Source organism: Rhinopithecus roxellana, chromosome 16 (assembly GCF_007565055.1).
Source record: "Rhinopithecus roxellana isolate Shanxi Qingling chromosome 16, ASM756505v1, whole genome shotgun sequence".
Lineage (NCBI taxonomy): Eukaryota > Metazoa > Chordata > Mammalia > Primates > Cercopithecidae > Rhinopithecus > Rhinopithecus roxellana.
Genome location: NC_044564.1, coordinates 44,002,550 through 44,074,638, shown reverse-complemented (window position 1 = coordinate 44,074,638; position 72,089 = coordinate 44,002,550). Strand labels below are relative to the sequence as shown.

At 41.1% G+C, this 72,089-nt stretch overlaps 1 pseudogene; it reads right to left on the bottom strand.

Moving 5' to 3' along the window:
• Positions 1-14,886: 14,886 nt before the first annotated feature.
• On the bottom strand, positions 14,887-66,143 carry LOC104682189 (annotated as a pseudogene).
• Positions 66,144-72,089: the final 5,946 nt, after the last annotated feature.

Sequence of the window (72,089 nt, the reverse complement as noted above, 5' to 3'; positions counted from 1 at the left end):
TTTTCCCTCAGGTATAACTCTAGGCAGTGGTTCAGCTTGGGGGTCTTACCCACCTGAGTCATACAGTAGAGGTGATGATGATGAGAAAACACACTTTATAATAAGCCCCTGAGATTTTGGAGAGTGTTTGTTATTGTGGCATAACTGAGAGCATTTTGATGGTTACAGAAACACTATTTTTGCCATAGCTGAGAGACAGGGCAAGTCTTTTAAAACTAACAATCATAATAATTGTAATAATAGCATTAATCAGCCTTTTCTGTGTGGCAGGCATTGTGTTCAGTGCTTTATATACATGACCTCCTTTCTTTCTCATCACCGTTTAGTGGAATATTAATATCTATTTTATAAATGAGAAAACTGAGGCAGAGAGTTTAAGCAACTTGCTGAGTGTTAACATGGCTACAGGATGACGGAGCTAGAATTTGATCTTGGTCATGACTGAGTCCAGAATCCAGGCTCATGGGCAGTTTGCTGTGTTGTCTTTCCTTTTCGTCGCTCTGATTCTCAAACTTCTCATCTATAAAATGAGGCTAGAAATACCACCTCCACATCACTTTTTCTCTTCTTGATGCTGTTTTGAGGGAAGACCTAGATGGAGAAAAGGCTTTCTGTTTTTTCCTCTGCTTCCCAGAATAATGGAGGCAGAATCTAAAAGCAGATCCCAGATGGTGGGTGGCTGTGGGACATTTAAACCAATAGCGGGTTATCCTTGTTTGACCTTTGTTGGGCATCCCTCAAAGCAAGGAATCAGTAGGATCTGATGGAACACCTGGCAGGATGCGATCAGCCCCAGTGACTCCACAATGGCAGCTGTAAGATGAAAGGCCAGGACAGAAGCTGTCCTCACAGGTCATTTATGACAAGTCCTTGAGGAAGGTGACATGGTCTCAGTGTGGCTGGGGATAGCTGCACCCAGAGAGACCGAAGAAACTTGTCTCCCATTATGGTCTGAATGAAAGCAGGAAGCGTATGTGGAAGGCACTCCAGAAAATCCAGCAAGCAGCCTGGTCCGGTTGGTTCATGAAACAGTAAAAGTGGACTGGAGAATGTCATAATAAACCACAAACAGCCACAGAAATAATTTGGCAGATTTTACTTAGATTGTTTAGATATCAGTTATTCTTTCCAAAACACTGAGAAATACACCATGCTTGGAATTTTCACATCCCTAGGGAGAGAATTGAGAGGCCACTATTTTTTCCCTTAGCAACTGTTTGTTTCTTCTATTCTAACAGCATCTCTTCTCGCAAAATTAGCCATTCCTCTGGTTTCCTAGTGTAAAATTACTGTGGATATATGCGGTTGGATCTACCCATAGTGTAACTGAATCAGTCCTTTGTAGAGGGGTTGTATAACCGTTTTATGATTAATCCCACTTACCTTGGACTTTTTAGAAGATGACATTATTAGATTGGGTCTAAAGTTAGCAAAATTATCCACCTATCTAAACAATATCAAATGTGAGTGCATTTGTGTGTAGTGGTCGAGGGGAGGGAGAGGGAAGTGGAGATGAGAAGATATAAATACATTATAATTTTCATTGATATTTTTATGGTGACTTGTATTCTTGCAAGTTAATATTCATTCCAGTTCCTTTGCAGAAGTATCAGAGTCACAAGCCAATGCAAATAAATAGGGAAGAGGGGGCTCAGGATGAAGGAAGCAGTGTGGCAAGAATCTTCAACTTTCTCTAGATAGTAATATAGGTGGTGATGGTGGTTGTTTCTCCTTCTTTTTCTCCTCTTCTTCACCTTCTTATTTTTAAAGTTACATGTACATAATTTAGATAGTAAAATTCTGACCTCAAGGGTTTAATGGATAGATACAAAGTATCCATGCTATGAAGCAGAAAGTGGACTGACTTTTGAGAGAGCTGGAAATAAGCTAAGTTCACTTTGGGGTTTTATAGCACCACGGGAGTTTCAGGGCTTCTAATGTCCTGTGTGCAAACCACAGGCCAAAGACTGCATAAGAGAAGGTCACAAAATGGGATTGATGGATGACAGAGCCAAAGTCTTTGCTCAGATAATATTGTGTAAAAGAGGCTGCTTTATTGGGATTTACCTCTTCCAGACTCTGATTGCAACCACAACTATCAGTTAAGCCTGTCCTGTTCAGGTTCCATCAAGTACTACCCATAGGGGTTATTTAAATTGCAGATTTCATAAATTGACAAGAAAAAATATTAGTTGAGAAAGTTCCTATGTATAATGTGCTAAACAATTAACTTAAGCACTGGTCCATATACAGCTATAACTCCAAAGTAAGTTACTCCTTATTAAGAGTAAGCAAGGAGGATGTCTCTACACTCCTCTCTCTGCATCCTCCTCTCCATGGAGGTCCTGGCTTCCAATGGTGTCTTGATTTGTTTTTTGGTTTTACGCTAATTCAAACTGGCCCATGTGATACTAGTGACTTCTTTGGTTCAGAAGAGCTCTAGTCACTCACTACAGATAATTCTGCCTCTACTTTGATATTTCGACAAAATTTCAAAAGTAAACATTTTATCACATCACAATTAACCTTTTATATTTCATCCATAACTCATCACTTTCTCAAATTCTAAATTTATTACCCCCTAAATTTCAGCTCCATAAAAGCAGGGACTTGTTATCTTGTATCCCCACTACCCAGCACCTGGCACATTGTGGGCACTCAGTAAATATGTGTTGACTAGATAAGTGTATTTGTGTGAATTTAGCAATTTTTGTTCCTGTTTGATGCTGCACACATCTGTGCAAATTAGGATTTCTGAGTGTGTGGCATTCTTCTAATTTTGTACTTTCAAATATCTTCTGAAAATGTGTTCTCTCTGCCTCTCTGTGGGAGAGTTTTTATATTTCTCTGGTTTTTGGTAGGAGGAGGATAACTTCTGAGTTGAACACTCATAAAGAGGCTTCCTGCTGTTTAGATGTTGTATAATACCTCTCCTAGTAATTCCTCTGCCACGTCATTAAATGTCTAGCCTTGGCTACACAGTTGGATTCTTTCAGTGACTCTTTGAAGTTATGTGGTTTAGTCCCTTAATTCCTTCTAGACAGAGTAGATTATAGAGCCAGACTGCCTACGCTGCCACTAATCAATATCTAGGTAAACTGAGCAAGTTATCAAACTTCATTGTGCCTTAATTTTCTCATACGTAAACTGGGGATAGTAATAGTAACAATAATTGAAATTGGTTGGGCCAGGCCCTATGATAAGCATTTTGCATGTAATAGACTTTAATGTTTGTCTTAGTCTGTTTTGTGTTGCTGCAATAGAATACCATAGGCTAGTAATTTATAATGAATAGAAATGTATTGGCTTACAGTTCTGGAGACTGGGAAGTCCAATATCAAAATGCTGTGATCTTATGAGGGGCTTCTTATGCATCATAGTATAGTGGAAAATATCAGTTGGAGGAAGGGCCGAGAGAGAGAGAGCGCGCATATGAGAGAGATCGCCTGCGCAAGAGGAGGTGAGCTCACTCCCTCAATCGTGGCATTAGTTTATTCTAAGGGTGGAGCCCTTTGGCCTAATTGCCTCTTAGAGCTTTATCTCATCTCTTAACACTGTTACAATGGCAATTAAATTTCAGCATGAATTTTGGAGTGGACAAATATTCAAGTATAGCAATGTACTAAAATAATCCCACGAAGTAGGTGCTATTGTCCTCACTTTATAGATAAGGAAATTGAAGTACAGAAAGGTAAGCTTCAGCCAAGTTCTCATAGATAGTAAGTGATAGAATTCTAATCTATGGAGCTAGACTCCAAGCTAGTGATTTTAGGTACTACTACCCTAATCAAGTGATTATAAAAAGTACAGGAGATAATAAATATAAAGTGAATGGCACAGTACCTGGACCAGTCAGCATCTATAGATGTCAATTGTTGCTTTTGCTAATAACTAATTTCCTTTTGTTACAAATTCGAGGAAGTTCTGAAGACCACAAACACGTTTTGAACACTGCAAAGGAACACAGTGAAAGAGGACAAAATGGAATAATGATATTTTAATTGGAAGGTGAATCCTGAGTAGGAAGTAGAAAAAGATCTAAACAAATCCACTTGTTACATATAAAGAAACAAGGAGTTTAAGACCTTTGATTAAGACTGTGAGAAGACTTTATAGAGCAGGGATATCCAATCTTTTGGCTTCCCTGGGCCACACACAAAATATACTAACACTAGTGATAGCTGATGAGGTTAAAAATATTGCAAAAAAAAAAAAAAAATTCCTCATGTTTTAAGAAAGTTTATGAATTTGTGCTGGGCCACATTCAAAGTTGTCCTGGGCTGCACATGGCCTTCAGGCAGTGGTTTGGACAAGCTTGCTATAGAGACACTGTCAGTTCTGCATGTAATACCAATGAAGGAAGGAGAAGAGTACATGGAAATAGGGGAGTGATACCAGTCACTGATTCAAATATGCCAGCTATGGGAAGAGGAGATCTCCATAACAGAAGTACTACGTGGATGGGAGTAGTGTCAGGCAGGGGAATTGGTTCCAATCTCTGAAAAGAAAATCTTTAAGCTTTGTTATCCTCTATGTGTTTATTGTATCCTGCAGGGAAGTAAGGTCTTTGAAATTCCAGCAGGAAGGTAATGGAGGTGACTTCCTTAGGGGAGAGTTAAACTACTGGCATTTGGCCCTTTTGCCAAACACAGAAATACATTTAAAGAGTAATTGGGCCCTTCCCAGTTATTAGGAAAAAAGTATATTTAGGTCATACTATAGCACATTGCTGAGAAGATTGAGAGATCCGGGAGATCTCTCTCTCTCTCTCGATCTCTCTCTCTCTCGATCTCTCTCTCTCTCGATCTCTCTCTCTCTCTCGATCTCTCTCTCTCTCGATCTCTCTCTCTCTCTCTCTCTCACACACACACACACACACACACACACGCACAAACATAATTTCAAGACTTGATTTAAGAACACAAATGAATATATCACACCTGATGTAAAACACTGGAGAGCTAGAACATTTTTAGGAAAGGTGAGAAAGTTAACAACGTCTAAACGCCCAAAAGAAAAACTACCTAAGAAACATGAAGTAAAAGAGAAGTGGTGTTTAGGTTTGGGAAGTGGGATGGGAAGCTATCTAAATGCTTTTCTTTGCAAGTTCATGCCATCACACCACTCCTCAGGAGACTAGCATCTTCCCTGGGCAAACATTTCATTCAAGCATCAGCTTGTCTAGTTCTTAGAGGAATGTGTGCTATGATAAAAAACAGGTGGCCAGGGTGGCCATGACAAAGCTAGGGGTGAGGTACAACCTCCTATCATTTAGACCCAGCAGGCAGATGAGATAAGGACTTCTCCAACTTTGATGTGCATGTGAATCACATGAGGATAGTGCTAAAATGTAGATTCCGATTTATTCCGTATGTGTGATGGGGATGGAGGGTGATCTCCGGAGGGACCTGAAATTCTACCTTTCTAATAAGCAGCCAGGTGATGTAGGAGATGCTGATCCATGGACCATACTTTGAGTAGCAGGGGTAGACCATACAATAGCAATGGCGGCAATTGAGAAAATATGTGCAAATCTAGAGAGATCTAAGGAGACTTAGGAATGTGTGTACGAGAGAGAGAGAGAGAGAGAGAGAGAGAGAGAGAGAGATAGTTGGTGAACTCCTTTCAGGGCAGCTTTGGTATTTTAATGAGACAAAACAAATAGGAAGGAGGACAGGAAGAGTGGGAACATTGTAGCAATCAAAGTGAGACCAGTGGCCCAAGCTTTAGGGTCTCTATGCTCCCTCCTTACCGGAAACCCTTCCAACATTCTCTGTTCTTTCTCATTTCATGGATGTGTACAGCTCCTTCCATTTTCTTTCCTTACCTTCACCATTCAGGAAAGACTTCTCTTATCAGGTAATATCTTCAACAATGTTCCTATAGCATATGCATATTTCCTTTTTCTTTTATTAATCTTTTTTTTTTTTTTTTTTTTTTTTTGAGATGGAGTCTTGCTCTGTTGCCCAGGCTGGAGTGCAGTGGCGTGATCTCGGCTCACTGCAATCTCTGCCTCCTGGGTTCATGCCATTCTCCTGCCTCAGCCTCCCAAGTAGCTGGGATTACAGGCACCCACCACCACGCCCAGCTAATTTTTTTGTATTTTTAGTAGAGACTGGGTTTCACCGTGTTAGCCAGGATGGTCTCAGTCTCCTGACCTTGTGATCCACCTGCCTTGGCCTCCTTTATTAATCTTTTTACATTTATAAATGTTATTTTTCAAGTGCAGGAGTTGGGTCTGTTTTATTCTTTCCAGTCTCTTTAGCACCTAACTCAACACAGAGCCTGGCTAGTCTAGTAGGTGATCAGTGAATATTTTAAATGAACAGATGAAATAGTGTGAATGATCGCATGCCCTAGATTTTCTGGACCTTGGGCCTTTCAAACCATATGTATTGCCAGTTGTTTTGAAAAATCCAGCCCCAGAACCATCAGAAAAATGTATTAACAGGATGAGTTGAGGGGAAAAGGAGAAGGAAGCAATAAGTTGATACAATTAGTCAAATGTAAGCAATTTAAAATAGGATAGATGCATTCATCCAAAATATATGACAAAACCAACAGATAATATGAATAATACCATTTTCTTAAGCACCTGGTATGTGATCATAATATATGTGATCTTACTGAACCCTCACAAAAATACTGGATTATGTGGTTTAAAAATGTGCATTTAAAATTCAAGAATGGGTATTAGGTGGTGGAAACCATGGCCTGTAGTGGGTAATAATTTGCCCAGGTCACTTAGCAAGGAAATTGTGAAGATGAACCAGATTCAGAAGCTGAGTATAGATGCCTTGGAAACTTGGCCTTGTGATCTGCCATCAATGTAGCATCCAATGTCCAAAGCTGGCCTTCCCTAGCAGCCTGGGAGCCCCATGGGGCAGGGTTCCTGCTCCATTCTTGGCTGTGTCCCCAACACTCTGCCTATTTTTTCACATAATATGTCCTCAAAAGTAATTGTTGAATAAACGATTGGTGAGGACAACTGGAAATTACTTGTCCTTTCTATTTGTTGCATGATATAGCCTGTAGAATACTAACAAGAAGTTTTGTCAAAAGACTCGTGTCTCCTTGCTGGGCCTTGAGATATGTTTCTGAAAGCTCCTGTTTGAGGTTAGAACAATGTTTCTCAACCTTTTTTTTATTATTCCTTTTACCACTATCCAAAGAGCCTTTTGAGATTTGTTTTCCTTAAAAGCTTCTCCCATGAAATTTTAATGCCACAGTTATACTGTAAATCTCTTATGTATTATATATATTTCTGTGTCTTATAAGTTTTTTTGCCTCCTCCCAAGAACCAATTTCATCCTGTTGGGAGTGATGTTGCCCTGTTGAGAATGCATAGGTTAGAAGGATGCACATCGTAAGTAAAACTATGAAAGCAGTTAAAATGTTCTGTGTTCACTTAATAGAGATCCAGTGATGCAGCAGAGATTGCCAATTTTCTCCTCATATACATTCTCCTCTTCTTAAGTAACAAGTTGCAGATACTTATCTAAGTACATCACCATCAAACAAAAGGGTTATGTTTCCTAGCCTCCCTGGACGCCTTTCTTTCAGCTGGCTGATCACAGTGACACTGAACTGAATAATTACATCTCTTAGCCTCCCTAATAGACTCCCTTTGGCCACCTGACCAAGTTATAGCCAATGAGTTATAAGCAGTGAGAGAGGAATAAATGTCTATATTAAGCTACTGTATTTTGAAAGTCTGTTACAGCTGAACCTAATATCAACGGATACAAATCCTATTTTCATTATGTCTTAAATTATTTCTAATTTTATGCAATTAATATAAATTATTTAACCTAAATTTTATAATACAATGATTAATTGTATTAATTGTAGGTAATTATTTTACTTTTATCAGACCTTGCACTCCATATATTCTTTAGGATTTCTTCCTATGCTCTACTTTTCTATCCACCACCATAATTGTAATGAGTTACATTAAATGCTTGTATAGAGGTGGAGACCAAAAAGTAATGACATTTTCTATGTATAATATTTCCTACAAAACATGGTGACTATAACAAAAGTCCACTAATTTTGAAGTTGGCATAAGTTGTGACCAAACTGGCAAAAAATATAAACAATGTGCTAGACCTTAGTGACACAATTAAGTGATTCTCTGATGCCCTCCCTATCTCTCAAGAATGTACCAAATTTGATGTTAAATAATAATGTCAACACAATGAATTCACTAAGTCAGGAAGTTCATAAGTTTAAAATTAAGTCTGTGTAATTGAAGTTTGAGTAAAGGGGCTTCTCAACTAGGGGAAAGATGATTGCATACTGGAATAATCAGGGAGTTGGAAGACAAAACAAAAAAATGATAAAATTCAATAAAATCAGAAATGATAAATTATTCTTTAGATTCATTTAGAGAAGAACAAAGAAGAGACAAAGCAAGGAAATACTTGGGGATTCACTCTGGGTTGCTATTGATTAGTAGGAAAAATAAAGGCCTAAAGGTTAAAGTAACTGTCAGAAGAAAAGTCCAAGAACATAAGCCTTTAAGGAGTGTGTGGATTCTAGCCATAGTCGGGCTGTTGCTGATTGGGATTAGGCATTTTCCCACTGCCACAGGAAAGCCTCTGGAAGACTTGTCATCTGCAAGCTTGGTACAAAAGTCATCAATTATTTAGCTTAAGAATGAAGGGTAAGAGGTGACATCTGGAATTGACTTTCTTAAGTGTGTGTGTGTGTGTGTGTGTGTGTGCTGGGAATTTGATTGCAAAGCTTTTTAAAGTGGTAACCAGTGGAATGATTCACAATTTAATACAAAATTGGGCAATAAAATTGTAGACCCCTTAGAGATTTGGAAATATATTACAAAACACAGAAAAACAAAGACAGAGTTTGATTGTTTTGTGAAGCTGGATCAAGAGAAAACATTTGACAGGATGGAGGGTTTTGCTTAATTTAAAATTATATAAACACACAGATTCTCCTCCCAAGTCATGAATCATTAAAAAAAAATTGAATACATGTTATATGGAATGTCTGCATGGCAGACATTGTTTGTGTCTAACCAATAGCCATTTTTTTCTTTCTTGTTAGCAAACCCACATTTTGGTCAGACAGGAAAAGTGCCCTACCCCAAAGATTGAATCAGCCTCGGTCTAAGTCAGTCATGGAGTTTCTTTTGTAACAGATTTTCACTTTCCCAGCCACCCTGCAGTTGGGATGGTCATGTGACTCAGTTCTGACCAATGGCCTATCATTAGAAGTTTGCTAGGGAGTTACCTGGGAAAGATTTCCCTGCTTTGATAAAAATGCAATCATCTGCAAGAGAAAAAATTTGTTTCCCTTGCTCATTTTGCCCTATTTGGGATGCTGACTGGATCTGTATGGCTCAATTTGTGACCTTGACATGACACATAAGAAGATAAAAAGCTTATAGATGGAGGTAGATGAAGCATAATTATGGAAAAAGCCTCAGTTTTTTGTTTTGGTTGTTTTTTTAGACTGAATTTTTGAAGATATTATTCAGTTACTAAATTGGCCTCATGGTTATTATGGACAAGATGTTATAGGCTTGATGATGCATGAGGAATAGAACACAGAAATAACTAGTGAGTTAAGAATCTCCTTATAGTAGAACTGGCTATTTTGTGCTGATATTGCCCTCTCTGTCAGCTAAGTTGTATCAAAGGCCGTGAGTATGCAGTTCTGAAATTCCCTGACTTAGTGAATTCCTTATGTTGACACTATTATTTGACATCAAATTTGGGTATATTCTTGAGAAATAGGAAGGGCATCAGAGAATCACTAAATTATGTCACTAAAGTCTATAGTACATTGTTTTTATTTTTTGCCAGTTTGGTAGTAAGTGAAGGGGGTAGTAAAATAAAAGTACTTTAACTAATTCTGAATTGTTCTCATCAATGTTTGAACCTATATTAGTCTTTGGAATCTTGCCTAATTCAAATATCCTCATGGTTTAAGCCTCTGACAGCTGGGTTGTCTCTTACTTGTAGCCAAAAGCATTCCTATTTAATGCCAACACAAATCCAACAAATATTGGGTGAATTATAAAGGAGAAAAGCGCCATTGGAGGGGGGTGGTCAGTGTCTGGGCAGTATCATCTTATATGCTGATAATGACATTCAAATGAAACATTACACAAATGAAGAGTTCTGAATGATGGACAGAGGAGAAGATAATGTATAGACACTGAACCCAATGCCAGCCAAGTTCAGGTAATAGAACTGGTAGAAGTTCAGTATAGCAGCACAAGATAGTTGGAAGACCTGGGTTTAAAAGTTATCTCTGGTACCTATTAGCTGAGTAGATATATCACCTCACTGAGCTCAAGGCTACTTATTTGTAAAAGTAAAGAATAACTTAACAGGATCATTGTGAGATAATTTGAGATGGCTTATAATAAGTTTATGTTGCCCAATATATACTAGATTCTGAGTGATAAAATGTAGATAATAAGTTGTTTGCAGATTTGTGATGAATATGGGAAATTCTTGTAGCTCTTAAGAAAGTCACTTAAACATCTTCAGTGCTGTGTTTTATAGGAAAGAATTGGACTAGATGTTTTCATTTTGTTCTAGATTTTCTTATATACATGGGAATAAATTAAGCAGAGAAGGAGATTAGAAAAATATGAAGAGAGTGAAAGCCTTTTGGAGACTGGTCCTTTAAATAGGAAGAGGGTTGTAGGCAAATCCCATCACTGTGTTCTCCTTTGAGCCCCACAGAGCAAGGCTGTGCTCCCACCTCCCAATTTTTTTCAAAGAAGAAGAATTACAGAGCAGATTGGTAAGGTAATTGGAAGGAAGGTGTATTAGTCTATTCTTGCACTGCTATAAAAACATACTGGAGACTGGGTAATTTATAAAGAAAACATTTAATCGACTCACTGTTCCATAGTTTGTACAGTACTCATGGCTAGGGAGGCCTCAGGAAATGTACAATCATGGTGAAAGACGAAGAGAAAGGAGGCACATCCTGCATGTCTGGAGCAGGAGGAAGAGAGAGCAAAGGAGGAAGTGCTACAAACCTTCAAAAGACCACATCTCATGAGAACTCTATCACAAAATAGCCCTAGGGGGATGGTGCTAAACCATTAGAAACCAACCCCATGATTCAGTCACCTCCCACCAAGCCCCTCTTCCAACACTGGGGATTACAATTCCATATGAGATTTAGGTGGGGGACACAGAGCCAAACCATATCATTCCACCCCAGCCCCTCCCAAATCTCATGCCCTTCTCACATTTCAAAACACAATCATGCCTTCCCAACAGTCCGCCAAAGTCTTAAGTCATTCCAGCATTAACTAAAAAGTCTGTCTCACCTGAGACAAGGCAAGTCCCTTCCACAGATGAGCCTATAAAATGGCAGGTTCATTACTTCTAAGATACAATGTGGGTATCTTGGGTAAATAATCCCTTTCCAAGAGGGAGAAGTTGACCAAAGCAAAGGGGGCTACAGGATCCATGTAAGTCCCAAGCTCATCAGGGCATCCACTAAATCTTAAAAGTTCAAAATAATCTCCTTTGACGTCATGTCTTACATCCAGGGCACATCAGTGTAAGAGGTGGACTCCCAAGGTCTTCGAAAGCTCCACCCCTATGGTTCTACAGGGTACAGCTCCTGTGCCTGCAGCTTTTCCAGGTACATGGCACAAGTTGTTGGTGGATCTACCATTCTGGGGTCAGGAGGATGATGGCCCTCTTCTCACAGCTTCACTAGGCAGTGCCCCAGTAGGGAACATGTGTGGGTGCTCCAACCTCACATTTCCCTTCTGCACTATGCTAGTAGAGGTTCTCCATGAGGGCTATGCCCCTACACCAGACTTCTGCCATCCAAACTTATGGGCATCCAGACGTTTCCATACATCCTCTGAAATTGAGGCAGAGGCTCCCAAACCTCAACTGTTGCCTTCTGTGTACCTGCAGGCTTAACACCATAGGGATGCCTTGGTGGCTTCTGGCTTGCACCATCTGGAGCAGCAGCCTGAGACATGTCTGGAGACCTTACAGCCATGGGGGAAGCCAGACTGGCTGGGACTGAGAGGAACAGTGTCCCAAGGTTGCATAGGGTAGTGGGGTCCTGGGCCTGACCCACAAAACCATTCTTCTCTCCTAGGTCTTGTGATGGTTGGGGCATCTGTGAAGGTCTCTGAAATGGCTTGGAGGCATTTTCCCCATGGTCTTGGCTATTAACATTCAACTCCTCTTTACTTATGTATGTTTCTGCAGCCTACTTGAATTCTTCCCCAGAAAATGGGTTTTTCTTTTCTACCACATGGCCAGGCTGCACATTTTCCAAACTTTTATGCTCTGCTTAACTTTTAAGTATAAGTTTTTCCAATTTCAGGTCATTTCAGGTTTATGCAGATGAGTGTAGGCTTTTAGATGCCGCTAGGCCATGTCTTGAATGCTTTGCTGCTTAGAAATTTCTTCGGCCAGATATCCCAAATCATCTCTCTCAAGTTCAAAGTTCAATAGATCTCTAGAGCAGAGGCACAACACTGCCAGTCTCTTTGCTAAAGCATAGCAAAAATGACCTTTACTCTAGTTCCCAATAAACTCCTCGTCTCCACTGATAACCTTCTCATCCTGGACTTCACTGTCCATATTGCTATCAAATTTTGATCTCAGCCATTCAAGTCTCTAGAAAGTTCTAAACTTACCCTAATCTTCCTGTCTTCTTCTGAGCCCTCCAGACTTCCAACCTCGGCCCATTACCCAGTTCCAAAGTTACTTCCACATTTTCATGTATCTTTAGAGCGACGTTCCACTCTCAGTACAAATTTTCTGTATTAATTTATTCTTGCACTGCTATTAAAAACTACTTGAGACTGGGTAATTTATAAAGAAAAGAGGCTTAATTGTGCTCACACTTCTGCAGGTTGTACAGGCTTCTGCTTCTGGGGAGGCCTCAGGAAACCTACAATCATGGCAGAAAGTGAAGCAGAAGCAGACATATATTCACATAGCTGGCAGGAAAGAGAGAGTGAAGGGGGAGGTGCTATACGTTTTCAAACAACCAGATCTCTGAGAACTGTACCACAAAACAATACTAGGGGGATGGTGCTAAACCACTAGAAACCACCCCCACAATTCAATCACTGTCTGCCAGGCCCCTCCTCCAACATGGGATTACAGTTCGACATGAGATTTGAGTGGGGACACACAGCCAAACTATATTCGAAGGGTTGGGGCAGTGGCTCATACTCCAAGTCTCCTTCACATCTAGTTCATGCATTAATTTACATACACAGTTGTCTCACCACCAGGCAAAGAGGAAATGCAATTTGAAATCTCTTCTGGGCCATGATGGTATCAAGTGTTGTGAACCCTGTATGTGGCTATTTTGACACCTGTAATTTAGATTCCACCAGGTGTAGTGGGAACTAGTAGAAACTTCAGGGAAATGAGGTGAGCAAGGTAAATTGGGACATAAAATTACATCTAGGCAAATTTTGGATGAGGATGTGGTTAGAAGTGTAAGTGAGGAATGAAAAGAACAGAGCATATTATAGCCCCAGAGTGGGGGGCCATGGGAAACAATGGAAAGTGGGGCTAGGGAGGATTTATGAAACTTTATGGGGATGATTGGCTAGCATAAATAATGTGTGTGGATAATTTCACTCCAACTCATGAAAACATGCATTTTCTTCTAAGAACAAAATTTTTGTTAAAATAATCTTTGTATAAACGTATTATGGATCAAAAGTTGTATTTGTATTTACCGATTTAAGGCCCAATTATGCATCAAACACTGAATGGGCCCAGCAAGTAAACTGGACACACAAACACTTAGATTCCACCTCTACTAAACAACTTGATTAATGCAAAAGGGGAGGGGAGTAGCAACACAGGAAATCTGCCCAGAAACTAATTTGGCAGAGATGTCAAGGTAACAAACTGTTGAAAGTTACAAATCTCCAAAAAGGCAGTTCTTTCTCCTGATAAAAGTGCTTAAAATCTAAACATGAACCCTATGCCTAGCTTATTTCTTCAACAAATGCAAAGAGCTATAGACTGTTAATATCAAGTTTCCACACAAAATGGCCCAAGAATTTATTTGAAACACGTTACTTATGAACAGAAATAAACTTGGCAAACTACAATTATACTAAAATTTTATACCAAAAATTCAAATCAGCCTACTCCTGAAGTTTCACCATTGTAATTTCCAGAGATGTCTTTTCTATCATAATTTTACATATACCATTGCCCACAAACCTTTGGATCATGATTGTATAAGCTAGACGCTTAGGGCAGAAGAAATTAGCAACTAAATCTCAACAGTGACAACTTGTATAACAAGCACAATACCTGGAATATTCTCATGAGAAGCATCTGAAGTAATACACTCCACTCTGCAACAATTGCCTAATTTTTCCACATGATCTTAGACATTTTTGTCTTGATCCTGTTAAAAATGTCAACTAGTATAAACACTAAATCATACCCATTGTTTTTGAGTAAGTTCTCTGAAATTTAAAAGAGCTAATTAATATTGCTACAGTATTTCTAAAAGCTTGGGTTTTATGAGTAGATTCCAGGGCTATTTCAACACCAATAGAATCAAACATGCTTGCATAAAATTGTCATTTAAAAATGTCATTTAAAAATTCAGAAACTAAGCAGTGGGAGAGTACTACTAGGGGCATGGTGATGTGGGGGTTGGTGGGGAACAGAGAAGAAACTGCAGAGAGCAAAGCATAACTAGCAATATACTTTCCATGATATTGGAGAAAACGTGTGTCTAGTGAGATTAACTTGATTGGAGTTTCTTATACAATAGACTCATCACTGAGATTCTTAACTTGGGTTTCAATCAATGACAAAATAGAAAATGTTAACAAGAGAGATTTGAGATATGGATGGCGGGCTGTGAATTTTGCAGATATTATGTTTGCATTTCAAATTCCTCTTTCAGACTTTTCAAGTAAGCATGAACATTGCCAGGGCTAGAATATTTGGCGAAATACACCAGGATATCAGTTGCACACAGTCTGTCTTGCTGCTGGCAGAAACTGCAGCTGCAGATTCTTCAACAAGGTGGGCAATGCCACTAGAGCATCCCTGACCTCTTCAGCATAAGGATTTGGAAGGCAGGAGCCGCAGAATTGGCCTTGAATGCCCTAGCAGTCTGGGTTTCTGCAGTTTGTTTTGGTAGCAATAGTTTTCTGACAGCATTGATAACAAGTAGAGCCCAGGTAATAAATATCTTCTTTGGAGGATTGCTGCAGTTAGCCTCCAACCCTTCCTCTGTGGTTTCTTCCACTGGGTGAATTATATGCAGAAGGGTCATGGATGAACTGGAGCGATGAATTCTGGGCATGTCATCTTCGTTCATGCAGCCATCCACTGTCTTGCTCTTACCAACATGTCCTTATCCTCTTCCTCGTCCTCCTCCTCCTCCTCCTCCATGAGTAGAGTGCCAAGGGACCAAGGAACTTGGTGAGAAGAGGAGCTCTCTGTTCAGGGTTTCTCTTGGAAGCAACATCCGGGAATGTATACCTTGGGGATGTCCTTGATTGTGAGTTGGAGCCTGGGAGGGAATAACTTGTTCTAAGGAACAAGCTGACATGTGTTTTCCAGGCATTGCTTTGTTTTGCTTCATACTGAAAGCCTTTTTCTCCAAAAATTTCATGCCACCGTTATCTTCGGAATCGGAACTGGAATTGGTCACAGAATTCTCTGAGGGTTTGGGGAGGGGGCTCTGCTTTTTTGTTGGCTGCTCCCCTCCCCTGGTATTTCACGCAGAAAGCTTCATTGCCAGCCTGAGAGGTTGAGTGTCTGCACTAGGTGCGAGTCCTACAGTTTTCCCAGACTGGGAAGCCTCATGTTTGCAAAATTATCGGCAGCAACGCCATCGCAACTGTCATTAGTGCATGACTAGGTTTCCATGGAAATCAGTTTCACATATCTGAATTTCTCTGAGTTCTTTAACCAGATCCTTTCGCGGCACGCAGCGAGCATCCATACTGGCGGCGGGCGCCCAGGCCGGCTTGGAGCAGGGAGCCATTTTCTTATGCTTGACGTTTATTTCTCCAAAATAACTGATGAACCCAGGATCTTCTCAGCATTGTGGGTTCACCTTTAACTCTTTATTCTATTTCAGCCCCAGACTTGCTCAGTTACTAAGCCCACACTCCATTTTGGGTGCACCGGCTGGAATTCCTTATCACATGGTCCTAGATTCAACCACCACCCTCTGCCCTCTGATTTATGCCAGAAATCATTGAACTAATCTCTGTGAGCTGGATCCTTACACCCTTAATATCTGGTTTCATTAGACTGTTAATAAGTGCAAGTGTTGCTCTGAATACACAACAAATATTAATTTACTTACTCCTCCAAATATTTAATAGCTTGGTGAGGTGAGAACTATTATTATTCCCATTTTGAAGGTGAGAACACAGTTAAGTGACTCACCCAGGGTCACAGACCGAGAAAATCATGGAGCCAGGATTCAGAGACAGCCTGCTTGCTTCCAAAGCTCGTGCCCTTAACCACCATGCTGTGGTGGACCTCCTTTCCTGAAATACTGTTTTCATGATGTTTCTTTCCTGCTTCAAAACCTATAATGGCTTGTTTACTTTTAGGAGGAATTGCAGGCTCTGTGGTCTGATGGAAAGCTGTCCATTAAGTGATCCCACCTATCCAGCTTTGCTTTTTCATGCTCCTCACTGGGGCCTCTCTCCTAGCACCCAACTCGCCTCCTCCCGGAGGTCTTCCTCAATGCGGAAGCTGTGCCTTCATCACCATTCCCAATTTCTCTTTGCCGCGCTCAGCCGCGGCCACCTTACAGTAATTTTTTTCTTTCTCTGAATTCCTGTAAAATTTGAAGTCTGTGTTTGGTAATGTAATAATGGATTAAAATGTGCTTTGGGTTTAAAAAAAATTTTTTTTAAAGCTGTTTGAAGGACTATGTCTTATATCATTGACTGGCTCTAAAAGTTCTTTAAGGCAAGAGTCGGATATTCTAAATAAATCTAATTTTTTCTTATCTCTAACATGACAAAGAATTCGTAAACTCTTGTCTGGTTCTGTAGTTTTGTCATGTTTCTGGCTGTGTTAGGATATGCAGCAAAGTTCTGGGAAAAAATAGATGCTTAATAAATACCAGTAGGTTTGACTCGTCCTAAAATTCTGCTGAAATAAACCAAAGATGATAATTTCTGCCATTTGATTAGGGATTTTGGAAGAGTAGAGTCATTGTGGGTTTTCAGCTCCTATTTCCCATCATGGAGAAATGAAAGATGAAAATGACTGTGTTGAATGAACTTATCAGTCACTCAGCATCGCTTTGTAGTTTCAACAGCTTTGTCAACAGCTCTGTCAACAGCTCTGGGGAGCAGTACTGGTTACTCTTTGAGCAGGGAAGTCCTTTATTACATCAGGAAGGTGCATCAGACTTAAGGCAGCCCAATCTCAGGAGGTGAACTGGAAAAATGGATAGGATTCAGTAGGTAGGCTGGCCATGAGGTGAGCCTATTTGATTGGCTGCCTCCAGAATTAGACTATGGGGTGAGTAGGAGAGTGGCCAATGGGAAACAAATAAGGAATGCAAGAGAGATGCCATTTTGAGGTAGACCCAGAGGTAGAGGTAGAGGGAGAAAGAAAGTTTGAGAACAGGGAGGATAGCCATGCTGAGAGCTACATTCACTGTAGCTTTTTATTCCAGTTCTGGTCCTTGTGTTTTCTTTGGATGTACATACTTCTTATCATTAAATTCATGTAATTAGCCATATGATAGTTAGGTTACACAAATCTGCCAGCGTAAATAGCACTTTGCCTTAAAAACAAAATGAAATAATCTTTTCCTTAGAGATATCTGTTCAGCATCTTGTATCTTCAATTAATTGTAGGTCAAGAGAAAACATTTTATTAGTTTTCTTTTTCTTTTAAACTCAAGTATTTTAGAAAAAGACTTCAAAGAATCTTACAGGGGGGAAAAATACCACAACTCATGCATTATAAAGAAACAAGGATTTTGTTTTTAAAACAGTATCTTATGTAATTAGGAGCCAAGTGAACTTAATTACCATGTGAATAATTCAGAGAGGCAAATTAACTGCAATAAAAATAATTTCAGTCCATGGTGGGCCTTTATGTACATGCAACTCAAATTAAATGTGACATGACCCTGGAACAGCGAACTTAAGGTTCTGAAATCTGGTTATTGCATTCAGCAAATGTTTATTGACTACCTTCTGTGTGTCCCTACCCTAAATTAACCTAAAGTATCTTGGAAATGTAGTATTCTTATTGCCTTGCTTTTGTTCACCCATTTCCACCGGAGCAGGCCTACAAGCCTTCCTTTCAACATGTACTTTTCCTCCATCCCATTCGTCTTCCCTGCAACCCTTCCAGTCTTCACACCAGAGGACGGAAGAAAGAAGCATCAAGATGGCCGGAATGTGACTTGTCACTTTCAGGCAGGGTTGAAGATGCATGGCAGCACTCCAATGAATTGAATTCAGTAGTATCTGTGGTGGGGGTGTCCTTGTAATAGGCCTCATGCCAGAGTCTTCAAGGAATTCAAAGAAACTAGAACACTACAGTGTTTTCCAATAATATCTTACCAAATGGTTTTCCCTTCACTGGACAACAGGTCTGCTTACAAATCATTGGAATTCAAAACACAGGACATGTGCTTTAATAACGGCCCAAAGATCGGCAAGAGGACAGATGAGGAGCAGACATGGAAAAGGATCCCTGAGGGTGAAGAATTTCAGGTTCATCTCTGAATCAAAAGGGCAGACTCTGCATAGTTCAGGGTGAAGTCAGGTAGGAGGATGTATACGAAGCAAAACTGGGAAAGTGTCTGGAGGTGGAGAAGTACAGGCACAAATAAGCAAGTGTGTGTTTTGTAAAATCTGAAGATCTTTGGATGAGCAGACACAGCACACTGACACATGATGAGAGGCAGGATTCTTTGTCACTTACAACTCCAAATTGGAGGAGGCTGCCGCACAGGCCCATGCACAGGATTGTACTAGGGGACAGGCTAACAGCAAGCAGGAGCTACAAAAGGCAGCTTATGTACAGCAAACAGGGTATAGTAGGTTATATATAACCAAACAGGGTATATAGGGGTAGTTAGGTTTTGGGGGCTTTCTAGGGATTGGCTAATTTGAATAATTAATTACACAGCTCTAGAGCATGGAGGCTGCTGTTTAGTATCTGGTACAGGAGTGTGAAAGCTCCCTAAATGGGGGCCTTTGTGAAATGATTCTTAATGGCCCCAGAGAGTAGGAACCTGATAAGAAAAGTGCTTGCTTTTTTATTGGGGGAGGGGGGAGACTTAGCAAATCCTCTTAAAAGAGGAATTGAGAGTTTCTAGCCATGACTTCAAAAGTGGGTCAAGACAGCCCTTGTGAAATACTATGTTTTGGAGAATGTAAGTGCACTGTACTTAGCTTGGGGGTGGATATGTGGGAAGGCATGAGTTAGGGCATTACTTTATAAAATTAGATTGAGACCAGATCTTGGGGAGCCCTGGATCTCCTGTTAATAAATGCTGCACCCACAGTGGTAGAGAAATGCAATCTTTTGAGGAAATAAAGATATCATGGGAGAATATAAATAAGGAGATATGCTATATTTACCAGTAATTTCTCATGACATTTACCTTAATAATGGATATATCAGGGATACAAATATTATACGGAATTCTCTAACCCCAGACAATATTATCTGATAAATGAAGACAGAAAATGTTAAAGTAAAAGTGTAACAAATTGAAGATTTTATGACTACTATGTACTTGTGTTGAGGTACAGTTATAAGGAGAGAAATTCTCATCTGAGAGTCTCAACTTATTTCTGAATGTGGAAATCATATACCAAATGGAAAAACTGTTCACTTAATTTTGGTAGTCCTATTTGAAAATTAGCAATTTTTTTTTTTTTTTTTTTTTTTTTTTTTGAGATGGAGTCTCGCTCTGTCCCCCAGGCTGGAGTGCAGTGGCGCGATCTCCACTCACTGCAAGCTCCGCCTCCCGGGTTCATGCCATTCTCCTGCCTCAGCCTCCTGTGCAGCTGGGACTACAGGCGCCCGCCACCCCGCCCGGCTAGTTTTTGTATTTTTTTAGTAGAGACGGGGTTTCAGCGTGTTAGCCAGGATGGTCTCCATCTCCTGACCTCGTGATCCGCCCGTCTCGGCCTCCCAAAGTGCTGAGATTACAGGCGTGAGCCACCGCTCCCAGCCGAAAATTAGCATATTAAAGTCCATTGAGCATCCACATTTCTAGATAAAGTTGTGAAATAATTCTCATAAAGGCAAAAGAAAGTTCTGGAAAATCAGGAAGGTATTGATTAATGCTAATATTTATTCTAAGGAGATGAAATGCAAATTTTAGTGCAACTAAAGCATATGCTATAGGTATAATGATGCACCATCCAAATATCTCCATTCTGGACCAACATATGTTAATTCCCTCAACTGCTGCAGATGACTCATAAGTGAGTCTCTCTCAAGGACTTGTCCTTGGCCTAAGGGAGATGCCTCAACCAATGTTAGATCCCTGTCCAGAGGCAATTCCCATCCAATGACTGGTTGAAGTAGGACTACAAAGGCATGTCTCCTCTGCCTCATTTGGGGGAATAATGGCCAATATTATGGATCATGTTGACTGGGCTACAGGGTGATGAGATATTGGATTAAGCATTTTTTTCTGGGTTTGTCAGGGAGGGTGTTTCAGGATGAGATTAGCATTTAAATATGTGGACCCAGTAAAGTAGATTGTCCTTTCCAATACGTGTGGGCACTATCCAATCCATTGAGAACCTGAGCAGAGCAAAAAGGTGGAGGAAGGAAGAATTCTCTTTCTCTGTGCCCAACTGCTTTTAGCTGGGACACCAGTCTCCTCCGGCCCTCAGATGAGAACTTACACCATCAGCTCTCCAGGTTCTCAAGCCTTCAGACTAGGGCTATGAAACTGTCCTTGAAAAATTACAACAGTGAGAAAATAGTGAAAGAGATCTGATCTAACCAACCCCGATCTTGCTTTTTATCTCCAAACTGCCCATAATCATTCTTGGGCTTAGGCCAAGCTAACTTTGGGTACATTTAGTTTAGTTTAAATGATAATAGCCCTTCCCTAAAACTAAACTGCCTTTGTAAAGCTAATGAAAGACCACCAAATTAGGAGGATGTGAGGAGCCTGAATTCTGCTAAGGTGTAGACATAAATAAATGATGATTACCTTTATTCTGGAAGTTGCATGATACACAGCTTCCCAAAGTACTCCTGCAGGTAACATCACTATTGTAGAATCTAAAATTGGCCTTTTGAGATGTCTTTTCCGGTTTTGGTATTTTTGACGATGATGACTCCACTCAGACCAGCCGACAAGTCTTGTGGCCCCATCCAGAAGAGGACCAATTTCCACTCCCTCATTCCCTTGCCCACCAAACTAACCTTGAAAAACCCTTGACTCGGAATTTTGGGGAAGATTGGTTTGAGTATTAACTCAGTGTCTACCACGTGGCATGGCTGGCTGCATGTAAATAAAACTTTCTTTATTGTAGTCCTATGATCTCAGTGAATTGGTTTCCTCTGTGCAGTGGGCAGGAAGAACCTATCAGCAGTTACAACTGGGTATTATAGCATCGGCTTTTTGAATTTTCAGCTTGCAGGTGGTAGATTGCAGGACTTCTCAGCCTCCATAGTCACATGAGACAATTCCTAAAACAAAACACACTCTGTGTGTGTGTGTGTGTGTGTGTGTGTGTGTGTGTGTGTGTGTGTGTGTGTGTGTATTTTTTTCCTAGTTCTAGTGCTCTTGGTGAAATGGGATAATGCCTCTGTTGATTTCATCCTACCCACTGCCTCTTTCTGCTTTTCTTCCTGTGCTCAATCCTGCCTCCTTCACTCCTCTACGGTCAAAAGTCCCTAAAGCACTCCTCAGTAAACTTTGCACTCTAATCTCTATATTACAGTCTATTTCACAAGGAATTCAGCCTGTAACACTGTGTATGAATAGAATGACGAAATAATTTCAGAAAGAATGAATGCCTTCCATAGGACTAAATCTCCTTTTATTCCAACTTGAAAGATGAGTCATGAAAAAAAGAACATGTATAAGTTTTAAAATAAAAAAAGTTCCAATGGTATTTGAATTACTGCAGACCATAGAAAAGGAACAAAAGCTTCCTGATTCTATAATGTTAGCATAGCTTTAATACAAAGAAAAGACAAAAATACTTTTCTATGTAAATACAGTTACAAAAATTCTGTATAGTATACAGCCACCAATTCCAGCTGCATAGTAAAAGAACACTGTAACATGACCTAGTAGAGTTGATTCTAAGACCATAAGGATGGTTCAATATTAGGAATCTATCAATGTAGTATCTTACATCAACACATTAAATTTAAAAAGCTGATGATTATATCAATAGATACCTAAAAGGTATCATAAAATTCAAAAGTTATTTCTAATAAAAATTCCAAGTAATTCAGAAAGAAACTATTTAGAAATGTTAGATTCTTTCTTCTTTTTTTGGCCAAAATTCAATAGTAAATGTGATTTAAAAAAAAAAAGCAACTATGAAATGCTAGAGCTATTTTATTAAAATGAGAGCTGATTTCTCATTAAACGTAATGTGTAGTGAAGTTGATCACACCATTCAACCCCTACTGGTCTAGGACATCCCCCACAGTGTGGCAATTGCAAGAAAGTATTTAAACATCATTGTCCCATTTGATTGTGACTTCCTAGAGGCAGGTATATGCCGTACAGATTTTTATATCCTTAGTTTCTGACACAATTTCTGGCACAAAAATTTCTTAAAGACATGAACAACTTAATATAGTGAGAGTACAAAAGAAAGTACAATAGAATTTTGTACTTTATAAGAGGCCATTTTTCCTTTCTCACAAGAGGATTGTGTCACTTTGATTTACATGAGATGCTGAGCATAATTTGCAAAAACTGTTTCCAAAAAGTTTAACAAAGAATTATATGTGAATTGAAGTTCAAAGACTGATGAGCCCAAATGTTTTCATTTTTAAAATTATGTTGCGTTTTCTTGAGATTTTAAAATCTGTTTCATCATGATCATTTTTAAACTTTTTATGATTTTTCTAGGTTTATCCATTATATGTAGATGTTGAGCTGTGAACTGCTTAGAAATAGTATAAGTTTATAAAGTAGTTTAAGATTATACACCTTAGAAACTACAAGATTAAAAACCAACAAACAGGCTGGGCATGGTGGCTCATGCCTGTAATCCCAGCACTTTGGGAGGCCGAGGTAGGCGGATCACATGAGGCCAGGAGTTCGAGACCAGACTGGCCAACATGGTGAAACCCCATCTATACTAAAAATACAAAAATTAGCTGGGTGTGGTGTCACGTACCTGTAATCCCAGCTACTCAGGAGGTTGAGGCAGGAGAATCACTTGAATTCAGGAGGCGGAGGTTGCAGTGAGCTGAGATGGTGCCACTGTGCTCCAGCCTAGGTGACAGAGAGAGACTCTGTCTTAAAAAACAAAACAAAAACCAACAAACAAATGGCAACTCAAAAATGACTTGAGAAATACTTCTTCGAAAGAAATTTTAGTTTCATGTCCTTCACACCTTCTAAAACTAAAATTTCTTCAAATACATTTTTCTTTCAAAATTGTTGTTTGAATCTGAGGATATCCATACATTTAACTTCTCTGAAACCCTGAGTTATTTCACTTGGGACTCATAGACCCAGTGTCTCTGCCTGCACCTGGGCTACATCATCAGAAGAATCATCCTGCTGCTTTGCCTTTCTCTCGAGACGATAGATTTACTACCCTGAGATGGAACACAGAGGTTGGATATTCTGGATTCTACCCGGGAAGGGTTGCCCACCCCTGAGGAAACCCACTTACTTACATAACAAGTGCTTAAGTTTATAAGCTGGGATGAGTACAGAGTGAAAGGGCATAGACCCCACATGGGAACGTATAGTCTGGCACTGTTCTCCCTGTTCCGTCTCTCTCTTCTTTTCCTGCTTAGGCTGTGTGTTTCTCAAGATGTCCTTTGCGCAGGCAACAAGGAAACAAAAAGCCATGTTCTTATATACAACCAATCTAATTAAGGGGTGACTTAAAGAAGTAAACATTTTCTTTCATTTCTCCATCTCTTATCTACTTACCTACCTACTTACCTAACTATGTATCACCTCTATTGTATGGCTGTATGTATGTATCTATCATCATTTGCCTACATACCTACCTACTTACCTACCTATCATATCTATTGCATCTATCTAGCAATCGATCAATCATCTACCTACCTACTTACTACCTATTATATCTATTGCCTATCTATTTTTGATCTGGCTAGCCTTTAACCTCACCCTATTGCTTTTGAAAACAGCACCCTGTTTTTCCTTGGGGAATCAACCTGCTTCCCCTGCCAGCCCAAGTGGTTGAGTGAGGCTGAATGTCCACCTCAGCTTCAGGAGAGGGCATGGGATCTACATCTGATCAGTGAGAGGAATTCCTGGAATTTTCACTGGAGTGACCAGGAAGAGGCGTTCTCATCTAGGCTTGCTAAATTGGAAGAGTTTAATCTTGGAGCTGCTAGTGGCCATCTTGTCATCACAAATGGAGAAATTACGTGAATGTTGGACCTAAACATAGAGGAGAACGAATTGAGTGATAAGAAGAGATTTTTGACGAGACCACCTGAGGACCTAAATTCAACCAGACTCGAAACTAGGCCAATAGGCATGAACCAATAAATTCTTTTTAAACAAAAATCAGTTTGAGAGGGGGCTTCTTTCACCTGCAACTAACATCCATCTAACAGGGACACTTAATGCAGTCCAGCGGAGTGAGAGAAGGCTCCTGAGAAAGTAACATCCAAATTATCTCCCAAAGGAAGTAAGGTGAAGGAGTTGGAGAGCACTTCCGGTGCAGGAAGTAGTGTGCTGGAAAACTGCGGGTTGAAAGAGAGCACAACTTGTTTGAAGAACTGAGAGCTGTTCTGTCTGGTTGGTACACAAAGTGCAAGAAGAAATGGAGGTAAAAGCATGCTAAGGGGACAGGAGAGAGATTTGTAGGAGTTGGAATCTGGAGGCTTTTGAAATTGGTGGAAAGGAAGGAGTCAAGGAAGACACTGAGATTTCTGGCTTGGGCACTTTTGGGCAAGGGCCAAAGGTGCTGAGCAGAAATCACAAAAGGAGGAAATTTTCAAAAGAAGATGAATTCAGCATTGGAGAATTTGTGTTTGAGACGTTTGGCATATTTGAGGGAAAATATGGGATAGGCTGTGGATATTCTGGTCTTTATGTCAGGAAAATGAGAGTTGCGCTAGAGATACACATTTGAAAGATGTGTTGTAAATAAAACTATGATTGTAGATAAGATATTCTGGAGTCAATGTGCTAGGTAAGAAAAAAAGGCTTGCGTATAACCCTGAGGAACACTGATAATTGAGAGATGGATTTTTAAGGGGATAAGTAGAAGAGAAATCACCCTAAAAGGACCCTAAAAAGAACCAGAAGGACAGAAGAGGCCAGGCATGGTGGCTTATGTCTGTAATCCCAGCACTTTGGGAGTGTGAGGTAGGGGGATTGGTTGAGGCCAGGAGTTTGAGGCTGCAGCGAGCCATGATCATGCCATTGCACTCTAGCCTGGGGGATAGAGGGAGACCCTATCTCTAAAAAAAAATAGAAGGACAGAAGATAAATTGGGGGAGTATGACATCCCAGACACCAAAACTAAGTGTGTCAAGAAAAGGGTGTCGGAGAGTCCAAAATACTATTTAGGGTCAAAGAACTGTTGTCAATTACTGTTGCTGCTTGTCTTCAACAGGTAATACCAGCAAGTTGCACACTTATTATGAAAAGATATGAGCTTATTGAAGAAAAAACTTGATAAACACTTGATAATAAAACTATCCATGTCAAGGTTTCAAAGGAAGAAAAAGTTGATCTTCAAGGCAGGAGAATTTGAGAGGCCTTGGGGGTAATTCTGGAAGGGAAGGGTGGTGAGGAAGGGAGATGGAAGGATATGAAAACCAGGGAGAAAGCAGAGAGCCCCAGATCTCCGGGATGTGTGCCACTTTTATGGAACCTCAGAAAGTAACTCTGGAAAACGTAATTAATGTGTGCTTGAGTCAAGTGCTGGTTATTATTTTTTCATTATGAATGAGGGGCTGACTTGCACTCTGGAGAAGGTGTGGTAAGGCACAAGAGAGCAGGTGAGAGAACGAAACTGGGGCTACAGAGGAGGCCTGGAGACCAGGTTGGGCAGACCAGGTTGGGGCTACAGAGTCAGGCAGAAGTGGGGCTAGGCTGTCTAAGTTTAAGTCTCGATACCCCACTCACTAGCCATGAAGCCACCTCAAGCCACAGTCACTTCGTCGGCAAAAACAAAGACAGTATGGTTTCTACTTCATAGAACTGTTGTCTATACATTCCCAGCAGGCAGTAGCTCTTAACAGATATTTCACTAACTTTTACAAAGCCATTTGGAACGGCTTTGGGCTTTTATAGGCCATTGAATTGGCTGCGGGGAGCGGGTGTGTGGATTGTGACAATTTTCCTTATGGCTTGAGGGCAGAGGAGGTTCCTAAATGATGCCTGCATTATAGAAAAGGATTGATGAAACAAGTATCTGATGACTATCACTGGGCTTCCTATCCCAGACTATTTGGACTGCACAGAGCAGCTGCCATGAGCGTCTGGCCATATGGAGCTGCTTTCTGGGGAACAATAAGGTTCAGACCACTAGGGGACTGAGAAAGCACAGGCTTCATGAGTGTGATGAAATCTCACCAAAAGTGTCCAGAAATTGGCTAAGATAGGGTTCAAAACAGAAGATTCCTCTCCCTTTACTGTGTCTTGTATTAAGTATGGCCTTTAATAATTTCTTTCATTTTTTGTAGAGGAAAATCTATAGATTATTTACAAGAGAAACATAATCGGGATTACAACTTTTAGGATTTATTTGGTTTTGCACATTAAGAGGCCCATAAGTTTACAAGCTATTTATAACCTTTGTTTCATCACAATCTACGGCTTGCAAAAAAAAAAGAAAAAGAAAAAAGCAAACCTTTTGGAATTTTGTGTGTTTATTCACCTCGCCTAATATCTCATAATGATTCCATGGTAGGTCTTGTCACCTTGACGGTACGTAACAGGATGTGTTTGAACCTAGTAGGGGAGTAATCAGGCTTTCTTACTCTGGTTTAATTTGAAGTGTTTTAATTGTGAAGTCAAAAACTTGGATCAACTACAATGGAGACCAAAAGAGAGAATGAAAATAACTGATTGTGGACCTCGGATCTTGCCATGGCTAAATCTTTACCCTCTAATGGCTGATGGGATAATGTTGGAAAGAAAGGTCCTGAATCCTATGGCCACAATTTTGCCCTGCTTCTCTCAGGGTTGAGAGTTCTGGAAGAACATTAAGAATGAGATTGCAATTGAAAATAGTCATTTTGAATCCTATTGGTTAGTAAAAAATTAAGGCTGATTTGTCTTTTATCAGAGGTAGGATTCTGTTTTATGGTACAAAATCTGCTTTATCCTTCCTTTTAATAGTTCCTTTTGACCTGTGAAATTTCTTCACTACATTTAATAGTTGTCCTATTTCCCCCACCCCCATATCAGTTTTCCTTTTGTCTCTGGGGCCGAGTAAATAAACATGTTCTGTCACCAAAAAAAAAAAAAAAAAAAAGGAAAAACAAAAATGAAAAGAAGGACTGAGACTTGTCTGAAATTTAGCCACAGGGATGGTGCTACTAACTCTGGAGAGAGCAGTCTAAGAAAGTGATATGGGCAGAGGAAAAAGGCAGTGTGTCCATTCAGAAGTGAATGGATGGGTTTAATGACTATTTTTAAGGAAGTTTGGCTGGGAAAGGCAGGAGAGATAGGAAAAGAGAGACAGAATGGCTGAGGCGGGGAGGCCAGAATGGGGAGGGAGGATTGTTTTATGATGAGAGAAATTTGAACAAGTTTCAATATTGGTGGGATAGAACCTTATCTTAGAGGCTGCCCATTCATCCAGGGTAGTGTAATTATTGTCTCTTCAAATAAAGGCAATACCTTCTTATCACCAAATTTGCCTTCCCAGTTCTTTACTCTATGTTCCTGTTGTCACTTAGATTTAAAGAATATAGTCAAGACATAAAAAGCATAGCCTGTTGAGAAGTTTAAATTTGAATCTGTGCTTTAAAGAGGTGTATTGAATTGTTGTGTTTATGAACTGAAACCTAATCTGTGTTATATAGTCCCTCATATTTTCTTCTTGAAAGGAGAGAAACATCTCACTGGCGTATCATCACTCTTCAATAGCTGGAGGTGTCATCAAAAATTGAGATAATTACCCTTAGCAGGAATAAATGAATTTTGAGTGGATAGGCTCCCACCCCTTAAGCAGAGCAAAGAGGTTAACAAGGCAGGGTGACTCCTGGCTGGAGGAGTACACATAAGTCATTCTTAATTGGAGGTTTCACCTTTGTTCCCCTTAGTAGCTGCCAAAGAACTTTCTACATGTGACTTGAGATAAATGAGCAAGTCAGGGAAATGTTTGTATCTCTAAGATGAACTGCTGGGCAATTCCTTTGAAATCCTAAAAGGGATGGTGGTGATTGAAGATACATTTTTTACAACCTAGTGAAAAAGAGTTAAGATATCCTGAAGGAAGAGGCAAGACTCAAGGAAGCTGACACCTGTGGTTCTGGGAAGCTGTCTTTGCTTTGCTTTTCTTATTAATGCTGGAGGGAGGCTGATTTGGAAGACACATCATAAGGAGAAGTGTAGAGTATGAATCAGAGCATCAGTTCTGTTCTGGAAAGAACAAAGGGAAGTCTGGAAAGTCATGTGAATACACTCACTCTCTTCTGGAACAATCTCTTCCTTTACTCGAGGGAAGAGACTAAAGTCCATCCTTTTTTTGAGACCCTGGTCTCAGTAGCTGTATGTTGAGCGTGATCGTATGACATCATAGAAACAGCTCTTGGCGAAGAGTCCGGGTCTTAAGTTATAGGTCTAGCCTATTCACATTTCTGTCACTCATTTGTTGACTCTGGCAAGCCTTGACTGCTCAGAACCTCTTTTTCCTCTGTCTGAAATGGTAAATATCACATGACCACTGGGATTTTTGTACATTCTAGGGTTATGAAAATCTAGAAAGAGGAACAAAGAAATGTGTGTTTATACATACAAAAGAAGACAGCTTCTCGTGTATTTTGTTTTGGGAATTATATGTGCCATTTGATTATATGGGAAAAGGAAGAATGGGTGTGAAACCCAGACATCATGGGTTGGCATATTTGGGTAATATTCTTATATAAAAATCTGGATAAACACTTATTATACACTTGTTTTCACCCCAAATATTTGGTTTTCAATTTCTTAATCTTCTGGAATGCTGGAAATTACTTTTGGCATTTTCATCATTCCTGGGATACAACTTGATGCTATTTGAAACGAAAATGGTTTCAGCCTCAAAATAACACAGTTCCTGCTAATCAACTCAAAATCTTCCAAGTCACACAGACTATCAGAAGCCAGAACCCATTTTTCTGGACAGGGACTGTATTTGTTCAGTCCATGAGATTGAGATCAAACTTGGATATTACTATACAGGTCCCAGTCTTTGGAAAACACACAAAGAATGCCCTGATGGCATGAAATGTTTTCCAAATAGCAAACTCTATCAACATTTTCTTAGGAAGCACATTTTGTTCTGTGAAGAAATTAGGTAGGTCATAGGTATATTTCCGTAAACTTATTTTTATCTTTGAATTCCTCATGCTTAGCATGTAGCATGGTACATATTTAGCATTTAAAAATGTTTGTTGAATACATGAATGAATGCATACGTAGACAGCATTTAAAAAAGACTGAGATCTATCATTAGAAATTTTCCTAATTAAAGTTTAATTATTGCTATCAATTTTGATCTATTATGTGCATAAAAGGATTGACAGTTAATGAATTTCTGAGTAGATTCTTCTGAATTCATCTTGAGTTACAACCTTATTAACTTTGAAAGACTTTTAATGGCTCTGGCTTGCTTAAAAAAATCGAGAAGTGAGAGAACCAACCTGGCTGGTTATCCAGACATCTATGGTTCCATCAGGGAATAGCTTCCCAATTGAGGTAGAATGTATCTGAGGGGGATCTCTCCATCAAAACCTTCTTGAGTCCATGATGATTCTGTTTGAATTGTGGGCACACTTAGATTTGAAGAGAGATCTGGAATAGAAAAGGGTTGATTAAAGAAAGGCATGATCGCTTTTGACACTAAGATAGGACCCTCACTGAGTTGAGTAGGAATGTGCTAAGTATTCATTTATTATTCTGGCCCAGAATTAAAACTGTGAGAGAAAACTTTCCTGTCTCTCTCCTATGGGCTATCTAATTTTGATCAACTGTTTTCCTTTTTGGTTAAGATAATTTTTTCCTGGAGGTGTTGCCTATGGGAAACAAGATCCACCATTCAGGGCTAATGTCAAGGCTTCCTCTTATCATCATGTCTGTTCATGAATCTACTAATGTGTACACTACAAAAGACTACCAAGCTGGAAAAATGTCCAAAAGGGCTCTTTACATCTTTCCAGTTGACATTTGTAGGCTGAAATACCATTCTATGTCTGTTCGGTCCACATATTAGAGGAGCAAGGTGCTACTTTTTTTTTTTTTACGCAAATAATTGCAGAACACCAGGGCTGATCAACCAATCCAACATCTTTATTTTATGAAGAGAAACTGAGGCCTGGAGAGGTGAAGTTACTTGGTCAAGGACACTATGAGGTAGAACTAGAATTCAGGTCTCCTTGATGCTTTTGAAATTTATAACAGCTTATGTTGCCTCATCTTGGAAAATTCCATACAATTTTCTATACAGGTTGTATAGAAAAGTATAGAACTTGGAAAAGTTCTATACATTTATTGAGGCTTCTGTCAAGGTAGAAAATGGTATTTTGAAGAGCTCCCAATGTGTGACTATTCTTACTCTAAGATGTTTTTCCTAATCAGTCATAAGCTCACAGAGCTCAGGACACCTTCTTTCTTAGAATCTGACCCTAGGTCTTAAATGCAACAACTAATCTGTATATCACTAAAAGGACAGAAGAGAATCTCCCCCTCCCTGCCAGATTCTGAAGCATATAGACTTACACATCTGCAAATAAACTTCAAGGCATCAAACTGGTTTGCATCGTGTTTAATTCTCAACCGCTGATCATCTTGGTGAGAGGTGACAAGCCTTGACTGCAGAGCAGGCCCTCACATGCTGGGTCTCAGACTCTAGGACTGCAGGACTATGGGCTATTAGTGTGAACACTGGTACTAGGACTGGATGACTGTGGGCTGTCAACGTGATCACCTGCGCTGGGCCTGGATGACTGTGGGCTGTTAGTGTGAACACCCACATTAAGAATGGACAACTGTGGGCTGTTAGTGTGAATAGCCACACTAGGACTGGACGACTGGGTTGTTAGTGCAAATACCCACACTAGGACTGGATGACTGGGCTGTTTGTGTGGACTCCCACACTAGGACTGGAGGACTGTGGGCTGTTAGCATGATCACCAGCACTAGCTATGCCCACTCTCAGCATTTCCTGTGGGGGCTGGCTTTTGTTTCCAGCCATACTCTCCCAGCATGGTAGCGAAGCGCATATTAAAGTGTTGAAGCTGCCCAGAGCCTTTGAAGCCATCGTGGGCCCCTTGCCAATTATCTCACCTTTTTATACTTCAGTTTCTTCATCTGTATATAGGGATAATATTTGTGTCTAAAGAATAAGGATATGTGGAATGAGAAACAGGATTGTCGAAAATAGCCTTGAGTGATGATCTGAGATAGACTGGTGCAAGCTAGCTGAAACTGAGAACCATTGCCTTCATCCCAGCTGGGATAAGGTATCATCTCCAACCCCCAACTCTCATGAGATTGATGACTTCCTCCTCCTAGCAGTTGGGGCTACAGCATCCTACAGGCTGCTGAAGTCTTTAGGTACTGAGTAGCTGCCTTTTCCAGCAGTTGGTGTAAATGTTCAGCCTCACCAAGCAATGCTTCTGGTGTTTACTCAAACCCTTAGATTATTAGGTTGTTGTGAAGACTAAACGCATTGATACATAAAAACACCTAAGGATAGTGCTGGACTCTCTCAAATAGGCATAATCACTAGTTTAAAGGACTCTAATGAGACAACAGACATAAAAGCCCTATGTCAACATAAAAGCTATACATATATGCCAACTATAAAGCATGTATGTATATTAGCTATTAGGATTATTACCTATATTTACCTTTTGTTCCATAACATCATTTTCATCCAACCTGAGGTATAAAAAGAAATAGGGGTTGTGTCAGTATTTATTGGAGAAGGAAAGGAAATGAGGTGTATATAGCAGTGACTAGTAAGGCAGGAAAACTTTCATTTTAACTGTTTTTTTTCCCCCAACACCTTTATTTTTGATAGGATCTACAAGGATTAGAAGAAACTTGCGTGAAAGACACTTGTCTTCTGTGTCTTAAGGATGGGGGGATGCCTTTTTATTCCCATGCAGTAACTACCAAAAATCACATCTGTGCCTTTCCACAGAAAGTTGTTAAAACCCCAGTTCTTTTATCCTCACATTTTCAGATGTATAAATACAACTTTATGTGCTCCAACACAATCATCTGAATATGATATGAGGAAGATAAATTGATGTTAAAAATGCCACCAGGTTCCTACTACCTAGCATAAGAAATGATATGTCAGTAAGCCCGGAACACTAATCTGATTAGCAACTTGTGTGTACAGGAGGGCTTTATTATGAATGTGACAGCAAGGAAAACATTCAACTGGCTGTAATTACTCCATAAGTGACACTCCCAGAAACCTGAGAGGCAGCCTTCATTCCCAATCACTCTCTCCCCCTCCACATCAAGGCTTTTCATTTCCACTTTCAATATATCTTAAAGACATTCACTTCTTTCTATTATCTTCACTGCTGTCTTAGCCTAAGTGCCATCATCTCTCACATGAACTACAAGAGCCTTCTGTCGTCTTTCTACTTTTGCCCCACTCCAATCAATTCTCTACAAAGAAGTTAGAGCGATCTTTTAAAATATAAATTGGATCATGTCTCTTCCCAGCTTCAGTAGCCTTTCATTGTACTTGGAGTAAAACCCAAACTTATCAACATGGCTATAACAGCCAGGATGAACTCACAGAATTCTTCCCTTTGTGTGGGAAGATGCAGCTACACTGAATTTCTAGTTCTTTCTTTAGTTCCTGAGAAGTGTCAGCTGCTCAGAGCGTTTGCACATGCTGATGTTTTTTTCACAGTACTGCTTCCCCCAACCCCTTTCACCCTCACTGCCTCTCACTCCCCACTCCTCTCACCCCCCACTCCTCTCACCCCCCACTCCTCTCACCCCCCACTCCTCTCACCCCCCACTCCTCTCACCCCCCACTCCTCTCACCCCCCACTCCTCTCACCCCCCACTCCTCTCACCCCAGTGCTTTTGCTGACATGTGCGCGCGCGCATACACACACCTCCATCTCCATCTCCATCTAAATAGACACATGCTTCCATCTGAATACACACCTGCATTTCCATCTAAATATGCATACGCACCCCTGTCTAAATACACATACTTCCATCTCAATACATACACACTTCTATCTAAACATACACACACATACTCTCATCTAAATACATACCACTATGTAAACACACACACACTAGTCTAAATACACACTTCCATCTAAATACATGCACATACACTTCCATCTAAATACATGCAAACACACAAACACCTATCTTAAATATACGTAGACACACATACATACTCCCATCTAAATACACACACACACACACACACACACACACACACACACACACTTGCATCTAAATATACATACATATTCCCACCTAAGAAGGTCCCTTCCTTTATTCTGCCTTAGAGCACTCTGGGCTATTCACTCACTCTACTTATATCAGAATATATTAATACATCCATATTTGTTAGTATATGTCTTAGTCTGTTTGGCTGCTATAACAAAACACCATAAAGTGGGTGGCTTATAAACAACACAAGTTGTTTATTGATTTTGGTGATCTGGGAATCCCAAGATCAAAGCCCTGGCAAATTCTATGTCTGGTGAGGGCCCATTTCCTGGTTCATAAATGGTGTTTTCTTGCTGTGTCCTCATATAGTAGAAGGGATAAAGCTGCTCTCCGGGGTCTCTCTTATAAGTGCTCAAATCTCATTCATGAGATCTCTACCCCCATAACCTAATCACTTCCTTAATACTATCACCTTGGGGTTGAGGATTTTAACATGAATTTTGGGAGGAAGTAAACCCTCAGAATATAGCAGTGTATTTATTTAATAGTTTTCTTAGTGGATGGTAAGTCCCAGGAGGACATGGACCATGTCTCTTTTGCTCACTAATGAGCACTTAATATGTAGCACAGTGCCTAGCACATAGTAGGCACTCAAGAAATTTTGATAAGCGAGTGAATATCTGCATTGTTACAAGTTGTAATAGTATGCTCTAAAAGCTAAGAAAACTCAGGTATTTTTCATTGAGCTGACAGCCTACTGTGTACAGAAGGAACCATATGGAACCCATGGGAAACCTTAAATGTGAGATCTGTCAGACCTTAAGTTGCTAAACTTCTCTGAACACGTTTTTATCTTTGAGGAAAATAAAGAATCATAATACGTGTTCCTTTTGCCCACAGAAGGATTTTGAGGATCAAAAGAGAGAATCATTATACTAGTGCTTTGGGAGCTTAAAATAGTTATACAAATGTACATTGTTGTTGTTATTAAATAAAAAATCATATCTGAAAGCAGAGTGGGAAAAGAAAAGGCAGTCAGAATTAGAAGGGACAAATGGCTGGTAGCCAAGAGGTCATTAGTAAATGAACACAGTAGCCTGAAGTTTGTTTTCTATCCTTTTAATCTCCAGTATTTGAGAAAAAAAAAACAATAAAAATAATCATAAAACATTGATAATGCGTATATTTTTAGGCTGCTTACATCTTTGGGAAATTTCCTAGCAAATGAATCTCACTTGACTGAGAGCAGATGTTATCTATATTTTAAAATTTCTTAGATCTTCATGATTTTGAATATTGCTTCAAGGTTTAGTACTTACTTTTGTCATACATCATTTTCTATCTTCTCCAATTTTTCTTTCCTTTTGTAAATTGTATGCTAATTTCCAAACTTGTATTAATTCCTTTCTGATGTTAATGATTCCTTTTCTTAGGCCCATTTAATTCTGAAATTCTCAATTCATCAGGCAATTTAAGCAAAACTTATAAAACAACCATTATAATCTGTCTCATTGCACTTATGGAGAATGATTGTAGCTCAGAGGGTATTGAGCTTTAGCTACAAGGTTTATTAGTGGCATCATTTGACTCCTGATTTCACAGTGGATTTTATGTAATGACCACCATTCTTATTTCTGATCAAGCATGATGGAGAAACCTCATCTCTGGTTTCCAAGTGAAAAAGAAGTCACAGTGAATATAACACTCTAATTAGCTGTCATTTTCATAACAGATCAAGGAAATGTGTTCTTTCAATCTGAATTTAAACTCTTTAAAGAAAGTGCATATTTGGCACATAGATGTGCTCCGGTGTGCTTACAAATTCACCCATCCATTTATTCAATAAACTACTATTTTAGTTTCTAGGCATTTTATAAAGATTGTTTTTACTTACCAATGTGTTTGCTTGACTTAGATTTTAGTTATGTAAAACTCAGACTTGGTACGAAGATTTTTGATAATTTAGAGGCTTACTAGGACATTAAAAATGCTCAATGGCTGATATCCAATGCTAGTTTTGCAAAACCTGGGTTGTCACTAGTCACACAGACACACACACAGACACGCCTCTTAACCACTCATTTAAATTCATTTTTATTTTCTAAAAATAAGGATGCCACAAAGCACCTTGTTGATAAGCTGTGTCAGTCAGGATACTGATTTGACTGCTTTGACAGCAGCCATAGTAACAGTGGCTTAAAACAGATAGGAGTTTATTTTTCAGATGTAAAAGTCCAGGTTGGCAGGGAGTTCAGAGGAAGGGTAGTTTTGGTTGGCAAGGTTATGCAGGCACCCAGGGTTCTTTCTGTTTTGCGACTCTAGCATCTCCTAGAGGGTTGCCTTTATTGATGTGGGCAGTGCTGCCTCACTACCACCTACCTGTGGCCCAGCCAGTAGGAAGGGGAAAGAGAAAGTGGAGGACACAACTTCCTTTCAAGAACATAACCTAGAAGATGCACAGGTTACCTCTTCGCACAGCCCACTGTATAAAACTATGTGATTTGGCTACGTCAAGCCACATGGGGGGCTGGGAAAGTTAGTCTTTAGTTGAGTAGCACATGTCCAAACAAAACTCAGGAAAAAGAGTAGAATGGATACGGGGGACAAACTCCTGACCCTTAGGAGATATCCCAACACCCTCCCCTGCCCTGTATATACTCTGAATTTTCTAAGGTTTTGATTTTGTTTTATAAAAAATAAACATATATGAAAAGAGACATAGAGTTTTAGAATGCCCATGGATCCAACATCCAGAATCAGTAGATTTTATTCTACTTATTGACGGAGTCCCAGGGGATGCCAATTCAAACTATCCAACTCTTTGTTTTAGTCTTAAAAACCAGTAGTCTAAATTATTTTCCCCCTCATTAGAGAGATGCCTATTGGGAGGGAATGAGCTAAGCAGAAGCAGTCTATTAGTGACAAAATTATACAATTTGACTCATTGTAAGGTAACTGCCCAGTCGTAGCATTTCTGGAGTTGGGGTTGAATGTGACCATCTCACTACCTTAACTATCCTTGCAGTCATTCATTATTTCTCTCTGAAATCAACCCTGGCTTCTCGGGGCTCTTTAAAGTGTTCATTTATTCATCCACTCAGTCATTATTTATCGATTAGCTGCTATGAGCAAGGCACCGTGCTGGCTGCTAGAGGTGTGGGGATAAAAGAGTGGAAAAAGTGTACAATCTTTGCCCCTAAGGTATTTATGATCAAGGAGAAGAAGAGGCGAGGGATTTACACATGTAATTAATTAATAGTGTAATGTGTGATGGCTGTTGAAGTTATGGGGTGGGTGGCAATTCGGAAGCAGACTCAATCTTACCTGGTGAGGAGGTCTGCTTTAGGTGGGAAATGGCTGGTTAGGATGTGCAGGGGTTTTAAAAAAGTAATAGCATTAGCTGGGTGCAGTGGCTCACGCCTGTAATCCCAGCACTTTGGGAAGCCGAGGCGGGTAGATCACCTGAAGTCAGGCGTTCAAGACCAGCCTGACCAACATGGAGAAACCCTGTCTCTACTAAAAATACAAAATTAGCTGGGCATGGTAGCGCATGCCTCTAATCTCAACTACTCAGGAGGCTGAGACAGTAGAATCACTTGAATCTGGGAGGTGGAGGTTGTGTTGAGCTGAGATTGTGCCATTGCACTCCAGCCTAGGCAACAAGAGCAAAACTGTCTTAAAAAAAAAAAAAAAAAAAAAAAAAAACCAATAGAAGAGTTTCTAAGCGGTGGGAACAGCATAAGGAAAGCAGCAGAGATGAGGAAATCTAGGAGTGATGTCACCCAGACCGTTTCCTAGAATGTGCAAGAAAGGTGGGAATCACAGTGACATGGGAGACACAGATGCCAGCTTTCTAAGGCAGCTCTTGAGGGTATTACGTATCTCCAAGCCTGTGCTACCTGTTTATTCCATAGGCTCCGCAGCAGCACCACCAGCACAGGGCCACGTAAGGACAACTCTCACGTCCTCATGGGCCCTCCTAATGTCCCTGCAGCCTCCCTTTGTTCCAGAATAATTGGGCTCATTAATTCCTTATATAAATGAAAAGCATTCCAGTACCTGGTTCTCCAAGTTAACTTCCACACATCAACATTCTCCAATACACTTCTTGACATATAGAAGGGTCAGTGTGTTGCATTAAAGTTCTTTTTGATGTTGTTTAACTTGCAAATGGCAAATGATCCTCTACTGCAGAGAATAGGGGAAATTCTCCTTCCACCACTTTTTTGGGCAAGTACTGGGAAATCAACCGACAGGTGTGATTTAGGACTATCCAAAGAGTCACCTAAAAATCATTGATCAAAGAAGACTGTTTTTGCAATTTTTTAGGACTCTCAAAAGTGAGACTCCCATGAGTTAATTTCTCAGATAAAGGAGAAACACCAAATCCTTAGGGCGTCCAAAAATCTTAAAAGTTAAATAAAAACATTTGAATTTTTGGTGCTGAGCATAGAGGATACTACATGTGACTCTTGCCTGGAGCTGGAGCTGAAACAGAACAGAGGCAAAATCTAAAAATGATATTGAAATGTTAATTTCTCTTCAATATTTCCACTTATAACGGTTTCTGAACTCACTGAGTTGAAAAGAATGGTTTCAACTTTGTCACAATAGGACAATTTTTGACTGAACTGTGATCATTTCAGATCTGGAAGTGTTTTGATTTTGATTTAAATTTAAATGAGGCACTTTGCAGATGGTAGACTTAGAAAAATCTTCGTAGGAATAGGAACCTAAAACAAAGAGAAGGGATTGGGGGACCTACCAAGTAGCTGATTCTATTGGTCCTGTGTTCTAGTCTCAACAGAGATTAATACTAGTGTAGGTGAAATGTTTGGCCTCCCAGGAAGAAAGGGAGTACAGCAACTCAGGGAGCATGCATATCTTTGCCATTATTTATAAAGTTTAAAACTGGGTGAAGAAACTTGGAGAAATTTTGATGCAGTTCTCTTCTCTCATTGGGAAATACACATTCAACTAGTGAGTGAGAACTGCTAAGTGATTTTTGATTCTATGGCCCAAAGCCCTGCTTGCTTACGACTTACTGGCTCTCTTCTAAGTATCTGAGACTGAATATGTAGATTGCGCATAGGGCAGTTTCTTGAGTAATAGACCAATGAATAATAAATCAGCATTAATGTCCAGCCTAGACTCTTCTAACCTTTTCTATTCTTATTTTCAAGAAAACTTTTCTCTCAGCATATTACTGTGGATTGGAGGAAGAATCCTTCTTTCTTCCTTTCTCTCTCTCTCTCCCCTCCTCCCTTCTCCCTCCATCCCTTCTCTCCTCCCTCCGTCCCTTCCTCACTTCTTTCTTTCTTTCCTCTCTCCCTTCCTCCCTCCTTCTCTCCCTCCCTCCCTCCCTCCCTCCTTCTCTCCCTCCCTCCCTCCTTCTCTCCCTCCATCCCTCCCTCCCTCTCTCCCTCCCTCCCTCTCTTCCTCTCTTCCTCCTCCTCCCTTCCTCCCTCCCTCTCTTCCTCCTCCCTCTCTTCCTCCCTCCCTCCCTTCCTCCTCCCTCTTCCTCCCTCCTCCCTTCTCTCCCTCCCCCCTCCTCCCTCCCTATTCCTCCCTCCCTCTTCCTCCCTCCCCTTCCGTCCCTCCCTCTCCTCCTCTCTTCTCCTCCCTTCCCTCCCTCCCTTCCTCCCTCCCTCTCTCCTCCCGCCCTCTCTCTCTTCTCCTCCCTCTCTCTCTTCCTCCCTCCGCTCCCCTCCCTCCCCCCCTCTCTCCCATCCCTCCCTCTCTCTCTCCCTCCCCTCTCCCCTCCCTCTCTCCCTCCCTCCCCCTCTCCCTCCCTCTCTCGCCTCCCTCCCCCTCTCCCTCCCTCTCTCCTCCCTCCCTCTCCCCCCCCTCCCTCTCCCTCCTCTCCCCTCTCCCTCTCTCCCTCCCTCTCTCCCTCCCCTCTCTCCTCCCTCTCTCCCTCCCTCTCTCCCCCCTCTCTCCCTCCCTCTCTCCCCCCCTCTCTCCCCCCCTCTCTCCCCCCCCTCTCTCCCCTCCCTCTCTCCCCCCTCTCTCCCCCTCCCTCTCTCCCTCCCTCTCTCCCTCTCCTCTCTCCCTCGCCCCCCCTCTCTCCCCCCTCTCTCCTCTCCCCTCCCTCTCTCCCCCCTCTCCCCCCTCCTCCCTCCCCTCTCCCCTCCCTCTCCCCCTCCCTCTCCCCCCTCTCTCCCCCCTCTCTCCCCCCTCTCTCCCCCCTCTCTCCCCCCTCTCTCCCCCTCTCTCCCCCCCTCTCTCCCCCCTCTCCTCCCCCCCTCTCCCTCCTTCCCTCTCTCCCTCTCTCCCTCTCTCCTCTCTCCCTCTCTCCCCCCTCTCCCCTCTCCCTCCCTCTCTCCTCCCTCTCTCTCCCTCCCTCTCTCTCCTCTCTCTCCCTCTCTCTCCTCTCCTCTCCCTCCCCCCTCTCCCCCCTCTCCCCCCTCTCCCCCTCTTTCCCCTCTCTTCCCCCTCTCTCCCCCTCTCTCCCCCTTTTCCCCTTCTCTCCCCCTCTCTCCCCTTTCCCCTTCTCTCCCCTCTCTCCTCCCTCTCTCCCCCCTCTCTCCCTCTTTCCCTTCCCCTTGTCCTCCCCCTCTCTCCCTCTCTCCCTCCTTCCCTCTCTCCCTTCTCTCCCTCCTTCCCCTCTCTCCCTCTCTCCCTCTCCTTCCCTCCTTCCCTCTCTCCCTCCTTCCCTCTCTCCCCCTCCTTCCCTCTCTCCTCCCTCCTTCCCTCCTCTCCCCTCCCTCTCTCCCTCCCTCCCTCTCTCCCTCCCTCCCTCTCTCCCTCTCTCCCTCCCTGCCTCTCTCCCTCCCTCCCTCCCTCTCTCCCTCCTTCCCTCCCTCTCTCCCTCCCTCCCTCTCTCCCTCTCTCCCTCCCTCTCTCTTTCCCTCTCTCCCTCCCTCATTTCCTTCTTCCCTCCCTTCCTTCTCCCTTCCCTTCCCTTTCTTTTGCCAAAATGACATTTGGTAGACCATTAAAATAGACTCGCTTCGTTAATTACGTTGACATTCTTTAACCCAACTAAATATCTTGGAACTAGGCAGAAAGGAAGGAAGGTGAATCTTAAGCTAAAACTCACCTTGTTCTGAGTTGACTCCAGATACCCATGGGGTGGGTTCAAGGCATATATCTTGGTATGCTAGGATGGGTTTTAGAGCCAGGGTGAATGTTTTATGCTGTTTGCTGCTAGGTCAATTGTGAAACACCTATAGGCTACATCTAACAAGGAGAAAAGCAGCAGTACCTAGGAGACTTAGTACTTTAATATGAGTTGTAGTAGTCAGGAGATGCTGCGTTTGGATGTAATGGCTCATCATTTTCTTGATTTCTAATTTCCAAGCCCTGTGTCTGTGGGAAACCTGCGAGACACAATTGGCTACCGTAATTCACTTTCATCCTAACTAGATACAACCTTCTTTAACTTCTGAGATTGAGGTGTTCAGGTCTATGGACCCCTAAAGTAGGCAGCTCTTGCTTGTGTCCATCAGGAACTACCTTTCACAAAGCCAGCAGAAGCAGCTCCTGGGAAATTGTTGTGCTTGCTTTTCATAATTGGTCTTACACTATCACTTCAGCTGACAATGCACAGAAACAATACTATGGGATAAAGGGAACAAATAATAAATGGCTGGACCAAATAATAAAGGTCTCTTTTAGGGACATAGCCTGAGGAAATCCCATTCAAATTCTGTTAGATAACCTGGAATCAATGAGCACATCAACTTGGTAACAGTGAAAGTGGCTAGAGAAGATCCTAACTCCCCTGAGTGAGCCATTCACTTATTTTCTGAGTCAGAGATGGCTGTTTGTAGGATTATTCTGGCATTTTCCCATTGACTAAAGGGCAATATGAACTGCTTGCACGTTCTTTAGGAAAGAGGAAGCATTACTTGGCTAATACTGCAGAAGATAGTGCCACAGCCCAGCTTCTGGACAGTTCAGCCAGACAACTTTGTGGAGATTGTCTCGACATCCATATCATCTCCATAGCCTCATAACTCTGCAGCTCCTCAAACTCTTTGAGCACTTGTGGCCTCCAGAACATTGACACCACATTCAGGACCTGCCAGTCTCTGTGCTCTCTTAATCGTTGGTGAACTCTTTAATTTTTCCTTCTATATCTTTCCCCTCAAAAGCTCCTTCTCATGGCCACCATTACTCCTCCTAGGAATATTATCTCTGGAGAAAGTTTAGACTTTTTTAGTAAAGGAGAAAAACCTTTGAATTGAGGAAGAAGCATATGCTTTCCACACTGAAAAAAAATTCCCAAGGCAGTGAGATATGAAAGGTTGGCAACCTGCTTAAAATAGGGTGGCAAGGGAAATACAAAGAAAACAAACACAAACAAAACATCTCAAACATGTGTTCTGTCATATCAGTCAATCATTATTTCAACACAATTCAACAACAATGTATTTCACACTCTGTATACTAACCGGACAAAGAGACTATCATGATTAAAGGTATATGGGCTTAAATGTGCAGACCGTGTTTAAGAATAAAAGATTGTCCAAGGTGGTAAATGGATAAGGCACAGCAAATGTTGGTAGGGCAAGGTCTGTGGGAAGAAGGATAAGTAGGGAGTATCTAGAGTTCAGCTATGATGGTGCAAGCCAGGGGTCCCCAACTCCTGGGCCATGAACCGGTACCAGCCCTTAGTCTCTTAGGAACTGGGCTGCAAAGCAGGAGGTGAGAGACGGTTGAGCAAGCATTACCACCTGAACTCTGCCTCCTGTCAGATTAGTGGCAGCGTTAGATTCTCATAGGAGCACACACCTTCCTATGAGCTGTGCATGCAAGGGATCTGGGTTGCATACTCCTTATGAGAATCTAATGCCTGATGATCTGAGGTGGAACAGTTTCATCCCAAAACCATCTCCCCACCCCCTCCCAGTCCATGGAAAAATTGTAGTCCACAAAACCAGTCCCTGGTGCCAAAAAGGTTAGGGACTGCTGGCGTAAGCAACAGACTCCATGGATTATTTTTAATCGGAGACTTGATATGGTTGTGTCTGTTTTTAAAGGATGATGGTCATAGTGTAGAAGATGAATTGAGCAGAAGAAAAGGGCAATGAGCCTACTAGGTGCCTTTGCTTTTTAGGTGTTGATAAAGGCAGCCTTCCCACAACAGTCATTTCATTTGCAGGGCCTGGGGCAAAAGTACAAATGCAGACCATCTCCCCACCCCCAAGCTTCCATCCTACCAAGGCTTACCATCTTTTATTCCCATCTGCTGTTCAGGGCACTTACACCTCTGCATCCACATGAACAAGCTCCATCTGTCTGCCCCTTCCCCATCCCACAAAAAGCTACCTCTTGGTCACAGTTCAGACCTGGATCTCACTGTCTGCTCTCAGGAGGCTGCTCCCTTGCAGGAGGCCGTGCAGGCTCTGAAGTACATTCCAGAATTAGTAATCCCAGGGTCCCAGGTACTGAGCTTGGTCTAGAATTTGGGGCATGGGTTCCAGGTGGGCAAATACCCTTAGTCCTGTGGACTTCTTGCTCCTGCTCTGTAGGAAGTCCAGAGTGGGGCCTTCTGAAGCACAGAACCCATGGCAGGGGTCCCGGTTGCCTAGATATAGGGGAGGTACTGTAGAAAAGATCCAGTTTCTTCTTAGGAAACATTCCCATTTTACCAATGTGTAGAAAAGCCACAGAGAAAAATCACACCGTTCCTGAGTATCAAGTAGACACAAAAAATGATATCTGTGAGCAAGGTCTGGATGCCATCACACCATTCTCTTATTATAAAAAGACAATACTAGAGAGATAATAACAAAGACCCTATGCTCTTCTTATAGACTAATTTGAGAAAGTTTCCCATTACCTTTTTCTTGTTAAAAAATTGATCTAGGTGTTAGCACACCAAATTTCCCCTTTTCTGTCCCTTGGCCTAAAAAAGTGTTTTTAAAGAACGAGGGTTCTTCCAGAATGCAAACATATCTCAGTGAACCAATCCATTCCATCATGAATGTTCACCATATTCTCGATGCAAGACTTTACCCGCCTTGATCCATATCCAGCAGCTCTTATTTTTGTTCATGGAACTATTATCTAATAAAATGTGTATAATGTATGTGTGTGTGATATATGGAGGAACAGAGAGCAAGGGTGAGAGGGTAAAACAAAACAATGCTTTGAAGAAGGTAGTATCCTCTGTATTCTCTCCTGTCTTCATTTGTCCAACAGAAATATAGAGCTGAGTCTTAGGGGAGCTGAGTTCTGCTAAAACCTATTAATTCCCAGTAACATGGACTGGTCACTCAGCTTCGCTGTATTTTAGTTTCTCCTTTTACAAGGTTGGGGTAACACATGGAATCAAATGAGATGTGTGGCCAACTTTGAAAAGCAAAGGAAGCCAGTACTCTGCTCAATGTCTTTAGGACTTTCTACTATTGCCCTCTATTTTTCTATAATTCCAGCGGCTGACTTGGGATAGGAAAAGGCAGGGGGGAAAATAGAATCCTAGAGAGTGGAGCATTGTTTATTTTACAGGAGAGATACTCCCTGTGGTACCAGGACAGCCTTCTGTTTCTAGCCTCGCACAACCATATCATCAAGCTCTTTCCAGTGAGAGTATTCTTACAAGGGCTTTGAATTCTTCTAATCTTATCTTCCCCTCAATAAATCAATTCTTTGTCCAGGTGTTTCTCCATCCCCTGGCTGTGTTTCATACTACTTGCTTCTGTGATTATCAACCAAAGTTGGGTTTGCTAATGCAATGTCCTTTGTCCTACACAAGCTGCTGTCTAGTCAGCCTCAGACTTTCAGTATCCTACTCTAGTAAAGCAGACAGGCCCTGTGTTTTCTCTAGGGATTCTGGAGGGGTCACATCAACACGCATAAATGGATTACTCCAAAGCAGTTTTAAGAAAAACAATGATTATTTGGTTTTTTTCTTCTCAGTATGGACCTCCTAATTTTGGAAGCTAGGAAACTAAGCTACTTCTTGTCTTCTCTTTTGTAAGAAATACCAGAATAGGAAGTGGAAAAGCAGCTGAGAATTCAAATTCTGGCTTCATAATTTACTGACTGCTGTTCAGTTTTTAACCTCTTTGAACCTTAGTTGTATCATCTATAATAAATTTAATAATATATATCTTATAAGGTTGTTTTGAAGCTTTAAATAAGTGGCATAGATGTATACAAATGGGCAAGAAGTAATCTACTGGATACCTAACACATTTCATTTTTTTATCTTCAATTTTTATTTTAAGTTCTGGGGTACATGTGCAGGGTGTACAGGTTTGTTGCATAGGTAAACATGTGTCATGGTGGTTTGCTGCATAGATCAACCCATCACCTTGGTATTAAGCCCAGTATCCACTATCTATTTATCCTGATGCTCTCCCTCCCCCTACCCCTCTCCCCAACAGGCCCCAGGGTATGCTGTTCCCCTCCCTGTGTCTATGTGTTCTCATCATTCAGCTCCTCCTTGTAAGTGAGAACATGTGGTATTTGATTTTCTGTTCCTGCCTTAGTTTGCTGAAGATAACAGCTTCTAGCTCCATCCATGACCCTGCAAAGAACATAATATTATTCTTTTTCATGGGTGCATAGTATTCCATTGTGTATATGTACCACATTTTCTTTATCCAGTCTATCATTGATGGGCATTTGGACTGATTCCATGTCTTTGATGTTGTGAATAGTGCTGCAATGAACATATGGTTGCATGCATCTTTGCATCTTTATAATACAATAATTTATATTCCTTTGAGAATATACCCAGTAATGGGATTTCTGGGTCAAATGATATTTCTGTCTCTTACCTAGCACATGACAATATGCAAGTTAATTTTTAAATTCTGTCTTTCCTACTAATTTACACAAAACACTCAATTTCCACAAAATTCATAAAGCAAGTAGTAATAATGCACATTGGAGAGAGTATTTGCAGGGTTACACAACATTTGCAAATATCATTCTAAGTGATTGTTTATGTGTGTGGAGGTGTTCTAGATCTTAGTCTAACTAATTTAGAGCAGAATTTTCCACTTTTGGTTGAACTTGGATTTTCAAATTTTCTACCCTAGCAAAAAAAGTGACAAAGATTCATCTTGCTCATTCTAAGGAGATTAAATCATCTTTGGCATGCTTATGTTGGCTCTTCTCTGAAGAAGGAGGGAGTGAGTTTCCTTCCCACTTCCCAACACAAATCATCAGGGTATACCCCAAGGAGGTGGCTGTCAAAAATGTAAAATCAGACTGCTTGTGTTTTGAAGCTCATGGATCCTCTAGAGGCAGTTAGGTAGCAGTCCTAGATGCTGGATGGATAGCTCTCTTGAGGACCAAAAGTGTGTAGTAAGGTTCATTTTGTTTCAGGGATTTATGAGGAAAGCTTCCAGATATTAGGGGGAAAAGTCATAGATCCCAGGGAAGGAACAGACAGTGGCTCTGTGTCCACCGTGGGCTGAAACTTGACCTGCTGTGATGGGGCTGGAAAGTGGGTGTTATCTTTGAAGGGGTGGCTGCGTAGGAAAAAGCTAAGCATTCAGGGCTATGATTCTGGGAACCAAAGAATTGTGGATCAAATGTACTCTTGAGGGAGTAAGATTATTTTTCCATGAAGATCTGGAGTGGACTCTGTAGGGACTTGGATGGGCTACAAGCCTGGGTGATGATGGAGGACCACCATCATGTGGCAGGGAGAGCAGGGGTAGCTGTGGGCAGATCACACACCAGGGTCTCTTCCCAATGTGGATGTCAGAATCAGCCCAACTCTCTCTCTCTCTTTTTTTTTTTTTTGGAGCTCTAAACTCCTAGGCCTTTTAAATATTTTCAAAATGGTAACAAGGGGGAGGATACCAGCCATTCTACTGATTTGGCAATGGGGGCTCAAGACAGATTTCTTTAGGGAAAACGAAAGACATGTGATGTTAATTTTATCTTGAAAGTGGGGAGCAAACCCAGTTATATGGGTCTGCATTAGCATTTCCTTGATTTTTCCTTTTGCCCAATAATTCAAGTTATTATTTTTTGATCTGTTTCTTTTTATTTTCCGTAAGAAATACAACAAATTATAGAATGACTGATTATCTGGCCGACAGATTGGATTGGGGAAGCAGGACATGTTCTCACTGTCAGTTATGGCTTATCTTTCACCATTGCTGGTCATGGATTGTGACCTGTGCCCCCAGCTTTTGCTGGGAAATTGCTCTTGTCAACCACATGAGTAGCTGTGTCTTGCTGCTCTCCCTTGCATGTCTCAGTGCCAGTATATTCAGAGGAAATTCTTTTGTTCTTCATACAGAAACCATATTGTATTGTTAACACATTGTTTTCTATTAGGTTGCAAATTGCCCTGTCTTATTGGGCATATTTGTGGTGCTATCATTAAATATATTGAGTCTCCTAGGAAAGAAATATCTGGAACACAAATAAGTGGGGTTGTTTTGTGAATAAATTATTAAGCTACAAATAACATTGACTGGCAATGGGAGAAAGAATGCCTCCTCACAAATAAAATATCAATTGCAAGTGTGCAAGGCAGGGATGGTCTTTGCTGCTGAGGGGCATAATGAATGATTCTGTTTTGCAGTTGTTTCTAAAATGTAAGCATTTTCAAATCAGTGTTGCAGTGTTTGGTCTCAGGAGAGCAGTGAGAATTTCTAAAGATGGTCTCATTTTCCAAGTACAAATTGTTCAAAGAGGAACATCATGTTCTGCATGTTGGCCAGACTAGTTTTGCCATTTGAGAAGTGCGTAGACTTGTTGACTTAAAAAGGTCAGTGATGCTACTCTCTCTTGTTATATGACCTTGGTCAAGTCACAGAACTTCTCTGTTTCTTTTTGTTTTGTTTTGTTTTACTCTGTTTAATTTGGACTTTGGGTAGCCCAAGGTCCTTTTCAGAACTCTACAAAATCTTTTCCATTGACAGAGACAGAAAACATTCTGTTAGGACTTTTGCACTTATCACTTACTTAGGCTTCTGAATCATAAAAATTTGGATCCTCTCATCTTCCTCCCCTTTCCAAATGCTTGGGGCTAGTTGTAAGGAGCACTAGACTTTACAGGTTCATATTCTGAGCCTCCTAGAACCTGTTGGCAAAGTGGGGAGACAATGTTTGTCCTCCTTAACTCTAGGAGCTGAGACTGAGTAGCTCTGGGGTGGACATCCAGGGAGTACTCTGTGAAGCCAGGGCAGGGGCTTCAGGATGCATGATAGCCCCACAAGGATTTGAGAGGGGCCATTTTACTTTCTGAACCTCAAGGAGGACATGGGACAGTTATCCTTGAACAAAACAAGATATTAAAATTTCAACACTTTTAGAATAGAAAAATACAAAATAACTAATTGCCTTTATCTTTTTGTCTTTTTAAGCATCTGACTTTCTTCCTCCTTCCCATGTCATAGCTGGGGGAGATGAAAGGAGTCTGGGGGAAGGAGGTCTTTAGTATTTACTAACTTCCACGTCCTGGGTACTAGACCAGACATTTAACCACGAGGTTTGATTTAATTCTTGCAGTATCTCTTTGAAGTAGCTCCAGTTATAATCCCCACATCACAGATGAGAAAACTGAGGCTTAGAGCATTAATGTCACTTGCCTAAATCACACAATTAGGAGGAGGCAGCAGAAAATTGAAACCTTACTGTGTCAATCCTTGATTTTGCATTTTACTCCAATATTTTCCCTTTTCATTATATTTTTCTCCATGTATTTGGTAACCCTCTTTTCCCCAGTGACTCTTGTCCCTTACTTACTCTGATCTTCATTTTGTTTTCCCAAAGATCAACATTCCTAAATCTCTCCTTGGCTCTTCCCTTCCCTCCTTACCAGGCTGGCTGGCCAATCCAATAAACTCATTTCCATAAAAGGGCTTAGTAACAAAGCCACAGCATTTTACTCTTCTGGCATGAATTCTTTTGTAATTCTCAGGTTCCTTGGGAGACAAGAGCTGGTGGATGATGCTGGCAGCTATAATATTAATCCAGCTCATTGAGCCCACAAAAAGAGTGTGGGTATTTTCAGTGATACCTTGGGAGAGGTCCCCTTTAGTCAAGAATGGTGTCTTCCTGTACAGGGGACTATGAGAGGATGTGAAATAAAGGTTTCCTTCTCTCTTTAGTGTGAGCACACACATAAAAGGCTCTGTGAGCATGTCAAGGGATTTGACTTCTAATAGCATTTCTTCATTAATTTCACTGTTGTTCTAGATAAGAATCCATACACTTATGTTAGGGTAGAACATCTCCATCTCTGGTCTATATGAGGCATAGATTCTATATGCACCAGTCTCCCGTATTCACCAGAAGATTAGTCTGTTTCTTGTGTGATGTGGTATAGATACGAAAATAGTGCAGATTTCAATTGCTTTTTCCTTAGCTAAATAGTGTGAATGCAGTCTTTTGAATTCTATACCTCCTCCATAAAAAAAAAAAAAATAAAGGAAAAGGTCTCTATTCTGTCTAGAAGATAGCTTTTGGGTGACAGAAAGAGAACATCTTTATCACTGAATTTCCCTTGAAGGACATTCTAAATTCAAGGGAGCATTTCCTGAATAGGGGAAGTCCATCTAGCCCTACAACATGGGAACAACATCAGTAAGAGAGTAAGAGCACCATCCCTGCCCTGTGGCCTTTTAACTGGTTTCCTGTGATCCAATCTCATCTTCCTGTAATGCAGTGGTCCTCAAACATGAGTGTGCATCAGAATCTCCTAGAGAGCCTGTGAAAACACAGATTGCTGAGCTCTACCCCCAGAGTTTCTGGGTCAGGATGTTGAGGGTGGGGCCTAAGAATGTGCATTTCTAACAGGTTTCTAGGTGATGCTGCTGGTCTGGGAACCTCCTTTGAGGACCACTGCTGGAATCCATTTTGCATGCAGCATCCACAGTAATCTTCAAACATGTAAATCAGATCATGCCATTTTGTTACTTAAAACCCTGGGGTATCTTTCCATTGCACTTAAAATGAACTCAAATACTTTATGGTACCTGCAAGGCCTGGGATGGTTCCTCTGTTTACTTCTTGAAGTTTGTCCTCTTCTGCTCCCTCCTCTTGCTCACAAGGCGGGATCTCTCACCTTCTTTCAGGTTGTCCTTAAAAATGCAGAGCTCAGTGTTTCTCTTCAAGGGCTTAAGCTCTGGGTTCCTCCACTATAGCTGGCTGGCAACCTTCAGATCACAGGTCCACTGGCCCCGTCTGGAAACTCATACTGACAATGCCATCTGATGCTGTCCCTCAGTCACTGCAGTCACTCTCAAATATCACCTTTTTTCCTCTACAGCAGTTATCACCATTCGGAATGATTTCTGTTTATTTGCTCATTGTCTTCCTCCTCCCACTAAAACATAAGCTCTGTGATGACAAGGTCCCGTCTCTCTTGCTCACAGCTATGTGTTCATTGTCCCCAAGAGGTGTTTGCCACGTTGAAGGTGCTGGGTTAGTTTGTGTTGTATGAAGCAGTGAGCTTAAACAAAGGGTTTGAATTACATTCCCTAAGTAGGGCTGTCCTTGGCGCTTGGTCACCTCTACAATGTCATTGGAGATAACCTGTCAGCGAGAAGAAAGGAATACTTCCCAGTGTTAGAGCAGCCTCAGAACAGAACCAGCCCAGACACGTGAGGCTGGACATGGGATCTTTGAACCCGTGGCAATGATGGTGCTGAGTTTCCACCCCATGAGAAAATCTACCAACCCAAAGTGGGAAGGCTGGGAGCAATAGGATGACATTGTTTACTATTTTCCTAGGGTTGATTCTATGGCCGTGATGCATCTTTGAGTCCATATGACTTTTAGGAGGGGTGTGCTGAAAGGTTAGTGACAGCACTCAGCCTTCTTTGATGACCCTGAATGGAAGATCCCATCCTACCGGCATGACTGTCTTGCTCCTGGGCAAAGAGAGGGCCTATGTTTGTGTTCATGTCGGTCACCAAATGGGACCCAGGCTGGAGCTTCAGCACCTCACTCCAGGTGAGGGAAATGTAAAATTTCAAATGTAAAAACTCAAATGTTTTTAGGGTTCTTCGATTTTTCTTTAACTTTCAACAGATTTTGGTGTACCTGCTCAATTCATTATTTGGCAGCACTTTGAAAAGGAAGGTTTTTCAGTGTTCTTGGGTTCCCCCATAACACCATGAAACAGAAAGGTGATACTGCCACCCAGGGACCCTGAGAGATCATCAGAGTTTCTGCTTCTACTCCTTCTCTTCCAGTGGCACTATTTGATACAACAGAGTCTGTGGTCTGGGGCAGATAAAGTGACTCTAAAATAGTTGTGTTAGCCGGGTGCGGTGGCTCACACCTGTAATCCCAGCACTTTGGGAGGCCGAGGCGGCTAGATTAGTGGAGGTCAGCAGTTTGAGACCAGCCTGGTCAACATGGTGAAACCCTGCCTCTACTAAAAATACAAAAATTAGCTGGGTCTGGTGACACACACCAGTAGTCCCAGCTATGCGAGAGGCTGAGGCAGGAGAATGGTTTGAACCTGAGAGGTCGAGGTTGTAGTGAGCCAAGATCTTGCCACTGTACTTCAGCCTGGGCAACAGAGTAAGACTCCTTTTCAAAAACAAACAAACAAGCAATAAAAAAAACTAGCTGTGTTAATACCAGAGTCTTACACCAGAGAAACTGCTGAAAACAATCCTATTTCTAGCACTGGGCACATTTTGCATGAGGGTAGCCCTCTCCAGGCTTGACCCAGGAAAAACACAGATCTGAACATGGTCTGGGATTCTCCAGACTGGAAATAGGGTAGCACCAAAAAGGAGAGAGTGGCTTTGGCCCCATCTAGATGTAGGTCTGTTTCTGGAAGAAAATCACTTTTTTTTTTTTTTTAGGTGATAGCGCTATAGGAAGACATTCTAGTTGTATCTGTGAAGTCTAATTGTTATCTCTGAAAGTAACAGCTATGCTTACACAACTCCAGGGGATTGTAATCTACCAAATAACCCCTCCAGGAAGAATATGATGATCAGATGATCAGGCTTCCAGATTTGCCTGTAATCCCAGCATAATACTCATTGTGCCCCTTTCACTCTCTGTATTTCAGGATAATTATCATTAAGTATTAACTAATTATTAAAATTACTGAATCATTATTATTAATACCCCCTTTCTCTCTCAAAACTATTTGTTTGATCAATAAATTCTTTTGTCATACTATTGCTAATACATACTCTGCTGTCTCTCAAGAGCTGCTAACTAGATCTTCCCCTGGAAATCTCTAGAGCAGTGCTGTTTGATAGAACTTTCTACAATGATGGGAATGCTTTATATCTGTGCTGTCTAATATGGTAGCTTCTGGTTACATGTGGCTATTGAGTACTTTGAAATATGGTATCTGCTATTAAAATAATAAATACTTAAAAATAAATATGGTTAGTGTGACTGAGGAACAGAATTTTAAATTTTATTTAATTTTAATTAATTTCACATTAAATATATATAGCCACATGTGACTACTACGTGGGTCAGTACAGCTCCAGAGTCTCCCTGCTTAAGCCTCCAAGGTTATTTCCATGTCTCAGAACTTCCTGACTTTATTTCTCTTTAAATCCACCAGCACTACTTCTTTCTCTGTAACATTGGTAGCTCAGTGGATCATCTTAGCAGTTCCCGAAGACAAGCATACAGACCCTGTCATCTTAAGGGTTTTGACAGTGATCACCTATTGGTAAAGGAGTTACCATGGTGGAAGGGGGCCGCAAGGGGGGTGGGGCAGATAGGGAGGAGCAGAGACTGAGCAGCCCATCCAAGATTCTGGCACTAGAAGGATAAACGAAAAAGCGTCTTGTTGCTTATGATCTGGTAGGAATGATGCAACACACTTTTGAAGCCATGTTATGATTTAATTAGAAAGGAGAGGAAGGTTTAGTCTACCCTGAAACTATAAATAACAACCCCATCACCATTTTAGTAATTAAGGAACTGGAAATTCAGTTATAAAATAGTTTGGACTCGTGCATCTGAATGAGAGGGATGTGTGGCTGCTGCTAACACACAGAAGTCTGAGAGATGGAGGCAGAATGGGACACTCTCCTTTTGAGGTTTTAAACTTCCCTCCCAGCTAAGCAAACCATTTTGGTGTCTATTTCAGGATTTAAATATTCTAAAAAATCAAACTAGCAGTCTGCGTATTTATTTTCTTTTTCTTCTGTGGAATATGAAAGCAATCATGAATGATAACAAAGTCTTTATTAGAAGAAAATCCAAAGAAATTCCGGCCAGACCGGCGATGAAGAATGCAGCTCCAAGAAGAATCTGTTGCCGGGTGCCCGCGCTTCATGACCTCCACCTCTCCTCTCCTCACCTTTGGTAAATTCCTTCTGGGAGAATCAATATTGCTCCCCAAGTACCCCTGTGCTCTCAGAAGGTGAGGTAGACATGAGAAGAGTTCAGGGCAACAGTGTAAGGAGAGTGAGGTATGGGAGATTCCTCTGGTGGGTGAGAAAGAGGAACTGAGGGTTTTATTATTTCTGTTATTTGGATTTGTCTGGGTTGAGCTGAGGAAGAAGTGCTGGCAGAGTTTGAGAAGCTATGTTACCACCGTGATAATTCTACATGTGAGAGGTTGGGACCAGGGGGCACAAAGAAGGTCTATTTTCTCCATGGTTTTGGTTCCTCTGAGCAAACCAGATTTTCTACATTGTGGGGGTAGCTGGGTGGGGATAGTGCAATGTGTTACCTTGAATTTTTTTTTTTTAATAGTTTGGGTAAAACTACTATGAGAATTAATGGATGAATGGATAAACAATATGTGGTATATCTGTACAATGGAATACTGTTCAGCCTTAAAAAGAAGGAAATTCTGACACATGCTACAACATGCATGAATGCTGAGGATATTATGCAAAGTGAAGTAAGCCATAACAAAAGGACCAATTCCGTTTGATGCCATTCATGAAACAAACCTACAGTAGTCAAATACATAGAGACAGAATGTAGAATGGGTTACCGGGACTGGGGGGAGGGGGAAATGGAGAGTTATTGTTTAGTGGGTACAGAGGTTCAGTTTGGGAAGATGAAAAGTTCTAGAGGTTAATTACACAATGTGAATATTCCTGGCTACTGAGTAGCACACCTAGAAATGGTTAAGATAGTAAATTTTATGTTGTGCAGTTTTTTATCACAGTAAGAAAAGAGATAGGGTATTTCTGATTTTTTTTGGATTCTTCTTAAATTTTGGTGTATGTATTTAAAGAAGGATTTTTTTTTTGTTTTTTTTTTTTTTTTAATGAGTAGCAGAAATTTCCAGTGAGCTGGGTACCATAAGCCCTTTCTTTTTCTTTTCCCCTAAAGATCTTGCTATGGAGGAGAGGGTTTCTTTTTGTTCTTATTTTTGTGTTTCCTACTTCTAAGCCCATACAAATTTGGGGGAAGAAAAAAAAACATTTAATGAGCACTTTCTCTGTGCCTGTCCCTTTTACATATGTTAACTTGTTTAATATTCATAATAATGGTTTAAGTCAACATGTAAGTAAAACTGAAGGTTAAGAGAGGCTCAATTATTTACCTAAATCCTACATGTGGTGATACACGTGGAACAACATCCACAAGAGTACTTGGCATTTATTGAACACTTACTGTGTGCCAGATATTTACTATGTGCAAGGGTTTTATTCATTTAAGCACTAGATCTGCCTTAGAATCTAACTGCTTGATCTTCTGACTGCATTCCCCCATTTGTAGGCCGGGGGACTGAGGCTCAGAGAGGGTCAATGACATGCCCAAAGTCACACAGCTACTTAATACCAGAGCTAGGATCGGCGGTCGTATCAATGCTGTTTCCAATTCATATTCTTTGCTATCTTCTGATTTAGCCAAAAGAAATATAAGCCCTATTTAACGGGGAAACACATTTTTAAAAAATTAGAGTTAGCTCTTTTAAAGGGAGCACTTAGCAACCTCTAGACTGGTGTTATGGGTTGTGTTTCCCTTTGGCATCTCTATCAGAGCCATTTAAATCAAGAATAAAGGGACGATAAGATCACTTTTCTGGATGTAATTTCAACTCTCATGGTGTACTCCATGTAACTTTATGAATAAATAAATACACTGTTCTGAATTTTCTGGGGTGTGGCTGAATCAAAAAATTATTCTTACTTGTATTACACAGTATTTTTTATGGCTACAATGGACATGTCTGACTGATGGGAAGCCACCGCATCACAAGAAAATAATAAAGCTGAGGCATGAAGTCCTTGTCTAGGATGAGTTGAAAATTTTTCTGGGTTCCACATTGTCTTGTGATGAATTCTTTTTGGTTTTGAATAAGTGCCATCGACTCTCAGACCAAGGCCGTGCATCAGCTTGAGGTACGTTGCTTGTTCTGTCTTTGCCTTTCCTTGTCTCTTTCTTGCTCCTCTTAGGTTCAGCATGGTAACAATATGCTTTAATTTTATGTTTCTTTCCTGGTATCAGAACTGAGCCTCAAAGCCACACAAACCTCAATTTTTTTTCTTTCAATTTTGTGCTGGAGTCCAGAAGAATTCAAATTTGGAATCAATACATGACATGTCCACAAAAGAATTAAACAGAGTTGGTAACATGGAGATAAAATGTTTCTTTCCTCCCTTGGGTTTAACTTTGTCTAAAGTAATAATAAAAGGGGGAACTTACCGTGTGTAAGCAATTTGCTCTGCTTCCATCTAACCAGACAGTCAACTGGTTTTACGACACAGGTTGTAAGATGAATTAAACCAATATTATTTATTTGCTTTTCAGCATGAAAAAAAAATAGATCTATCTGTTTCTAAGGTTATCATGTACAGCACTGAAGAAAATGCCACCCAGAAATATATTTCCTATACTTTGAAGCCTATCATTGTCCTTGTTTCAGAGAAAGTAAACATATGTGTACACATGTACACAAACAAACACAGACCATGTTTTATTAGCCCCCTTTTGTCTCCTAGCACACTGAAGGGAAATAGAGACAGTAAAACACCGCCCACACAATTCAGCAGCCTTCACTGTGGGCTTCTATCAATATTTACTACTGAGGGGCCCCCGGGCTTCTTGCAAGACTATTTTGGCCTCTAGTGAAAAACCTCTGCGTTCTGACTCTGATTTCAACACTGTTCAATTTCCTGACTGTGGAAAAGGATTTCCACTAAATTTCCCCTCCATAAACCTGGAATTGTAATAAATAAATGCTTCTCACCACCTCTTACCCCTAGGACCTGCTTGTATCTGTGAGGATTCAGTAATATTTGTGAGAGACTTTGTACCTAGGATTATCTCTTGTAAGTGTGAAGTTCAGGTCATTTGGTTTTTCTGCTCTATTTAAGGATTTATTCCCATGGATCAAACCTGGATTTGACCTCTCAGAGGTTTAAGTTTCTATCCTGTGACATCGTGCTTGATACTGTCCATCCTACTTTCCATTTCGGTTTCTCTCACCTCTATAATCAGGGTAATATCTGAAGTAAGACAAGATTTGCTGTTCTAATTCTTGATTGAGTGCTGGCTCATGGGCCTATATTGATGGTGAAGGCCAGGGACTGAAAAAAAGGCAAATGACTGATCTCTAAAGTTGTCTTGTGGCAGAAGAACAAATTGTTGAAAATAAAAAATAATTCCTTCAAAACATACCATTTGATTGCCTTGACCTTTTTTTCCGAGTTGGCTTTTTCTTTTGAGTGAGGATAAGCCACAGTGATGTTTCAGCTCCATAAACTCCAAACAGTAGTAGGAGAAGACATACAGTCAGGATGAGAAGAACCAGATCAAGGCCCTTGTCCAGGTTTGAAGACTCACGTGGGAGCAGGCTACACTCTAGGGCTACCCAGAGGGTCAAAATCAGCGTTCTCATAGTTTGTGACGATGTTCTCTCACTGGTCTCCTTGCTTCAATCTTTCCCTTGACCTATGAACAAGATAAATGGGATCACAGTCATTCTGCTGCTTAAAATTCTGTAGTGGCTTCCAAAACTTTAGACTAGGACACCACATTTTTTATTTTTATTTATTTATTAAACTTTTAGGTTCAGGGCTACATGTACAGGTTTGTTATATAGGTAAACTCATGTCATGGGGGTTGTACAGACTGTTTTGTCACTAGATATTAAGCCTAGTACCCATTAGTTATTTTTCCTAATCCTCTCCTTCCTCCCACCCTGTGCCTTCCTCCCACCCTGTGCCTTCCTCCCACCCTGTGCCTTCCTCCCACCCTCTGCCTTCTAATAGGCCCTGCTGTGTGTTGTTCCCCTCGATGTGTTTGTGTTTTCATCATTTAGCTCCCACTTATAAGTGAGAATATATGGTACTTAGTTTTCTGTTCCTGCATTCGTTTACTAACTGTAATGGCCTCCAGCTCTATTCAAGTTGCTGCAAAGGACATCATCTCATTCTTTTTTTTATGGCTGTCTAGTATTCCATGGTGCATATGTATTACATTTTCTTTACCCAATATGCCCATTGATGGGCATTCAGGTTGATTCCATGTCTCTGCTACTGTGAATAGTGCTGCAATGAGTATATAGATCAGATCACATGTGGGCTGGTAGAATGAGTGCAAGGTTTTATTAGTAGAAGTAGCTCTCAGCAGATGGGGGAACCTGAAAGGAGATAGTTTTCCCCTAGAGTTGGGCCACTAAGCAATGTGTGTTTTCCCCTCTAGGTGTTTATATCATTTAGTTCCCACTAATCAGTGAGAACATGTGGTATTTAGTTTTCTCTTCCTGCATTAGTTTGCTAAGTATAATGGCCTCCAGCTCCATCCATGTTGTTGCAGAGGACATCATCTGTATAGTATTCCATGATGTATATGTATTACCTTTTTTTTTTTTTTAAACCAAATATGCCATTGATGGGCATTTAGGTTGATTCCATGTCTTTGCTATTGTGAATAGTGCAATAATTCAACTTCATTTGCGGACTCTTCTCAGACTGCTTCCACTGAGCCAGCCAAACTCCGTGTAGTTCTGCTGCTTTCTGCTAGTGGATGGCCTGCTCTTCCGCTGGCATGCTTTCGATGACCAGCCGCCTGTGTCTTCTTCACCGACGTGTTCCTCTTGATGTCCTCTTGCTTGTGTCCCCTGATGTGTTCCTCTTGCCATACAGCAGCTTCTGTCTCTGCCTTGCTAGGGTCTCGGGTTTTTATAGGTCCAGGATGGGGGCATGGCAGGCCAGGGTGGTATTGAAAAGTGCAGCATTTGGGCAAGAAGGCAGAAGTGCCTGTCCTTACCTAGGTCTGTAGGGGTGGACCCCTAGGCAGGGACCACGCCCTCCTCTACCCAGCACTTTCCTTCACGCTTTCCATATCATTTAAAGGCACCACACTCTTCCCTTCCCAGCACTCCCGTATTATTTGCTATTGTGAATAGTTTTGCAATGAGCATACGTATGCCTGTGTCTTTATGGTAGAATGATTTATATTCCTTTGGATATATATATACCCAGCAATAGGATTGTGGGTTGAGTGGTAGTTCTGTTTGTAGCTCTTTGAGGAATAATCACACTACTTTCCAAATGGTTGAACTAATTTACGCTTCCACAAACAGTGGATAAGTATTTCCTTTTCTCCACAACCTCACCAGCATCTGTTAGTTTTTGACTTTTTAGTAATAGCCATTCTGACTGGTGTGAGATGGTACGTCGTTGTTTGGATTTTTATTTCTCTAAACATCAGTGATATTGAGCCTTTTTTTTTTCATATGCTTGTTGGCCACGGGTATGTCTTCTTTTGAAAAGTGTTCATGTTCTTCCCACTTTTTAATGGGGTTGTTTACTTTTTTCTTGTAAATTTATTTAAGTTCCTCACAGATGCCAGATATTAGCATCCTTGCCTCGTGCTGGTTTCCAAGGGGGATGTTTCCAACTTTTGCTCATTTAGTGCAGTGTTGGCTGTGGGTTTGTCATAGATGACTCTTAATATTTTGAGGTATGTTCCTTCGATACCTAGTTTGTTGAGAATTTTTAACGTGAAGGGGTGTCTAATTCTATCAAAAGCCTTTTCTGCTTCTATTGAGACAGTCATGTGGTTTTTGTCTTGAGTTCTGTTTATGTGATGAGTCACATTTATTGATCTGCATATGTTGAACCAGCCTTGCATCCCAGGGATAAAGCCTACTTGATCATGGTGGATAAGCTTTTGGATGTACTGCTGAATTTGATTTTTCAATATTTTGTTGAGGATTTTTGCATCAATGTTCATCTAAGGATACTGGCTTAAAGTTTTATTTTTTTGTTGTGTCTCTGCCAGGTTTTAGTATCAGGATGATGCTGGCCTCATAGAATGAGTTGGGGAGGAGTCCCTGCTTGTCAACTTTTTGGAATAGTTTCAGCAGGAATGGTACCAGCTCTTCTTTGTACAATTGGTAGAATTCAGCTGTGAATCTGTCTAGTCCTGGACTTTTTTATTGTCGGTGGGCTATTTATTACTGATTCCATTTCAGACCTTGTTATTGGTCTGTTCAGTGAACCAATTTCTTCCTGGTTCAGTCTCGGGAGGGTGTATATGTCCAGGAATCTATCCATCTCTTCTACGTTTTTTAGTATGTGTGTGTAGAGGTGTTCATAGTAGTCTCTGATAATTGTTTGTGTTTCTGTGGGGTCAGTGGGAACATCCCCTTTGTCATTCCTAATTGTCTTTATTTGGATCTTCTCTCTTTTCTTCTTCATTAGTCTAGATCGTGGCCTATTTTATTACTTTTTCATAAAAACATATCCTGGACTTCAGAACACGAAATTCTTACTAAGACCTTCTGTTGTCTTGTCCCTGTCTGTTCCTGTAACCTGATTTCATTTTCCTCTTGCTCACTACTCTCCAGTCATATTAACTTGCTTTAATTTTCTTGCACTTGCCAAGCTCTTTCTTGCCAGCAGATCTTTGGCTATGTTGTTTTTCTTGCCTGAAAAATTCTTTGTCCATTTGACTCCTACTGATTCTTCAGGTTTTAGCTTAATGTTACTTTCCTGGAAAGGCCTTTCCTGCTGATTTATTTCAAAGTATTCTTTTCTTTTCATGTTACATATCATAATTTGTTAATTTGTATTTGTATGTTTATTGGGGTGTAAGAGAAATATCTGTCGTAATCACTGGATAGTAAGATTTGTAAAGGTAGGAAAGAGATTTGTTTTATGTACTATTGAGCTTCCAATAATTGGCAAGTAGATAAATAATATTTGTGTGCGTGTGCATGTGTGCATGCGTGTATATCTTGGGGTCAAAAGCAAGATGAACAGCTCATACTCAGATCACATACAGCACCAAGCCAAGTAATGAGATAAAACTAAGCAAGCTGTTGAATATCAGGAGACCCAGTTCCTCAGGAGCAAGGTTGTATATCAAAGACCTGGCAAATGGCACAGGATGAGAAATGTGTGTGCTCTAAACAAAGAAGAGGAATCCAAATAAAAAATTGGGAAAGCTGATAGTGCCAGACATAGGACCTTAGCAAGGTAGTAAGTAGTAGACACACAGCACCAACAACAAGGACACTACAGCTCAGCAGGAGTGTCCTGGCTCGGCAAGGAAGATTCTTATAGGAGAGCATTTGGATTTCGCTGCAGTGATTCAACTCACAAGGTCTTACTGTGGGTCTCCTGTAACAGTTACCGGGTCTGACATCCCTTTTTGCCCTACAGGCTACCTGGAATGTCTACATTTGATTTTTCACCTGTGGATACTCAGTGTGCATAATCCCTCATCCCAGCCAGAGTGTGCTGTGCAAACACTGTGTGACCATTTTCAATGTTCACCATGTAGTTTGTAATTATCATGGCTCTCTCCTCTTCCCAAGGGCATTTAGATTGGGTGATAGAACATTCTCATCTATTTTAAATGAATTGTATCAGATTAAAAGATCCTGGGGCTGAGAAGCCCACACAAGTAACAAAAAGGAAAAAACAATCATTCAAGACTGCTTTTACAAAATTATTTTTTGCTTTGTAAAGGCTACGCACCCTTATCGGAAGAGAGAGACAAAAAGGAATGTTCTGGCATCTTGCTGGGTTGATAAAACAAAGGCTGTTTGAACAGGATGTTGTCGACCATTTTCAAGTAATTTTCCTTCCTTGAGTAAAGTTATGTGTTTTAAATGAATGAATTGCTGCCATTATTATTGATCAATCTTTTTTCCCCTTCAAGGTTGTCCCTCAAGTGTTTCTGTAGTAAAATAAGAACATAAAATCTCAGACAACCTCAGCACAGTTTTCTCCTTCCAACCCATTTCTTCCACTTAAGTATGTATTTCAATTTTGTTGAGAAGGAAGGTTTTCTTTTCCTGACGTAAAAGTGGCCCAGTAAAGTGCATCCCACATTCCGTGGCCGTACCTTTTGCCTGTGTGGACACTTTCTGGGGAAACAGTGTCCATGGTAAATGAAAATAAGCAATAAGTTGTGAATTAGAATTGACTTTCCCAGGAACGACTTTTTAAATGGGTGATCTACCATATCAAAACCAGAGGGGGAAAGTAATAGCAACTATTAAATTTGGGCACTAACAGTTTGGGAGGCTGAGGCGGGTGGATCATCTGAGGTTGGGAGTTCAAGACCAGCCTAACCAACATGGAGAAACCCCGTCTCTACGAAAAATACAAAAAAATTAGCCAGGCATGGTGGCCCATGCTTGTAATCCCAGCTACTCAGGTGGCTGAGACAGGAGATCACTTGAACCCGGGAGGCGGAGGTTGCAGTGAGCAGAGATCGTACCATTGCACTCCAGCCTGGGCAACAAGGGTGAAACTCTGTCAAAAAAAAAAAAAAAAAAAAAAAAAAAAAAAAAAAAAAAATTGGGCCCTAAGCAAGTGCAAAGCCATAAGGGTTGGAGAGGCTGGGGAATAGCCAGGATGACCTGGCTGAATTGGACTATCTGATTGGTATCGTAATAGACACCTGAGGAGCCATAGATGCTAACACTGAGGGCTTCACACTGCAGCATGGCTTTGCAATTCAGCAGGTCAACACTGAAGGCTTAGCACCACTGGCACCCTGTGGAAGCAGGCCTGAAGTGGTAATGGGATGGCTAGATAGTTCAAAAGAAAGGTCACTGTGTTTAAACAGAAGATAAGGAAACCTGTCTGAGTTGTAGTTGTCAATGCACATGGAAGAATATGACAGATGCTCAATTTCACTGCACACTAAACCGAAAGGAAGGAAGAGACACAGTGATTACTTCTGGAATTGTGCATGTTATTTATTTACTGTGGATTCATCATGATAGTGCATTGTTTGGCTATAGAATGCTTCTTAATGAAAATCCTCAGATATACCTAATGTAAATGATGAGTTAATGGGTACAGCACACCAACATGGCACAAGTATACATATGTAACAAATCTGCACGTTGTGCACATGTACCCTAGAACTTAAAGTATAATAATAAAAAAAGAAAATGGGGTACATATTAAAAAAAAAGAAAATCCTCATGAGTAGATGGATACCCTCTTATTTTCTAATTTAATACATGGCTCTTCTGTGAATACAGATTTAGTAAATGATGTTAGGAACAGAACAAGAAAATTTTATTTATAGCTATACGTCTATATCCAGGTACTTGTAATATGATTTTTCTTTTTCTTTCCTCTTTCTCTCCTTCCCATCCTCCCTCCCTCTCTTCTCAGCTGCTACTTGAAAACAGCCCAGCATTAGATAACTCCCTTGGTTCGTTTTTAGGGATGAAGCAGTCATTTTCAGTCAACAATTGAGCTTATCAGGAGAAAATGACACAGAGTGGGGAGTAAACAAGAAAATAACCAGGGGCCTACATTGAAGTTCATTATTGAAAAGCAGGCAAGTCTTCCTCCTCCCTCTTACAAAGAGAACTCCCTCACAGGCATCTTCCCTCTCTGCCTGAGAGAGATTCCTTCCCTACTGCTTGTCTGCATGCTCCAAAAAGAATTTTGACTGTCTTCTCACCCAAGCACACTTTTTTATTTAAAAAAAAAAAAAATAATAATCCCCCAGCTATGAAATGACAACTGAGTGGACACATGCAGAGCTACCAGGAAATTACAGTTCTTGCCAGCTTGGATGGCCCAGCCTAGACTGTTTGCACTGAAACTGAGGGTGTATAAACCACTGCTTTGTTGGACTCTCAGGGTGAGAGGAAATTTCTTAACCAAGAGCTCCGCATGGAAAACATTGTTTCTGTAACAGCCTGAGGTCAAACTCTGGGGATAGCTAGCAAGAATTCCATTGGCAGCGTTCAGTTGTCTTGAGGTTATGAAGGGAGAAAGGAATCCCTTTCCCTCTCACCACCTCCAAGATGCAGTGGGTCCTGGATTCTGAAGAACTCTGTCTGCCTCAGCCATTTTTGAAGGGTTCTTAAAAGCAGAGGTGTGAATTGCAGCTGAGGTTGTCTTTGTGGTGAAAAAACTCTTAGGCCTGAGGAAGCACTGCCTTTTTATCAGAAATACCCACCAGGTAGGAGAAGATAGAGATTGGAGGCTCTGAGAGTTGCAGGCCTCCAAGATCTTGCTTATGTGCTTAGAAAATGATACAGCATCATCATGTGTTATGTTTTGCAAAGGCTGTTATTTTCAAGGAACTGGTCCCACTTGGATATTCTTAGAACAGTTTGAAGTAACATCCTTAGGAGACTGCAGTCATAGGCACTATTCAATCACAAAGGAGACTTTTAAGCCAACTGTTTTCAAATCTTATTTATTTTTTTTCAAATCTTATTTTTAAAAGTGTAAAGAAACAACTTTCAACAAGTTTGGGGCTGAGAAAATCCAAATGTAAGGAACTGGGGTGGTGGGAGCCAGGGGCAGGGGAGGGTGGAGCAGTTGCTTGGGAGTGAAGGTCAGCAGCCACCTGAAAAATCTCTGACTCGGCAAACTTCTTGTTTTTCCCTCTAAACTTTCTGCCTTCTAACATCCCTTTCTAGGAGATAAATAGATGGAGGAGGAAAAGACCCTACCAGAGGTGTCTGGGTCTTCTGCACATGTTATCTCGGGCTGGGTTTAGCACCTGCCTCAAAAGCAGATGGATGACCAGGCACTGTGGCTAGCATCTGTAATCCTAGCACTTTGGGAGGCTGAGACCGGAGGATTGCTTGAGGTCAGGAGTTCGAGACCAGCCTGGGCAACATAGCAAGACCCGTCTCTACAAAAATAAAAAAATTAAAAAGATTAGCTGGATGTAGTGGTGTGTTCTTGTGGCTCCAGCTACTCAGAAGGCTGAGGCAGGAAGATCACCTGAGCTCAGGATTTTTAAGCTGCAGTGAGTACTATACTCCAATGGGGATGGCAGAGTGAGACCCTGTCTCTGAAATGAAATAAAAATGAAAATAAATTTTAAAAAGCAGATCAGTATGAGATGATCAAGGTCCTCTGAGTGGCAGAAGGCAGGGCCATGCTTACTTTTGAGCTCCTAGGACATTGGTGCAAGGTGGATGCTCAAATAATACCTACTGAATATGAGAAGAGTGGAGGGGCTCGGGAAGGGGAGAGAGAGAGAGAGAGAAGAAGACAGAAGGAGGAAGGAGATCCCTCTAGTGTGTGCTGTGACGCCTACCTGATTTAATGACTTGATTTTACTGAATTATCATTTTGAGGAATCAAACAAATGAACAGGAACTTAAAAATATTTTTAACCCTAATTCAGCCTCTATTTACATTTTGGACTTATCCAGTACAAGGATCTTTAAAGTTCAATTTGTGAAAACACCAAGTTTTTAGTATCTATCATCTTCCTTCATTTATTCTCTGGCATATAGCCAGCCACACCCACCTGCAATGAGCTTCAAATTTGGAAGAAAAGGAAAGAGTGCATTCTTAGAACGAGGCGACCAGAGGTGCTGGGTTTGAGATATGCCTTGGGGGCCTCTATATAGTCCTCATCTTTCTTATTCCATCATGCTTTAGTCCTCATTTGGGGGTCAAAAACCAGAGCCTAACCTGTTGTAACAACTGACCACATGTGTAGGGAAGTGATAGACATCTATCTGGACTTCCTCAAAGATAATCAAGAACTGTCCCAAGGCTGGGGACATAAGTAGATGGGAGGGAGGGGATCAAGGACACACTCAAGTGTGGGAGGATGGTTTAATTCCTTACGCTATATGGATTTTCATGTGATTAGTACCACCCGGTAGTAGTTTCCAAATGCCTTGCAGTACCTGGATTACAAAGATCAAGACATGACATTTTCTACTCTCGACTTTTAGTGATAATGTTTTCGTAAATCACTCCATGTTCTTAGGTATGAAATATATATGATCTTGTAGTAGGATTTTATTGCACCTGTTTTTTGGAAGGAGAGAGCTAGGGGACTCATTGCATCAGGAATCAATAGTGAGTTGACACCTTTCCGGGCTTTCTGTTGTTAGAGGTGGGGCTGCAGAGGGATAGAGTGTGCACAGAGATGTGTAGCCTTCTAGGTGTGCCTGCTCCAAATGAGGCTGGTGGGCCTGCAATTTTGTGAAAAGTTTGCTGAGAATGATGTTCTGGGGGGCGAGAATATTCCTTTCCCACATACCTCTCATCACAGCAGGAGGTAAAACAAGACACCCCAGAATTAACCTGAATTGAGAGGGAAAAAAATCCTTTAAAAAGCAGTATTGCAAAGCAATATGACATTAATCATGCTTCCCCGACCTTTGATTTGCTACAGTCTAGATCATGTTTCTGACTTTGAAGAGTCTCCAGTTCTGATCATTTGAAGAGGATTTTAGGCTCTGGCAATGAGTCATATGGAAAAAAAAAAAAAAAAAAAATAATGCCCACCAGATGTATCACTCTGGCTTCATTTTTTGTTCTCTCTCTTTTCAAGCACACTGAACTTTTCTAGGACCTGAAGGTGCCTCGCTGTCCCTGCTGTGTCAAGCACTTACGCCTCACTGGTGCCTCACCTCCTCTTTGGCTAATTTCAACGCATTCTGTGGTCACTGAGAAGCCTTTTCTAACCCCTAAGACTGGGCTAAGATCGCTGCTCTGAGCCCCACATCATCCTGTGTTCCTTTAGGCCCAGTGATTAACGCGTTGCATTTCAAGGTTTGTTACTTGTCTGTGTCCCACTAGACAATGGGAAAGTTATATTTAAGTTATCTGTGCCTCAATGTCCTCATCTGTAAAATGGGATCTTTAGGTATACCAATCATGGGATATGTGAAGATTAACTGAATTCAAGTATGTGAAGCAAGAGAGGATCTCTGGCATATACTCAATGCTGACAATTGTGAGCTATTATTTTTATCCTTGAGGGCAGGACCCATATCTGTCATTTTTATGTCCCTACAGCTTGCCTCAGGGCCAGTGCAGAGTAAGCTGCCAAAACTACTTATTAAATACATGGAGACACTCAAGAGCTCTGTAAAGACTAAGTCACAGTTTTAGGAACATTGATGTCTTTGGCAAGATTCCTGTGGCTTTGCAAATGTCCAGACTTACTCTAGCTGCCTCTGTGATAAGTGGAGGCAGCAATGCCTTTGACCTCAGCACAGGTGCAACTGGGTGGTCCCGTGGGAATGACAGAGCCTCTCTTCTCTCAGCATTCTGCTGAACTGCGTACATGGCACTAAATACCTAAGCAGGCAGAAGCTTGGAGAAAGCTGAGAGGTACCTATTCCCATCTACCTACTCAGAGAATTTTAAGAAACACAGATAAATGCAAGAGACACATGGTCATAAAACGGGAAAAAAGTGTGGCTTGGAGGTAGACACACTGTTTTGCATTCCAGCTCTGCAGTGTAATCAGATGTGGTTTAGTTATTAACCTCTCTCAGCCCTGGTGTCTTTGTCCATAAAATGGGAATTGTGGACTATGGAATTAGTAGGACTAGAGTTAAAAAGTCAGTTTTGCTATTTACTAGTTGCATGACATTAAAGCGGTTACGTAACCTCTTTAAGCCTCAGTTTTACTGATTAATAAAATGTACTTAATAATCATATCTGATAACAAGATTGTTAGGAGATAAAATAGCATATATAAAAAAGTTAGCTTAGGAGAAGTATGCAATAGTGGAAGTCTGTAGTGGTGCTGTAAATTATTTCTTGAAATATAGCAATTGCACATGATAAAAAGAATTCTGATTTGTTGGGCAGAAGCTTACAAAGATGTCTTCCAAATCACAAACATCATGCATTCCTCTCAGGAGACAATTTTATTACAAAGAATGGTAACCCAACTGGAGGCACAGACATCCAATTTGTTTTAACTCTCTGTAGCATTCTGAATCATTTGTAATATTCCGTTTGCCCTGGTTGCTTTTAGCAAGAAGTGTTTTATCGTGTAGAGAAACACATCAGTGACCATCTCCTCCTTAATAAACCATGTCTTTAGACACAGCATTGTGCAATATGATTACAAGCCATTAGGGGACATTCCTCTTACTACCAAGAGCAATGGAGCAAGTGATGTTAATATTACTGAAGCTTCTCCTGGCTCAGCTGAATTCCACTAATACTTCCGTTTAGGAAGCAATACCCAAGAATGGCTGATGAATCTGATTGCCAGCCCAGCTTGATAATCTTCAGACTACATTTTTGCATGCTTCATGCTTTGGAACCGAACACTCTTAAATTGTTTTTAACTGCTGAATTGCATTTCATCTCGAGATCACACTAAGAGGGGAAAAAATCCAACAACTTTAGCAAAATTTTTGGTTTAGCTGTTGCACATTCCTCTGCTTTACAATGAAAGTATCTCTTTATGCTTCTTGGCATCTGGGAGGAGACTATTGTATATTTAACAGAGTCTTGGGTGACAGTGGTGTGGTGCTGTTGAGTAATGTATTGGCAGGTCTTCTGCAGTGGACCCACCAATACAAGCATGTGGCCCAATTTCCAATTACAGTGTTTCCATTAGAAATGTCTTCAGGGCATAGTGTCTGAGACAGAAGGAAAAGGGTAAGGACACATCTGCCTTAGAGCCCTGAGGACAAAGAACGGAATATAAAATGGGCCACACTGCACTTGCTGGTCCCTATCCTATCATGATATTCTTGTATTTAACTTCTGCTGCTCCAGGCCCAGCCTTTACAAAGTTTCTAAAAAGTGTCCTGTTTCCAGGCTAGTGATGGCCTAGAGGCAAAAAGGAAGTCCAGAATAAAACCATTATCTGAGAACTCTTTTGTTCAAATATTTCCTGTGCAAATACAATGTGGAAGGCCAATGCCAGGCCCCAAGTATTCAATGTAGGACTCCTGGGTTTTGAGGACCTTAGATGGGGAGACACACACACATGCAGTTGGAATATGAGGTGAGGTATATCAGAGGAACTAATGAAGAGCTTGAGATGCACAGGAGGGAGAGTAAATGTGCCTGGAAAACGGGGGAAGGTGTCCTTGAGGACACAGCATTTGGGCTGTGCCTCAAAGGATGTGCCATGTCTCCAAGAGTGTCCAAAAGTGACCAAAAGGCTCTTCTGTCAGATAGAAACACAAGCAGTAATAACAGCATACATTTGCAAAATGCGTCTTAAGTTTATGAAGTAAAAAAGACAGTTGGTATTTCCTCCAATGTATAGCAGAGATAACGATGTCTGAAGAGCAAGAGTCACTTACCCAAGTTTCCATTGGTGACCTAGGATAAAGCTGGGACAAGGAAGTAGGTCAGGATCCACTTTCGGGTTTCCCCGAATGGTTCCTTGGTCAGCGTGCTTTCGCACTCAGCACCTGTAAGAGGACAAGGTCCACGTGCATTAGCAGCTGTGATTGCTGTACAACCCCTCCCGAAGTGCTTCAGGTAATAGTGCAGCATTTTGCCAGCTGCCTGGATTGGGCCAGCCCAGGCCACAGTCCTGTGCATTTGGGAACCCCTGATGGGGAGAACGGCTAAGACGGGAGGAATGTCCCGACAATTACCTAGCTCCCTGCACTTTCCCATCTGAGCCTCTAGGTGAGAGTGGCATCAGGGACACCTGCCAGCAGCCAGACTCCAGAGTGGGGTGAACGTCCTTATCACCAGGGTGCTTTGTCTCTGTGTGGATTGTTTTATGAGCCTTATTACAACAGCTCTGTGATAGTAGTATGACAGATAGGATTTTCTTAGTGGAGACAAGGATACTGAGGTGCAGAGAGGTTAGATGACTTGCCTACATGACAAATCATAAAACTGGGGCTGAAATTCAGATATCCTTTTAGTCCCACTGGCTCTTGGTCTGCTGAGGAATGTGGTGTCTCTTCATCGTGGTTCCTAGAATTCTTTTGATAGGAAACAATGCCTTTTACTCTCTAATTGAGCTATGGTTTAAAATGAAGTATTAGTCTGCCTTCAATTCTTGCCAAATCATAAGTCATCTATATTAGGTCTATCCCTGATAGCAATTTTTGATGAGTGGGAAGGGTTGTGGGAGGGAATACTGAGATACTAATATTCTTCAGGGATGGGAGGAGAGAGAGGGGGGAAAATGCCCTTTTCTGCCAAAGTGGGTGTGTGAAAACAAGTACCGAATACCCAGCACCCTCACCTGTGACCCCAACTTCCCCAGAATCCCCGTGTTCTATGTACATATACTCTACATCAGCTCCTTTTCCTCAGACATGACATTGCTTCTCCACTTTGAAGCTAGGCTCATGCTGTTCCATTCAGCATTTTTGCTTGTAAACGTGACACCATTTTCCCACGGTCATTTCAAATTTTTTTTTTTTTTTTTTTTTTTTTTTTTTATGCTCCTGCCTGGCTTCATTCTCTTGTTTGATACAAAACGTCTGAGCACTCTTGAGGTTTCTTGGCACTTGCTGTATTGTGCCTTGAGCTAGAGTTGAGTTGTGTTCTTGGCTAATTCCTCCCGCTGAGTGCAGAGGGCAAGACCTATGTCTTAGTCATCTTAGTAGAGAGTAGATATATACAGATACCGTAAGATATATACTTACAGTATACAGTACTGTAAGTCTATATATATATACACACACAGTAAGATATATACTTACACTAAGAATATAGTAGGTGCATGATCAAAGAACAGGGACCATCTAAGTTTTTAAATATAATTTATGATTCTGCTTAGGATCAGCTCTGCTCCATGGGAGGCCCAGTTATGAGGCCATAGAGAGGACCTGGACCTTAGGAAGGGTGCTAAATGTCCTGAGTGAACTACTTGAACCATGGATTAAGGGTTGGGTGAAGGAGAAACCCTCTGGAAAAAAAGATGCCCAGGTCCAAATAGTTGACCATCTGTAGCCTCTTCTCCAAATCTGTAGCACACTCCATTATAGACAGTCCTATCCAACCTCTTAGCTGTAGTGACCAGGCCAGGGCAATGTAGTCAAGGGGAAGAGACAGGCCATTATGTCCCTCATTCCTGATTCTGAAGTGCAGCTGCTCAAATGCTGTTTACTTGTGAACGCATTGGCTTCTTTCCAACCAATGTGTAGAAATCTCTGACTCACATTAAGAACTTTGCAAAATGACCTCAGTATAGTGAATGAGAAATTGAAGTGTAGGTGTTTCTGGGTGCAACAAGGATCCTTGGATGTCAGCAGCTCATTTAATATGCATAGCACTTGACAGTTTACAAAACAGTTTTACACATCTTTCTTCATTTGGCCTCCACAATTGTTTCCATAAATCAGTAGAAGAGTAATTTTACTTCCTCTTTACAGATAGGGCTCAGAGAAGAGCCTTGTCTGTGACCACGTGGCTAATAATGGGCAGGGCAGATTCTTGAATCCAGAACTGCATTTGCCAAGTCTAGAGGTATTTCTGTTATCCTCAGAGCATCTTAGATAACATCCACCCATCCAAATGAAAAGGATAAGGGTGTCCAGGAAGTGAAATAAATAGATAAGAGAGAAGAGGACAATAAGTGAAGCTATCTGAGAATATGCAAACTGGAGCCAGTGCAGGGAGAAATGTATTAGCTTTATTTTGGCAGGTAACTTTATGTTTTTTGCTTTTTAGAGAAAGAGAATGAGAAACATGTCAAAGGAGTAATTTGTTGTCTACCCCAACATTCCTTCCTTGGCACCAGTACTTATTTCCCAGTAGAAGGGCTGGAAAAGGCCAACACTGCTTTTCCAGGCTCCCCTGCAGAAAGGCATGTATGTGTGACTTAATCATGGCCAGTGAGACCAGAAGATATGTCTCCTGAGAGCCTTCTGGGACAGATTTTCCTCCCTGGTGCTGGGTATGCACCTTGCTCAGTTCAGTACCTGTGGGATTCACTGATAACATGAAATACACTGATCCACAGCTTGTCTGAGATGAATGCACGTGCTGTGTGATCCTGAAGTTCTTGATGTCTGTGTTAGCTTTTCATATAGTACATCTGCTGGAAAGAAGAGCCTTTTCAGACATTTGTAAGCCTTTTGTGGTGGGAGGGGGGGTAAGTCTGTAAGTATGTGTGACAAGGGGCTGCTATAATGTAAAGCCAACTCACCAAACATGGGCTTTTGCAGTAATAAGGATGGGAAGTGAAAGATCAGGCATTATGGAAAAGAATTTCCCCGTTTCTTCTACTTGGCCTACAAATGTAGCTTTTCTGACACTTTTGAGGCCCTGCTCCTTGTCTTGTATTCAGCACCTAATAATGTTGTTACAAATGTCAGGACTGCAACAAGCTCAGTTGTGTTGTAGCAAGTAGGAGACTGCTACAAAATGTGAAGAGTCACTAATAGTTTTGGCAACAAAACATGACAAGGTGCCTATTACCAGAGGCAATTAAGTGCACCTCATGGGGATTCAATAGACTCTGGGACTGACTTTAATGACCCAAAAATCCACTTGCCCTTTTCGTTTTCTCTGTTATGTCCAAGTAATAAAAATATCGAGAAAGTTATTGTAACTATAAAATTGCAGCATAGTTCCTTTTTTTAAAAAAATAAAGCCTGATCTATCCTTTGACTTGGAAAATGATTCATTATACTTTGATTCAAAGAGAGAATAAAACAGATAGTGGAAAGGGACCAGTTCACTTTGTGTCACTTGGTACCAAACTATTTGGGCACCAACCCAGGATAGATGAGTTTTTACATTGCTACATCGGAGCAGGCAGCCCGTTCTACATTCATTTCTCAGAAAGTCTCCAAAGACCAATAGTCAACTATAATCTGTATTTATTGATTTATTACTAATTTTTAAAATGTGTATGTATTCCTGGGGTACAATGCAATTTTGCTACATTGACATATTTCACTGTGGTGAAGTCAGGGTCTTCACTGGGGCCATCACTGGAGGAGTACATGTTGTATCCACCAAGTAGCCTCCCGTTAGGTATAATCATATTAATGTTATTCCTGAGAGGCTTTGGAAAGACTTTCCTAAATTGGATGAGAAACTATTCATGAAATACAAAATGTAATCAACAAAAACAGAAGTAGGTTCCTCATTTTAGTCAAACTACTGTTACCCATGGTCTCATCTGTGCTACTGCTCGGTTCTAGCTCTTGGAGTGAAGCTACCCCTTAGGCTGCCTGTAAGTGACAACAACAAGAAAAAACTCGGAAGATTAGGACTACATCTAAATATTTTAGCTTAATAATGGGTGTCTACCAAAAATAAAACATCAGACACAATTCC